This window comes from Motacilla alba, chromosome 12 (genome assembly GCF_015832195.1).
Source record: "Motacilla alba alba isolate MOTALB_02 chromosome 12, Motacilla_alba_V1.0_pri, whole genome shotgun sequence".
NCBI classification, from domain to species: Eukaryota; Metazoa; Chordata; class Aves; order Passeriformes; family Motacillidae; genus Motacilla; species Motacilla alba.
This window is the reverse complement of record NC_052027.1, coordinates 15,013,926-15,086,014: the sequence shown is the minus strand read 5'-3', so window position 1 is coordinate 15,086,014 and position 72,089 is coordinate 15,013,926.

Here is a 72,089-nt window from a genome sequence, read left to right as displayed (position 1 = left end):
ACTGCCACCCACCCAGCCCCAGAATGCTCCCCAGAATGCCCCCAGAGCGCAGGCTGAGGCTCAGCACTGCTCTCCCAACACTGGGCACTATCTTCAGAAGCAGAGAATACTTGTGTTGGGCACTGCTCACCAGTGTTTAACAAAGCTTTCCAACCTCTGCTTTCTGCACTGTGCACCTTTCATCAGTTTTCTGCACTGAAGCCTCTTTATTTGTGACAAGGGCTGATGGGAAGAGACTTTGGTCCAGGCAGCTGTACAGCCTGCCAGGCCCAAATGGTTTTCCTCCTTCCATCCCTATTCTCATTCTTTTCTCCTGTTTTCTATTCACCCTTTCCCTCTCTAAGTCTGAATGTCCTGTGTGCCCCCAGGCAGATCGGGATCAGCAGCGTGGTGGCAAGGAGATGGCCTCCCTTGTTTGGTGGTTTTTCCCAGGCCCTGTGTTCCTGGGACCTCCTGAGTCACAGGGATTTTCTGTCAGGACTTGCCTGGGGGATGACTCAGCCCAAGCCCAGGAGTATGGGACAGATGTAAGAGCTGTGCCCTTGGCAGGTCCCTCTTGATGCCTTCCCCAGGCAGGATGTGGGGCAGGGCACTGCAGGTCGAGGAGCAATGCTGCGTGGTCACTTTGAGTGGAAGAAACCACTTGTTTGGGTCCCCTCATGCTCTTCAGCCACAGCCAGTACCAGCCCTGGGCCCAAAGTGACAACTGAGCCTTCCCTGCAATGAGAGATGCTTGGAGCTTGTGCACAGCAGCACAGCCTGCCCACTCAAAGCCAAAGGAAGGAAGAGGAAATTCATCAGCTCCTAACCAGTTCATCCCCACCACAGACTGAGCTGTCTGTAAGAATTGATTACTTGCCTCTTTCCCTTGAAGCCCTAGCTTGACTGTTCCCTCATGCTTCAACATCTCCTCCCAAGTATATCCTCAGCTTGTTCCAGACAAGATGTCAACAAATGCAAACCCCAAGTGGGGACAATGCCCCAGGTTAACAGCTCAGCAGGTACACCAGACAGCTGCGGTGGTAAGCAGAGGAAGAAGGAGAGGCCCGCAGGTGGGGGTGATGCCCTGAAGATTGTATGCTAATCACAATAAATTATTTGGCAGTCAGGAGAAATCCCATTTTCTTCTCTTTAAACACCCATAAGTGATACTAGGAGTTACTTCTTAAAGTAACTGAGAGGACTGAAAAATCTACTGTGTTCCACAACTTGCTGGACTCTGAGGAGAAGCAAGTCAGTAAGAGACTTTACATTTTCAGCATGTTCTTTCTAATTTTCCTTTTTGTTCTACCATGAAAAAAGAATGGAAATATGATGGCAATTGTTGAACATCATGATCCTTCTGTAGAAAACATGACACTGGGCCTGCAGTGACACAAAACCTGAGAATCAGATTATATAATTTTTCATAAAGTTGGGAGAGCTGGTCTCCAAGGGCAAATACCAAGTCACTTAGCAGCTCTCCTGCCATAATAGCTTTCAGCTTTCCAATAGAATTTTTCCTGGGTTTCCTCCAAAAGCTAATAAGACTAAAGCTTCCTGGAACGAGCTCACTCTGTAGAATTTCCCCCACTCACCACTGGACAGCAGATGTGTGACTGCAGGGCTAAATGCTCGGGAGGATTTATTCCTTAGCTTAGGTGGTCTGGCCAGAAGTTGCTCCTGGCGCTGCCCTTCCTGGCCCTGCCTGCAGTTGGGTTTTTCCTCAGGCAGCAGTGGTACCCCCTGTCCTGCCTGACCATTCCACTGATCATCAGTGCACCCTGGCCACCCCTCCGTGTCACACAGCTCACAGCCCCCCCTCTGTAAGGCTGCAGCAGAAGATCAGCTGGCAGTGCCAGAGGTAACAGCTTGGATTCCAGAAATCCTCAGTAAATATGGCACTGCCTGCTACCAGAGTTGGTGGGATCTGGGCACCTCCTTCCCCTAACTCTGGGCAAGAATTGCAACCCAGGCACTCCCATTCTAACGCAGCCAATCCTGTAGGTAGCTGCTCAACACATCACTGTGATCTGGGGATTAAAAACCAACCATCCACACACAGAATTTGTGCCTGTTGCCTAGAAGACAAGCAGTACATCAGGGGGTCACATCCCAAAAGGAAATGCCTTTAGCTTTTCATGTTTCAGTCTCAGTGGCTGCTCAAAGACTTATTGTATCATTAATATCTGCATGGAGCTTATTCTGAGCGGTTTACTGGAAAATTATGACTTGTCAGCAATTAGCATAAAATGAGTAGGAGCTGAAAGCAGAACAGCCCGTTATAAAGGACTTTTTAGACAGAGCTCTGATGCTGGTGCTCAAAAGAATATTTAAAGAGTGATTCCTAAACAGCTACAGGTCAAGCAGATATTTTATATAACAGATGCAGGAAAGTCTGATTTACAGTTGGAGTCCAAAGAGATCCTTGCTTTTGAAAACACAGCTTTTCTCCTCATCTTATAATTTCTATTTGGATAAAGAAATCCCCCTGCAATGCACACCTGGCTTTTCATTTGACCTCTCCAGAAGGTTCTGGGGAGAGACCATTGAACACAGCTCAGTGTCTGAATACTTCAGGCCCCTCCTGTGTACCTCCTCCTTTAGAAGCCAACTGAAATAAGAGGGAGAATTTTACTTTACGCTTCAGGCGTCTGCATAAGCCTTCAGAAAAGGTGTGAAGGTAAATATAATCCTTCAGTCACATTCTCCTTGCTCTGCTTTGGACAGCTGGTGGGTTTGTTTGTTTGTCACATTGGAAAAATCAAGAGAAGATGTCAGCACTCTCTGGCAGTTCCCTTTGGGCCATCAGGTGATTCTCCTCCATGGCTGGCAGTGAAGCTGGGATCCAATCCTCTCCCATGGTAGGGCTTTATATGCCCTGTGATCAGGGAAGGAGGTGGTTCAGCAGCATGAGAACTTGCTCTCTTCCATGTGAAAACTCAGGATAATTAATCTTGCTACCATTATATGGGTAAGGGTATGAAAACAGATGCAACAGCCCAGGGACAGCCAAGAGACCACAGGTGTCCTTCACCCCATTTGCCATTGCTGAAATCTACTGGCTAAACCTGCTCCTGTTCCACTCCAAAATCCTGCCAAATCCCCAGTGCCAAGAAATCACTGCCTACTTCTTCTGGGATTATGATGCATTCCTTCCTCAGACTTACAAGCCCATTTCCTTCTCAGTGGCAGAGGATTAAATTTCTTTCAGAATCAGCGGAAACACTCTGTGCTCTTACATATAACGTATTAGTATTAGAGCAAATTCATCTCTGATCTCATTCATCATTTGCTTCAGTCCTCTTGGCAGGCAATATATCAAGTCTTTTAAACTGCACAGGCTTCTTAGTGTCTCAGAGAAAAAGCTTTGGCATGTGGTTCAGCCACTGAACTCCAGCATGACCCGAGTCCTGGATGGACAACAGCAGAAGTCCTGCAAAATGACTCAGTTCCATATGGCTTCCTGCTAGTGACCTTCATCAGAAACCTGAGGCCTCCTCACTGAAGGTTCATCTGTACCAACCTGCTTACACCAGGGCTCCACATGCTCTTCTGAATGACTTTCCTTCCCACATTTCTCATTGTCTGTGAAGTAGTGCAGAAGTGGATTAAATAAGCTATCATCTCAGTTAGTGATAATGAGAAAATTGAAACAAGCTGTTCCATAAATGCGATCATTATCTCGTAAATTAAATGAGATATTCAAAGTGTCCACCCAGCAGTGGCCAAGGAACTTCTCTTACTCTGCATTTCTTTTATCTGGGAGAAAGAGGAAATTATCACAACCTCCTGCAAACCAGAGACTTCAATGGACACCCTGTCATTAAAATCATCTGGCTTTCCACACTTGCTGCACTGGACACTGCACAGTAACTGCTGGCTGCTCAAAGACCAAGACATCAACAGGGGATGTTGCTGGTGCTAATGGCCTGCTAACAGGGACCCCATTCCTGTGTTCTCTCTCCTGGAGAGTGGGGCTGGGGACACCATAGGACACCAGGGAGAGACCTGCTGTCATGCACATACTGCCTAGAAATTCACTGCAGATAGTCTGGGCTGCAGGGATAGCTGGGGTTTGGGAATCTACTGAAGATGCCGGGGAAGAGAAACACAACAAATTCAAAGGGCAAATTGGAAAAAGTTTTTGACAGATGGATGGAGGAAAGAAGCCTCAGTGCTTCATACCTGGTTGTTTACTGGGATGTCACTGAAGATGGTGGGCAGGAGGCAGGAATCAGCCTATCTACTCCTGTCTGTCTTCTGCCTAAATGCCTGAAAGTCTGAATCTCAGGAAATGCAATTGGAAAAAAAAAAAGAGTGCAGAAATTTGGAGTATGCATTTTATCTCTTGTTTTCCTATGCAAAACCTTGATGAAAAGCAAAATAGTTTCCTGTTTTCATCCCATTTTGCTCTGTGGCTCTGTTGATTCCATCCATGCCAGGCCAGCCTGCTCTCTCACCCCTGCTGCAGGCACACCCTGCAATGGGGTTGCTCAAATGTAAGAGACATGTGAGGGATCCAGCCCCAGAGTGGAGGAATGACCGAAACGGGAGATGGGATCCATGAACCACAGAATCATAAAGGTTGGAAAAGACCTCCAACGTCTTCAATCCCAACCCTTGACCCAACACTGCCAAGCCCTCTAAACCAAAGGGCCATCACAAAGTGCCATATCTGCTCCTTTTTTGGACACCTCCAGGGATGGCGACTCCACCCCTGGAGGTGGGGATGGCCCAGATGCCATGGGTGGCCCGTTCCAATGATTAACCACCCTTTCAGTGAAAGCATTCTATCTGATGTCCAACCTGAACCTCCCCTGGCACAACTTGAGGCCATTTTCTCTTGTCTTGTGAATGCAGAAGTGTCCAGAAAGCTCATACCCAGCAGTGCTCCAGCCTGCAATTGCTGCCAGGTGCTCCCACTGAGGAGCAGCAGCTCTGGGTGTTTTGGAGCTTACACAAGAGCCTCAACAAACCACAAACAAGTGACCAGACCACAAAATGCAGAGCAGGCCCATGGCATCCCCCAGAAGTCAGAAGTGCCTGCAAGGAAGCAGGTGCTGCTGGAGAAGGCAGTGCTGGGCACTTTCCATGAGAGCACTTTGCTCTAGCAAACCCTCTGCTCTCCCTTTCAAGAAGATTATCCTGGGGTTGGAGTAAAGACACAGACAAGGAGTATAATGCTAATCCAGAGTCTGAATCCATCTGAGCCAAAGGAAACCTCTGTGGCAGCACTGGGAGCAGAAGCTGCAGGCTCCAACTGGCCATGGGAGGGCAAACTGCTCCAAGCATTGCTGCACAGTTCAACACCAGCACTGCTAACTTTGCTTGCAGTCAGCCTCCCTTCCTGAAAGGCAATCCAGGCCTGCCTTCCAAGGAGTTTTAATTTAATTGCTTGGAAATTTTGGAAGGGCTCTTATTTCAACCAGACAGAAGCTTTGGAAAAGGCAATGAGCAAAGCAGGACACTCTGGGAATGTCCTGCCGCTCCTGGGCCAGCACAGGAATTCCTCTTTTCCCCAATGGCACTAACATTAAGGCAGGCCTTCAGCATAACCCAGTCAAAGCCGGCTGCTAGGAAACTGCTGGAGACAGTTAAAAATAGGGATTGTTCTGATCCAGTGTTAACTCTTAATGAAGAAGGCAGCGATTCCTCGCTGGGGGTGCATCACTGCCACTGCTTTTATTCAGCAGTCTCTCCCCTGTGCTGCCTCTGATTGTCCCAGCTCTCTCTTGTCTTTTCCTTTATAGACTGTTTTTCTCCTAACACAGAGACTGTTTTTCTCCTAACACAGCAGAAATCAACTCAGAAGAGCCGTTTTTGTGGCTGGCCTGTTTTTAGTGCATTCTCTGCCCTGCAGCCCTGATGGCAATAAGCATCAATCAACAAGGAGTGGGTACTGCAGCCCATCACCATGGAGAGGAGCAGGGTGTCAGGACAGGACCTGGAGATCACTCTGCCCAGCAGCATCCTCATGCGTCTGCACACACATCTCCACTCCTTATTTCACAGCCTTTTAGAATGGAAAAGCAACAAGGTGGTGTCCTTGCAAATATCTTTGCCTCCTTTTATTTATTGTTGAATTTCTAGATGAAGATCAGTTGAGTTTTGTGTAAGTGGGCCAATGCCCAAATGCTTTATTTCCTTTTAGTGCTCTGTACGGCCCACAACACACAGCACTATCCTAGCTGGAAAGTGGTGAGGATCATTAACATCAAGAAAAGCCAAACTTAATAGCAGAGAGCCAGGTCAGCCATCGAGCTGCTCACTACCCATCTGCAGACAGTGCCTCTGGCAAGCACTTCTCATGGCTGCATAATGCCTGGGATGGAGAAGGGGCCTCTCTCTCATCCTGAAAAATGAAGAATGTTCCAAATACACACCCATCTGCTAGAGAGGAGGCAGGTCATGATCAATGAACAGTGAAATAGTTGGAGTTTAGTTAAAAAATTAGGAAGCAAGTAGACTTGTATCTACTCTCTCAAGCCAGCTGTCACTGTGGCACCTGAAAACCCTTGGAGGAAACAAAGGGACTTGCTCCTTTTCTCTGTTTCTTGAAGTATCACGGAGTAACTGATGGGCAAAGCTCATTCAAACGCCATTGCTCAAATGGATCAGTGTGGAAATGCAGAGGGTTGAAGGCAAAAGGCACAGATTGCAGCCAGGTTTGGACAAGAAGCTTTCCAAGAGCAGAGATAAGCAGAGCCAACCTGTGTCTGCCTGACCTGCTGCCTGAACAAAACCTGAGCCACAAAAACTTTGAAAACTGCCAAAATGAGCTCCTCATCTACCACCCCCTTATCTACAACCCACCCTGTCCAGACACTAGGAAGGACCAAATAGTCTGGGCTGCAATTTCTCAGTGACCATGCGGATGTGGAGGTGCAGACCTGGTGCCATTTCTCACAGACCTGGCAGCCTTCCCAGTGCCATAAAGAGTTTTGCTTGAGTAAGCACCCGGGAGGGTCCAGCAAGCTCCAGTAAGTGCCAGCTCTGCTTGGTGAGTGGAGACCTTGCCAGAGCTGGGAAGAGAGGCACTCGTGCAGAGAGGCAGCCTGGTGAGAAGTGAACACACTGGCATTCAGGGCAAGTGAGCCAGGAGAAGCCAAGCACTGACCACAAGGGCAGCTGCCTTGTGCTTGAGCTGCTCAGCTCAAATCCATCCTTAAATCCTGACAGCAAGGAGCTCAGGGCCCTGCTAATCCTGTGCTCTCACATCTGCACTGCTCCATTAGGCAGGAGGCAGCTGCTGGCACTGCTGTGTGTTCAGTGCTGACACCTTCAAGTGGCTTTTGGTCCTTTTTTGGTCTGCCCAGTGCTTGGCCGTGCCTGAGGGCTAAAGCCACCCAGCAGCAATACTCCTATTTGGTGATGGAGCCTTGGAGAGGCCACATAAAGCATCATCCCCAGCACAGGTGATGAGGGAAAGCTTTCTGGGACTGAGCTCCCAGCTTACACACCAAACATGGGCTGCTGTGAGCAGGGCCTGCCCATTGCACACAAGCAGATCTCTGCTGGGCTGTGGTTTCCAGGCCCTGGCACTTGGTGGCTGCCAGAGCTGGGCAGGTAAGGAAGAGCATCATCCTCACAGTGACCAGCACAGGTGGAGGATGGCAGCAGGGCCCAGGGGAGCTGTTCCCCTTCACAGGAAGCTTTGCCATGGCTCCTGCAAGGTGAGGGGCCAAGCCAGGCAGGATCTTCCCATTCTACTGCTGCTCAAGCAGGAACAGGAGGCTGGGCTGACAGCACCTGATCCCACACCACAGATGAAGAGAATGCTTCCAGATCATTGCACAAATAATAATAGTATTAATGGAATTACAGGAAATCCTTGCTTTTCTAACTCCAATTCCAGGTTGAAAAGCAGTGTTACTAGCAGGCACACATGAGCTCAGCTGCTTTGATTAAAGAGCAACTCTCTAATCTCTGCCTGGACTCTGCCCTGGGTTTTAATGCCTGATTAACTCCCCCCTGCCAGGATTATTTTGCATCTTTGCATATTTTGGAGCTCTTCATTTTAGTTTATTGGCACAGATAAGGAGCTGTTTGAAACAACTTTCATTTGCACTGGCAATATAAAGCACTGTGTGTGAGATTGTGGCTGAGTGGTGGCTGGAGCACAATTCAAGGGACTTTTAGGGCAATCTGCTTCTTCTCAGGGAGCAAACCCAGGACAGCTCACTCTCAGCATGAAGGAGGGTATCACTGCGTGTCTTAGCCCCCTGGGAGACACCAAATGTCACTTCCAGGAAATCAGCAATTTACCACCAGTTTCAGAAGTGGAAGGCAGTGGAAGATTGATTCCCTATCCTGAGAATATTGAGGCCTTGCATTAAAAAAATAATGAAATAGATTTTAGGCTTTTCATTTTCCTGCACAACCCAAAAGTGCTGCAGAAAATACAAAACTTATCACAGCAATTATTTAGGCATCAAACTCTAAAATCCTTTTAAGAAAAAAATCAGAACTGGCAAGAAAGGGTTTGAGCCAAGAGGGTTTGCTGTGAGGAGTACCTAATGCTTTAGGTGTCCATTGCTTCCACAGCCTTCTCCAGTTCTCCTGCCTTCTATGTATTGCCAAACACCACTCTTGAGGATGTAATTTGTTGTGCAGCTAAGACATTTCAACACAGAATAACAGGATTTACAGTTGGGCAGGGTGGGATGGGGAAGGAGGAAGGAGAGTGGTGTTCAGTCACTGCCTCAAGACCAAAGAAGCAAAAAGAATATTTTCACAACAGTGCCCTTAAAGGAGGAAAAAAATGTCCCTGTCAAATCAGGTAACTGGGTCACACCAGAGCTGATGGAATGCCAAGTCCTGAAGGATAACCATGCTTTGGGGTGGCAGGGTTGAAAACTTCCTGTAACAGCTCAATGAGTAACAGCACAATGAAACAAAGAGCATATCAGGTGATTCATGCACAGCTCTGCAGGTGCCCACCACGCTGCAGCCACCAGAAAAGGCTCACTCATGTGTTAAGGCAATTCTGCCCACAGGCTGTCCCAAGCCTTCAGTATTTTTTCCTTCCTTCCTTTGTTTTTTCACGCATCCAATTATTGAGGATGTTCATAGAGAAATGGGATTTCTGGTCTCTGGAAGCCCATCTGCTCCCCTGTTTATTTCCTGAAGTTGTCACAGTCATCTCATAATGAATTCCAGTGTCACGACCACACTGATGGCTCTTCCCATGGGGAACACACAGGAAAACCACCCTGATGGAGAAAACAGGCCCACAGTATCCAAAGGACCCTGAAGACATGGAAGAGAGCAGAAGGTAGCCCCATATTTCATCAGGCTCCCACCAATGAAGAAAAATCTGGGAGACATGATTTGCTGCAGCAACACATCCCAGCAGGCTGGAAGCCTGAGGACCTGCTCTGCAAAGTGCTGCTGGGACACGGCACACTCCCAGTCCACTAGAGCTGCCCTCCCACTGGGTCACTGGTTGGGCCAAGAAGTTGCTCTGGCGTGGTGCTGATGTGACCAGTCCTGACTGGCCAAAGAAGGCCACAGAAACTGGCTGAAGAGATAAATCTGGCCATGGGTTTTCAGAAGCTCAAGACCTTTGAGGTGGCTCTACCCAAGCCCTCCTTTGCTGTGAGCACATCACCATGACTGCCTCCTACTCCCGAGCAATGAACTCCTGAACAAAGAACTACCCCCCAAAAAAGGATTAAAACAAACTCCCCTCCCACTCATGACTGGAAGACAAGTCCTTCCTTTCAGACTTGGTTTTACTGAGCCTTCTGCACTGCTGTGAGCTCAATACAGTCTTCTCCAGGTGTCTTTCTTCCCATCAGCTCTGTGGCCTGGCTCTGCACCCACGTTCTGCTCCTCTGAGGAGCCTCCAGCTGGTTTCTCAGGCAGTTGAGTTCCTTGTCAGGCTGTCCCTGCCTCCCTTCCCCATTAGGCTCAGTGCCCAATGGCCAACTCAGATGTTTGTCCCAAAGAGCAGGCTCTGGAAGGCCAGATCTTTCTGCCTTTCAGGGCCAGACTTAGTGCAGGAGCACATCCCACCAGGACAGAATCCCAGCTGGACACAGAGCAGACTACACACACCGTCCAATGGTTGGAGGAGCCAAATTTCCCAGGGGAATTAACTGTACCACTGGTCCACGTGGTGTGGAGTGGCTCAAGGGCCAGACTCAAAAGAGCAGACAAAGCAATACTGCCCAGGTCTGTGCACAAACCTTCAAATGAGCCAGCTCACATGTGGCTTCCACCCTTTCTGCACTCCCTTCTCCGGCCTGCTGCATGCCTTGAATGTCTGTGCAGATTTTGCAAGGTTACCAGCAAGTAAGACAGGGCTTTGCTCTCAAGCTCAGCACTTGGCTACATCAGCCCCAGGGAGGAGCAGGGGTTTGTCCTGAGCTCAACTGGATCTGCCTACTCTGTCCCACCTGCACTTGCAGCAGTAACACCTTTGTGGCAGATGAGCTCTCCCATTCTGAATGCTCCCAGAGGGATTGTGGCCAGTCCAGGAGCACAGGCAGACTGGGGGCATTCAAACACCACAGAAAGCACACAGGCTATGCCATCTTGTCCTGAGGATTCACACAGCAGGGATGGCATCTTACATTTCAGTTTTGCTTTCTACAAGCATGGTGAGTCAATAGGACTTACTGAAATAACCCAGGAATAGATACAGTCAAGGTTTCCTAACAGGATGCACGCATTGCTCAACTGAGCTGTCTTTGGAGGGGCCCCCATGATGGAAGAAGCACAGTAGGCTGTCCTAAGTGAAGTGCAGCTTTGGAGGTGATTTGCTGTCCAAAATACCAGCTGAAGACATGATGCTACGCAGGAGAAAGAACATAATCAGGGCTCCTCGTGATCCCGACTGGCAGGATGAGCATGTGCAGCGTGGGAGAGCAAACAGACAGTGGGAGAGCCAAGTGGAGAAAATAAGGCAAATGTATGAGAGGCAGATGAGTATCATCAGTTTAACTAGCAAAACACCATCAGCTCTGATGGGCTTTGGGTCATTTAAGAGATGGTAAAACAAAACAACAAATGAGTTTGTTTTCTTTCTTTGCTCTCTTTCTAGGCAGCATCGGTAAATTCAACCCAGCTCGTGCTGGAATACACGTGGCTTCCTTTTCACTTGTGAGTTTCCTTAGTTCGAGATTATACATCTCATTTCTCCACTTTTCCAGAACAAAGACAGCACTGTTTTGTTACTGTACAGCTACTTAGTCACTGCTGAACCAAGCCAGAAAACCTGGTATGTCAGGAAAAGCATGAATAAAGGATTTGATTGGGGCAAAGGGAAGAGGGAAAGGGGAATGGACATGAGATTTGTCTTGTTGCTGCACTCAGTTATTAGAAGCAGTGGGGACACTGGTATTGCATTTGAAAAGTTTACAATAAAGCCTTTAATAAACAAATTCTTGGCTGAAATACTTTATAGAAATTTGGGGACTTTGGTGGTAGGAAGGAGTTTTACACTTGCTAAGTGCAGCTCCTAAGAGGGACTGTTTCCTAATTTCTAATAAAAGACCATTCACAAATCTCATATCCACCACAAAAATGGTCCTGTTCAGCTTCTGAGGACTCACTGCCTGTGAATCTCAGCAGGGCTCCGAGGCAGAAAACACAGGATTTTTGGCCTTTTATTCCTACAGGCTGCATCGCTACTCACTTCAAGTAGAGAGCTTTCCAAATAGGAGCTGACCCATTTCTGCCTCTGGCATTGAGGGCACCTCTTCCACTAATCTCGTGTGTCAGCATGGTGCATTTGGTAATATTTGTCTCTGGGACAGCAGGTTAGGGATTTACTGAGTCCCACACATCATGTCCTTTAATTCAGTGTCAACCAAGGATAAGCCAAGGACCTAGGGCAAGGCGTGATCCATTACAATTTCATGCTGGGTGGGTGCTGTATTGTTAGAAACACAGCACCAGCTTCCAGATGAGAAGCCAAGCCTGAACTGCCACCTGGCTGTACGTGCTCCAGGTTTGGGGAGAACAGCATAGTCACATTTTCTCCCTTCTGTCGCTCAACACAACAATGTGGCCGAAACTAATGGCAATTTTAAAATTAAGGAAATAAATATGTGGCTTTAAAATCAGAAACAGCACAGTTGCAAAAGGGAAAGCAGACAGAAAGAAATGTGTTTCCCTCGATAAAGCTGAGGTTTCCATCACGGGGCCGTGGAGGGCTGGGCAGAGGAGGATGGGCAGTGACATTTACACTGCGGAGACCGCTCCGTGCTCTGCCCCCGGCGCTGCCTCCCTCCCTGCTCAGGGACACCTCCACCACGGACATCTTTCTGGTTGGCTCCCGCTGCAAATGGCAGCGTGGGGGCTGACCTTTCATGGGGTGGCAGCTGCTGAGCACACGTGTGGCCCTGCCCGTCCCCTCCCTGACACCAGCGCCCAGCACGCATTGGGCGAAAGCAGCCCTTGGCCACAGCTTTGGACCCGGAGCCCTTCACATCCTGCAGGCTCTGGGTGCAGAAAGGAAAGTGGGAGCAGATCTGCCAACACTCTAAAAAACTCCAGTGCCATTTCTACTCCAGCAACATCCTCCAGCTTCTGTGAAAGTGGTCTGGAATGGTATCTGGTGTTAATAAACCCACATCTTTTCACAGTAAAACACAGCAAGCCTCTGGGCTCACGTTAGGACTACAAAGCTTGTTTGTATACTGGAAGGCCACAAAGAATTATCCCATCTGACTTCCCGTACATCCCAGCCTATTCATTTTCATGCAGTTGCCCTGTATTAAGCTTAATTACCCCAACATTAAGATTAATGGCTTCTGTTGATTAGCCTATCTCAAAAGGGGGACTATTAGAGTGTTTGAGACAAAGCAGCCTGTGCTGTGGGTGATTTTTTCCCCAAGGCTTGCTGTCCCTGCTGCCAAAAACACAATCCCTCTTGAACTTTCTTTGCTTCTTTTCACCAGCCAGGGATGCACGCCCTGATTTACCTCCCAAGATTAAGGAGCCTTTCCATATCTGGTGCTTTCTCTCTGTGCAGGTACTTGTGCACAGAAGTCAAATTGCTTCTCACTTCTCTCTGCCTCACTAAACAGGTCTCTCACCCTTGATGTCTATTTTCTCTAGCTCTCCTCTCTTTTAGTGGCTCAGTGCTGTGCCTTCCCCATTTTTTCAGACAAGCTGGTAAAAACCCAGGGGCAGGGCTGCATCTGTGGCTCTCTGAACCTTGGAATGCTGCAGCATTTAGCATCAGCACCAACAGCAGCACATTTGCCAAATGAGTCCACCTCCCACCAAGGTGGGTCACAATAAAATTGAGGCTGATAAAAAGAAAAACAAAGAACAAACCAAAAGCAACTGGATTCTCCTTTGCTCTTATTATTCAGGAACTTGGGAAGCCTTTCTATAAAACAACATAAGCATTTTGCTTTAGCTGTAGCCACTTTGGGCTTGTATTAGCTAGGAAAGGTCTTGACACAGTTCAGAAACTGCTTCCAGCATCACTCCTGAACCAGAATCACTACTTTGCAGCCTAGCAGATAAGTGCAGATGCTAAATTCCTATGGGGTTTTTTTAAAAATTATTTCTGAAATTATTTTAATCCACTTACATTTTTTTAGTGATCATTAAATGGTACAATTTGGTACAACTTTCAGTGCACAGCAAGGCAGCCCTGGGATGGACCATGAACAGTCACGTTGTCATGTACTCAGCTGCTGCTGTGGAAATCACTCCCTCCCCTCCTTGCTCCTGGAAACAGAAGAGGAACTAAGTCTCCATGGGGTTTTTTTGGCCTTCAGTTCAAAAACAACTAAATCTTCAGTGGCTGAAAAAGGCTTCACCTAGGAGATGTGATCTTCCTCACTAGAGACTGCCAGCACAGACACTTTGTCCTGGGGAGCTATCAGAGAGGAGCTACCCGAGCATAGGCCAGAGAGAAAAATGCATTTTGAGCCTTGCTTTGTCCCTTCTCTTCCCTGCTGCCTTGTGCCGAGGCTAACAAGTCAGTTTTAGATGGGATGAAAAGAAAAACATCACTGGTCTCTTTTTTCTGCCACAATCCTTCCTTTCCCCTGAGCTCACCCTCGTGCCAAGTGGTTGCACCAGTCACGGTACATCTGGAGAGATTCCCTAAACATCAGGTGTGTTGGAACTGAAGACATTTAGGAAATGCAAATGACCACAAGAGAACAGACATGCCCCAAAAGCAGCCCTGGGTTTTGGGCATTTGTGTGTGCTCCTAAGCAGACAGATCCTCCTATGTGTCTTTCCACTTGTACCAAATCCCCTAACGTTTCTTTGCTCAGATCTCATCCCTTTTCTGTCTCTAATATTGCTGTTGAGCAGGACTTTATTCCCTGAAAGACTCAGACAGACTCAGAAAGACTCTTCTTACTCTAGTTTTCAGTTGCTGCCATCTGCTTCCTTCTTCAGACCAAGCTGAGCACCAAGTCAGTCAAGGCCACTGCAATGACAAAATAAATACATTTCAATGTGGTGAGCTTGCAAACACCTTGAAAGCTTGTAGAAAGGAAGACAGGGAGTCTTCCTCCAGGCTTTCCTACAGTTGTGGTACTTCAGCCTGCCCAGCAAAGCCTCCTCAAGTTCACTCCAGCCATGAGCTAATTGGGACCAGGTTTAAAACAATCCCTAATAGAAGGACTGTGAAAGCAAACTAGCCTCAAGCCTCAATAAATTCCTTGTTTAACTATTAATTTGTTTAACTCTGCCTGAAGGATGAGATTGCCTGCACCAGACAATCTCCTTCCCTTATCACTTAATATTATTGCATTTTAATGTCAAAATAATACGACAGTGGTGCTATGCTCCCTTCAAGACATGGCTCACAGCACACAAACGGGCCAGTGCTTACTGGTGGCTATCACCACCACTCTTCTGGGCTATTTATACTGAAAAGCGCTGGAAAAAATTTCAACAAGAGGAAGCAGCCTCCCTAATCTTGTTCCTATCCAACCAAAATGGTGCTGTGCATATAAAACTCAGGGAGCAAAAGCAGCCTCCCTGGAAGTTTGTACAAGTGCAGAGTGGCCAGAGCTGTGGCCCAAAAGGTTCACTGGGGGCAGAGGCTGTGAGCTGGTTCTTGCTCTCCTGCGATGTCCTGACTCTTTTCCACTCAGTCTGTCAAGAGCATCTGTAAGGCTCCAGAAATTAACATTTGTGAAACCTTTTGAGGTCTTGAGATAGGAATGGCTATAAAATTCCCCAGAACTATTGATGTGTTTTATTATTTATTAACTCGGCTGTCATCCACTTAGTCCAGAGGTCTTGGAGTATTTTGAACAACAAAAAGAACCACCATGCCTGGGCAGGGGCTTGAGTTCTGCAGCAAAGTGACTCTGGGGGCTTCAGAAGGCCATTTTCATGAGCAGTTTTGAGTGGGACAAAGCCAGCAGGGGAAAGCAAAGCAGAGAGAAAATGCCTCCTGAGATGCCAGGCCTCCTGCAGCAATGTGGGGGCTTTTGGAAGTGTCTGGTGGATGAGGCAGGGTGTCACTCAGAGGTGATAGGCTCTGCTCCATGGCTGTGTCACAAGGTGCAGCCTTCATACGGCCGTGCAGCCCTGCATCCAGGCTCAGATCAGCAGGGAGAGGCTTGTCCCAGCTGGGAGAGGTCGGTGGGTCAGGAGGGCAGAGCAGCACCCACGACCCCTCTGGCCACAGGCTGGACCTTCCCCAGCAGGGGACCCTGCATCCAACCGGGGCTGGTTTTCTCTGCATTGTGTCTGTAATCGAAGCACAAAAGCCGTTCGTTTAAGTGGGTTTAAATGGTTAAAGGCACTTGTTCCTCTGAAAAGAGAATGAAATTGCTATTGACACTTCTATAAAAGAGAGGCTTTTCAGGCTCACTAGGAAAGCAGCAGACGAGGAGTCTTCCTCACTTTGTTGCCTGCAATTAGCTCTGCAGCCTCCTCCTTTGCTCTTGTATTAGGAATAGGTACCGGTATCTTCAAAGGATGGGAAACTTAATGGCCTCATTGGTGGTTTGATGAATAATTCATGATTCTGCATTAATCGAGAAGTTAACTAAGGTCTGTAGAGGCACAGTCTTTAATGCAGAAAAGCATCCTTGGGCAGTCACGCTGGGTGCTGGGTGAGGGAGACGCAGGATGATCTACACACAATGATGTACATGCCTCAGAGCACAGATGGACGGGCACTGCAATGCTGCCTTCGCTCAGTGCCATACACTGGGGGCTTTTCAAATGAAGGTAGAGACCTCCAGGTATATCAGGCTTCCTTCACTCACCCTGCTGCACGCTCAGGATGGGAGCCCATGTGTATGTGACCACCCTGGGGCACCCCAGCAGGGCTCAGAGCAGTGGCTGGGCTTTGGCTCCACTGCAGGTGGTCACTGAGCAGCACCACCTTGCCCTTTGGCTCAGAGAAGCTCTGCCCCCTCTTTGGCATGGCCAACAAGGCCATGGTGCCCCACAGGGAGCCACATCAGCTCCATGCAGTAGCATATGCCATGGGAGGGCAGCCACCTCCATCCCTGCTGTAAGGATGGAGGCTGGCAATTTTAGCCAGCACTTTGGGTGTTTTGCTGGGTTCCCCTTTAAAAGCAAAGCTGTTCTCTTACTGGGCTTTCTGCAGTGCCTCCCACAAGAGCCCGTCACTGCTGTGCTGGAATACAAATAAATAATACTGCACATGACTCACTGGTTGTACTTGTGAAACATGAGGAAAGAAGGTAACAGCCAGACCTGTTTAAACACATTGGCCCGAGTGACGTTTTTAAGAAAACAATGGCAGTGCTGTGCCCACTGGAGCCTTCTCAGAGCAATGCTAAACGTGCCATTGAAAATATCATCTGTTCAGATTCAGTTCAGATTTAATCATCCTCCATTCACCCTTCCCAAAAATAAAGTGAAAAAAGAAAAAAAAAAAGAAGAAGGAAAAAAGAAATCTTTCTGGCTGAAATATTTGGTTCTTGCTCAAGAATCTGGTCTGAATTTTATAAAGGTTTCCTGGAAGCAAAGATCAAGGGGCTGGTTTGGGGCTCAGAAAAAGGCCTCTGGCAGGATGAAGAAGAGAAAACTGCCAGAGACTGAGACTGATACTTTGTCATTAACTTATTGGGAACACTGCACAGGACTGTTCTTGCTAATTAAAACCAGTGGTGACCAAAGCTCATTTGCAGAGATTGGGCTTGGGCCAAGCGTTTGTGTGTGGATGAGGAAATGAGATCATAAAAGTCACGACTGGGCTCCAAGCTTGGGGTGTGTAATTGCCTCTCACACCTTGCTTCCTGGCCCCTCCAAATACCCCCTTTTCTAATAAAAGTGGTAGCGGAGCTGCTCACGTCTATTTTGAGCTATTGGACCGCAGAAAAGGACCAAGAAAATCCCTGCACTGGGGCTGTCCCGTGTATGAGTGGATTAAAACTGAGCTGAGGTTGGCTCCCCTCCAGCTGAATGTGGCTTCTCTACTTATGACTTCTACACGCAGGATTTCTCCTCAGGTAAAAATCTGTGCCACCATGAGTTTAGCCAGAAGCATACTGAGATCCATAGCATCTGCCAGAGCTAGGCTTGGTTGACAATTCAGAGAAGAGCAGCCCTTCCCTGCTGAGCCACGGATCCATGAGGATGGCTGAAATCCTCGTGTCTGACACCCATCTTGGAGATGGGCTCCCCATGACCACCCCCAACCCCCCAGGTGGACAACGGGCAGAGGCCCTGATGGTGTTTCCCCCAAAATCTGAACTTGTGACACTCTTTTATCCATGAGGTAGGTAGGGCTGGTGGGCTGATGTGAGCAACACCGCAGAACTGCTGCCTACTTAAATATATATATACACAGGGGAGGAAAATACGCACTGCCTTCAGCAGATACTGTGATCTAAGTCACAATACGCCCACTGGCACGTCCACCTCCATAAGTGTTCCGTCACAAGTGTCCCCTCACAACCATACCACCGGGTTAGAGCAGCAAAATCATGTAGCATCTCTCCTACCCCACAGTAAGCAATGCATCCACACACTGAGGCTGCCCCAAAGACTGGGGTTTTGTTACACCAGTGTAGTTTTGCTGGGAAGCTTCTGAGCCATGAACTAACATGCCACGACTTTTCCTCCTGGAGTAATGCAGTGCCTGTTTGGCACTCTCAGCCAGACTCAAATCTCTGCTGATAAAAGGTGTCCAACAGAAAGAACAGGAATGTCAAACCAGTGATTAAGACAACTCATCTCCTCTAATGGCATGTCTTCTCATTTGTTTTCTTCTGAGATGATAGAATCAAAGCCTGAATTAACTAATTCCCTCCAGTTGTACACCAACTAATTGCACTGGCTCACTGCTCACTGCATCCATCTGACATCCATCCATCCAGCCATTACTCCTAATGTGCCTCAAAAGATGTTTTGTACATGGGTAGTCCTGTCTCTTTTCCCAAGGAAACTAGCATTCTTTGGAAAGAACCATTCTTTGCCATCACAGCCTGATCTCATGGCTCTTTCTCCCAGAAAACACAATGTTAAAGTAGAAAATCAAGCAGCAAATACCCTATCTGAATGCTTGGGATTGCACAAGGTCACATTCTTTTCAAAGATCCAGCATGTCCCCAAAATGGCATCAGCAACAAGCATCACACAGCAGAGCAGTGGGGAGATGGGAAAAATGAATGAACCCCACTGTGAAAGAGGTGTGTAGAGGAATGGGGCTGAAAATGATGGTGCTGAGATCTCCCACAGTGGGAAAGGAAGGGCAAGATTGAAGGGAGGGATGGGAGAGGACAGGCAAAGGTTCCAACATCAACTCACCAAAGAACGTCTCCTGGACCTGCTCTGTCTTGAGGTGTCCAACTGTTGTTGTTGGGACTATCTGCCCAAAGGAAGAGGGAGAAAGGTGTTCAGGACAGGCACTTCTAGGCTGGCACCTGCCTTGTCCCTACTTGCACCAGAGCCAGGGAGCAGTCCCTGCTCCTCCCCCTCCAAAACACAGCAATGAAGAGGAAGCACCCATGGCAAGAGACACTGGGAGACACAATAAGGAAAAAGCGTGAAGGCACAGACAAAACAGTCCTTGTGCTTTATCTCCCAACTTCAGACTGCCCTGCCAGAAGAAGCACAGTTATCTCCTCCTCCTGTTCCGCTACCTCTCACAGTTCTTGCGATACAGGGGGAAAGTCTCCAGCACTTCTGAAGCCCTCAGCGCTTCTCCCGAGAAGCCTTGTATAACCTCCTCTGGCTCTCCACATAGCTCTGTCACCATCCTGGGTCCCACACATCCCCTCCATGTGCTCCATGCTGGCTGCTGTCTAGCCCATGCTCTACTGGTTTATTTTTATTTGCTCACTTGTTGGGCTGACTGGGCATAGTTTTATTTTGTTGTTGTTTTTCCTGGATTTGATTAAATACAGTCAAGTGTTTCTTGCAAACTCAGACAGGACTGAGACTCTCAGACCCCTGGTTCCTGCTAATGAGAAGTGCAAAGAGCAGGAGTGAGCAGTGCTCCTCCAGATTCACCCTTCTCCCTCTCCAAGGGCTCCCTCCTTGCCTTCATCAGGCACATCACAGAGGTGAGGAAGACTTCTTGCTTAGCACCCAGGGACTCCAGTGTACTCAAGTCTACAGCTGAAACACAGCCGTTTCTTCCATCCTTACATTAAATGGCTCTCCCTCACCTCGTCACAGCCTGAGCTGGAGGAGACCCTTGGGATGAAATGGGGCTGCAGGAAGCACTGCAGCTGTGCAGGGAGGTGTGAAAACTACTCAGCTTCCAACACCTCTGAAAAGCTGAGAGTGTTTTACAGCGCTTTTGCTTTAACTAGAGATTAGATGGACTTCAGTTGTTTTGCCTGAGTGCCTCTGTGCACCAGTACCTGGGAGTGAGCAGAGGCAGAACAATGGGAACAAACCACTTGTATAGACTGTTCCTATGTTTAGTGCCCACAAAGGAGACAAGAGCATGAAATTCTGCTTCTGCTGACTTGCTAAATCACCACAGGCCATATTGTGAAAGCAGACATTTCATGAAATGAAGACAACTTTTCCATGTGTTTTACAAGATGACTGACCCTGGGGGCCTTCAACATCCTCTGTTTCATCTGCACCTCCTTAATACACTTAAAAGTTTCAGGTACTTCTTCAAATGATGGCCTTTTACTGCCATGGTCACTGTGTGCATCCTGGTCTGGCAGGCACTTCACCAGGTGACAGTGCCAGAAAATGAAGTTGTCTGTGGGGAAGGCCCTGGACATCCATTTGCTCACAACATTCAGCAGCTGATGAGGAAAGCCTGTGCCTGAGGCTCTCAAACAAGCATGGTGGAGCACCTGAGGCTTCCATAAAGCCCTGTGCAAGTTTCACTACATTTTTTTAAAGATTTGGGCTTTCTTAATACCACTCCAAGCCCACTGGCAGGCAGTGGAGGTGGGACAGCCCTGATGACACAGGGTCCCTGGCAAGCAGCTGCTCTTTGCATAGCAGTGTCCATCCCCTGTGCTAATCTCAGGATACCAGGCACCAGTGTAAGTCCAAGGTATGGAATCTGAGAGTTCTCCCCAAGAATAGTGAGGTGGATAACCCAGCTCACTGCAGAGTCAAGCCAAGGCTTAAGAAATTCTCATTACTGCAATTTCCAGTCACATTTTGCAGTGTGACTCATTCAGGGTCACACGGTAAATACAGGAGAGACCTAAAATAGGTCGAGGTGCCCTGACCCTCAGGGCCAGGTGCAAACTACTCAACCATGCCTGTCAGATTGGGCAAGGAAAGTGCAGAGCTCTGGAATCATGACAAGGTTTCACAACCTTCCATCTCAGATCTTGGAGAAAGAAAGTGACATTAAAAATTATTTAAAAGAAGAAAAGAAAAGAACCTCTCCCAGCTCTAGCGACAAGATCACCTGCTGACAAAAAGAAAGGTACTGAGAAATAGTACACACAGGTGGCTCTAAAAATTATGAGACAGGAAAAGGAAAGAGGAAATGTAATTGAAAGAATAGCCTCTCTCACACTAATGCCATTCTTGATAGATGAACGAGTGATTTTAAAGATGACTAAAATAATATTTACATTCTTACAAAATCACTGGATTTTGAAGACAACTCTTTTAGGTCACCTCCAGGGAACAGGAGAATGATGGGCTAATTAGCTGCGTTTGCCAAAAAATGCTTTTCTTCTTTTTGTTATTATTTGCTACACATTTCTTGCCTGGATTGGGACCTCTCTGTGCCAGATACTGCACACACGGACCGAGCAACAGCTCTGGCCTCCAGATGTTTACTCCTGGCGAGTGTTTGCACTGTGGTGGTTCTCTGAGGCCACATCCAAGCACAATAAAATCCCACAGCGAAGGTGAGCTCACCCTCAGCAGCTGCCAGCTCTGCTCTGCTCCAGAGCTCTCTGTTCACTGGTGTTACCCAGCAAACACAGGTTGTGCTTTACCCAAAACCCGTTTGCTCAGTTGATTAGAGAAAAAACAGAGCTGACCCAAAACTGCTAATCAGGTCTTGGTTCCAAACTCAGACAGGTCATGCGATTATCCCCTCTTTTGACACATTGGCTGGTTTCCTGCTTCTGCTCAGAAACGAAAATTAACACACATGAAGGGCAGTTTAGTGGGATGGGGTTTGTGGTGAACACAGGTCTGAACACAGCTGGGGAAACACATCAGGGGGCTGGCGAGGGCAACACCTGCTCACTGCAAACTCCCTGCACCCAGCACTGTCCATGACCCAAGAAACCAGCAATTCTGCCTCAAAACAAGCCCTTGGATGATGTCACTGATTTCATGACCACCACTGTCTCCATCTCAGCACCAGTTTTCTCCCTTTCACCCTTCTGGGTCTGTCCCCCCACCCCACAAGAGGGGGCCAAGCCAACAGCTTGTGTAGGGCTCGGCTGCTGAGGTTAAACCATGCCAGAAGGGAAAGGGGAAAGTGAGGGAAGCAAGCGAGGGAAGTGTTGCACCAGGAAAGGACAAATAAAGATCTCCTGTATGCTAGAGGAGTCTCACAGTTCTCCAGATAAATAAAGGGCATTCCCATCATTTCCAAGTGATCATTTAACCTTCATCATAAAACCTCATTTCAGGATCAAATCTTCCCAAAGCCAGATGCCTGTAACACTGCAACCCTCACCATATGATTTATTCTGGGTAATCTGCCTTTGCAATGTGCTATGTTCCTCCTTTGGCACTATGGAAACCCATAAATGACATGGATAAAGGAGCAGCGAGCTTTATGCTTGCTCAAAGACAGCATAGGAGAAATGACCAAGTACAACCTTATTTTTAATACAGCCTAATTCTCAAATCCACTGGGGAGTTGCTGCCAGATATTTTTCTGGTAGAGAAATATCACTAGCCTGAAGCCAAATGTTGATATAAGGCTGTATCTGTGTGGAGAGGTTATAAAGCTAGAGGCGTGATACTGAGGGAGAAAAGAAATGGGTGATTTAGAGCAAAAGACTGTGTTCAAAGCACTAATTACAAATGAACCAATTCTTGCACTTATGCCAGTAGAAAAACTTAAAAGATACACAAAGAGCATCACTACAGTGCTGGGGTAGTTTCTGTCTCTTCACAGCTTGAGATGATGATTAATAAACATTCAGGTACTTGTGAAAATGTTTCACAAGATGTCCTTAATTTTGACCAACACTTAATTCTCTAAAGATCTTTCCTAGAAGCCTGTTACTTATTAATTTCTTTTTCTTGGACCTTCAACTCTGAGCTTTAAGGCTTTGATTCATGGAGCAGAAACAACGGCATGTGATCTCATCAGCCAGCCACCCTCCCAACTGCAGAGACCAAACCTTTGGTGCAAATCCTCTCAACTGCTGAGGAAATGTTAACCAGGAACACACTTGCAAAAACCAGAACCAGTTTGTGAACAAATGAACATGTCTCTCTGTAAGAGCTTTGGGGGGAAAAAAGAGATCTTATAGCATGGAATAGAAAGCAACATTTTTTTTAATGGCTCTGAGACCTTTTATGAGATATGAGCTGCAGATTAGTGGGGTACACCCAGCTTACGGAAATCAGTGTAGCTGCCTCAAGTTCCATGGATCTAGATGGATTCAGACCAGTTGGACATTGAGCACAGGTGTCTCAAATAAATCTTGCTGGACCTCACTATTCCTAAACATGCTGAATTTTAGTGATGCTTTTCATAGCAGGAACATTCTAGTGAGTGTTAAACTGAACTAATGCTCTCACATAACATGTGCACACTAGAGAGTCCACAGAAGTACATTATATGCATTAGCTTAGCTGCAATCATTGATAAATGTAAAATTGGACTCCAAACACAAATGAGAAACTTGAAGTTGGGATGATCCAACATAATCTTAAAGTATGTTACCACCATCAAAGCATTAATTTCTTCTCCATCACTAGGTGGATGCACTTTCTGCTGGAAGAGGACAAGATAGGGAGGAGTTGAGTGCCAAGAGGCTGATCTGAATACTCAGGATAATAAGGGACAAAAGACTAGCCCCTAAACCAGGAAATTCTCAGTTGGATTTTCCTAAAATCTCATGATCATAAAAACACTCAGTTTCCTATGGGTGGTCTGGCACCTCTATCTCCAGTTCTGTTGGGTCCCTTAAAAACCCTGGTATTTATCAGATGATGCAGTTTTTAACCTTAATCCACAAAGTCTCCCCGAGTCCAGCCACACTCAGGAATGGTTCGTTCAGGCCAAGAGGAAGGGTCTGTCTCTCATACGCATCCCAGACACTTCCCACCTTTCCGCCGTCCCCACCACACTGCAGAAAGATTTCCCAGGGAATTGTGTGCCCAGGGAAAGGAAAACCCAAGCAAACAAAAGACCCTTTGATCATTTTATTAGGGTACAACCTACAGTACTTCCTTCTGCCAAAACTGGGGCAGGAAATACAGACGTGACTTCTGGGAGTCCTCTCTCTTCGTTATCACTGGAAAGGACAGGAACTTTGTGGCGTACTTAGCCAGAGATGCACACGGCTTGGGACGCTCTCTTCTGCAAGATGTAAACAAACTGGCAGCCAAGAAGATTCTCTCTCTGGGTTGTTTATATGCTTTTCCTCTGACCTGGTCACTTCTTTCCTGCCCAACTGCTTGCTGTGGGAATGTATTCCCAAGTGCTCATATCCCAGCCTTTTTCACTCTCCTGCCTGAAAAAACGCTCTCTGCTCTGATGCTGCTTTGAGGGAACACACTGAGGCTGAGCCTCTCCGCAGGTTTGGGGACTCCCACCAAAGCCATTGGGAGTCAGTTTAGCTTTGGTGAGAGGAAGTCAAAGCCTGTGTAGTTTCAGGTTTGGGCTCTAATTGCCTATGTAGACAGGGACATGGTCCTATGGATAAACCTCCTGGGCAATGCAAGGACAGCACTGACAAACAGAAAGTGGCACTTGTGTCTGTGGTGCCAGACCAAATGCAGTATGGAGAGGGTTTGTGGCTCTGCTGCCCAGGGTGCTTCTCCTCCTGCCTATCTTTCTCCCATCCTCTGGACCCTCAGTGTCATGATGAAGAACAGGTCTCCATAGCAGATGTCCCTTTTGCACCTCAAGATCTGAGAAATGGAAGCCAGTGCTGCAGCCAGTCCTGTCCTCCAGCTCCAGCCTGGGCAACCATGTGGGCCCTTGCAAATCCAGACCCTAGGTTTCAAATCCCTTAATAGTCAGGCAAGCCAGTACCAAGGGGTTGGAAACTTCCCATTCTGAGAGGCTGTTTGATCCCACCATCACTGTGATAACAGGAGAAGGGCCCAACCTCCCCATTGGCCCAGGCTGCCCTGTGGACTCCCTCGAACACACACACACACACACACAAGGACAAAGCCTATGGACTTTTTTATTTCACAAGTAATTAACTGGGCAGCCTCCCTTGAGCCTCTTCTGTTGTTGCTTCCTGGGCACATCTCTGAAATTAACCTCAGAGCTAATGAAGCCAATTATCAACAGCAGACATGGTCTCCCTCTAATTATTTTCCCTGGAAAGGTCACCCAAAGTGGCACATTGTGAAACCCAGCTAATTGCATTGTCTGCTCACAGCACGGAGCCGGCTCCTGTAGGGCTCGCCGGGCTCGGGGGAGCCTCGTGTGCCATGGGCCAACAATTGGAGCCTCCAGCAGGGGAAAGAGGCGGCTGTGAGGGAGGAATCCACTGCCAAGGCCTCCTTGCCACCAACGTCGCTCATGGATCCAGGCCCTGCCTGCTGGCTGATCCTCCTTCTTTCAGATGTGGCCAGCCAGCCCAGCAGTCAAGGCAGAAGATTAGATGAACGTGCCAAGCTATCTGGGTATCCAAAGGAAGTGTCTGGATGCTTCTCTTTGGAAACTGTGTTGTTTCCATTTGTCTTAAAAAAAAAAAAAATATTTTATTCTTTAGAAAAGAAAGGGAGGAAGAATTTTGGTTGGAAAAATCCAAGCCCATGGCCTAGCTCTGGGACATGGAGAGGAATGTGGCTGGTAATATCAGCTGTAGAAGAGCTCAGTGAGGGTGCTGCCCCATTTCTAAATTAACAATGGGGAGAGGAGGAAATCCTGGTATTTTTGAAAATTATCTAGATAAAATATGGTCAGACTGAACCAAAGAAATGGCACAGAGCAGGACAAGAACAGAACATCTTGTACTATTTTCTTCAGGCAAAACATTTCTGATAGAACAACCAGCACACCAGAGGAAGAGAAGAGACCATGAAGCTGCAGATTCTCCACTCTATGAGTTTTATACTGGCCCTGCCCTGTTTTATCTCTGTGATTACCAAAGTTCTCCTGAGAAGCCACCAAGCCTTGCTCTCACCAGCCCACAGAGCAGCTCATGGGAGGGGAAAGGACATCTTTCCACATGTTTATCTCATATTTTCATACAATAAAAGTAGAATGCAATACACTGTGCCCTGCCTTCATCTCCTGCATCCAGCAGCAAATACAGTGCATGATGCCAATGTGTTTGATCCTGTGGATCAGAGCTTGCCACACCCCACCTTTCCCTATGAGGTTTTAGGAAGAAAGCTAAAATTTTGAAGCATTTCTTAAATCCTGTCTTTGACATTTGGGATTAAAGAGGACAAAGTATTCATGCCTACAAATGGATGCTATTTGGGAATTTGAGTGGGAAGTAATGCTGTGACTGCCTGTTACGTAACCAAGCTGAACCTGGAGGTTTTCTACCCCAATTCCCAAAGTACAGCAGGATCTCTGCTATTTCTGATGGGCTTCCCTGAGCTCGCCAGCACCACCATAACCAGGTTGCTGTGAGGCTCCAGTTTGTTTTCAAACACACAAATAAAATTTATCTGGGGAGTAATGCAACATCCATCCCTCTGGCAGGACAATCCAGGATGGACTATCCAGCTGCTAGCCTGGACCCTGCAGCTCGCTTTTATCAGAGGTTGCTGTGGAAAGAGAACATGCTAAATCAAAAGTAGTTAACAAAAGATCCATCAAAAGCAAGCTACAGATGCTGCATTTCTGGCACTAGCAGCAACAGGATCCAAGCAGCTGGATGTCAGACCAGCTGTGTGGACTCTTTCCCTCTTCTCCTCCTCTCTCCCCTCCGTGGCTCGGGCACAGTGTGCCTGTGCCCCAGTGTGACACAGCCCTAATCACATTCACATGTCAGGTCACACCAGGCGGGAGATGATGTGTGTGACCACATTAAAGAAGGGAATTTTTCCCTTTGAGATTTCTTTGTTGACTTTAATAAAGGCTCCCTCTGGGCTTTCATGCTTCAAAGGAAAAGGGGAGAGGGACCATCTTCACACATCCTAATTAACAACATTTAATAATTGTTCTTGCATGCTGCTTTGGTTCTGCATCTTTGGCACTGCATCTTCCTTTCTCAAAGGAAGGAAGGCATTTCTGAAAGGGCTTAGAGAACATCAGTGTCCTCCAGCCTCAATAAACCTCGGAAAGCCATGGTGGAGAGATGAATATGCCAAAAGATTTGCTTGTAATTCTGTACAGCATGGCACTGGCAGAGGCACTCATGGGGACATGGGTGACCATATACATCTTCTGCAGAGTTTCTTTCTTAGGTGGGAGGATGAAAGTGCTTTGATGGCCTCTCCTCTGCCCTATGAGAGGACAGAGTGGAGCTGCTGCTCTGACATTTCTGTTTGGGAGGTCTGGAAGGGAGCACAAAGTCAGCATGCCAGCAACACATCCCCATCACCTCTGAGGTACCTGGCACTGTGAAAACAGAGTCTCAGCACCTCCCTGAATCAGACTGTGGATCCCACAGGGAAGTCCAGGAAGGATGAGGGTATACCAGAATCTTTTGGGAAGCCAATAGAAAGTAGGTCAGTTGTACTTTTGATATTTTCAAGTGACACTGAGCTTTCAGTAAGAAACAGAATTTCTCCCAAATGCGCAGCCACTGTAAAAAGAGGTCCCATGTATATCTGTAAAGAAAGTGTGGCTTTCTGGCACTAAGCCCTGTTTTTGGGGCTCCTGATAAACACCTGCCATCAGTGCAGCCCTCCTGCACACACCAGCTGCACACCAGAGCTCCTGCCAGCTCACACCACTTCTCACTGCAGGGCAAGATACAGCCTTGGTGCCCTGAGGGAGCACAGCAGTGATTACAGCATCAGTATCTCTGACCCAGACAGCTCTGGAGCCTTGCACCTGAGACAGGCACCACAGGCTTCCCCTAAATTACTCATTCAAACTCTAGATAATTCTTACAGCTCTGTTCAGAGAAGGGACTTTTGGAAACCCACCAGGGATTTTTGAAGTTATTTTCCAGACTTTAGGACTCTCCACTTCCTTGCCAGACTATGGTGTTCACATCCTCACACCAATTCCTTCTTTCTCACAGCAACCTTACTCCTTGTAGTAAGGTCTTCTCAAGAGTCTGAGTGGTCAGGAACTCTCACATCCATTTTGCGCAAGGGAAAAACTAAATACATGTGATTCCCATACCACAGGAGTGGGATTACCTGGGCAGTGTGTCACCATGTCTGTAAGTCATGTCCCAATACATAAACCACAAGCTATGCCTCCTATGGAGAGCTCCTGGGCTAAATACAGACATCTCACCCCTTCTAACATGCTCAGCTGGAAGATCCAGGGCTTTGTAGTGCATCGAGAGTCACAAGCGGTTTTCCTGCCCTTCCCTGCAATGATCCACTTGAGGAATTCCCATCACCACTCAGTGGTGGGAAGGTTCCCACCTGGCATTTCATTGAACAAGGCAGCCTGGGTAGGGCAGCTCGGAGCCCATCCTGAATGGAGCTCTATGAAACCTTGCTATAAGCCCCAAGTTTTTGTTTGCCTGGAAATGCTACAAATGAGTATTTGAGCTACAGCCATGAACACAAGAGGTCCCAATACCATTCACAAAATACTTAGGCAGAGAAAGATTGCAGTCCATTTAAATTTTAAGGGCAGCTTAGGCACTATTTCTGTCTGGCCCATGAAGAAGGTAAATGAGAGAGTCCTCAAGCTGATAACATGAGTACAAACAGGAGGACTGGCAGGGCTCCAGGCCTGAGGACTGATGGTTTGGGGAAGATACAAAGAACCTGCCAGGAATACACTGAGTTTAGGCTCAGGCCCGTTACGGCCTTGGGTAAACGAATGCTACGTTTGTTAACCAACATGAAACGCAGGAGTCTACAGAAACCACATGTTTTCCATCCATTCCATGTGCTCCATCAGCTTGATGGAGTTAGATGATGCAGACAGACAGTCTGAGATCTGGGTTAAATAAGTTGAACTGCTTTATTTTTCTCTTGGCATTGCAGTGGGCGCAAAAAATTCTCACAGGGTGGAACATCTGGAACACATTATTCACTAAGAGTGAAAGATGCTGTTGTGTTTGTGGAGGAACCAAGCACGCTTCTTGCAAGCATCTGACACAAACCAGAGTGACAATTAATGGCATGGCAGCTTTCTTTAAAGGGTATTAGCTCTGCCTCATGTTAAATAAAACCTTTGTCAGCTTAGCTGACAGTGCAGGTTTCCAAGAAGGCATTTCCTTAGCCCAGGAAGAGACATGAAAGTGGCAGCCTGGCAATTGCACAGGCAGCAGGGGTAATTCCTACATACAGTAGCAAGATGGAACTCCTGTCAGATTTAGAGCACAGTAGGAAGCGATGCTATGACTTCTATCGACACATAGATGATATTTTTCACCCAACAGCTTCCTCATAAAACTAATACAGAAATACAGTGTAAGTCAGCCAGAAATCTGTGGATTTCAGTCAAAATCAAATGAGCCAAAGCAGCAAACAAAAGGATTTTCTATTCTTTAGTGGCTGGTGGCTCAGGCTCTTGCACAGAATGTGGGAGCCTTGGATTGGGTCCCGTCTTTCCTTAAAGGACCTTTAGTTCAGACCTTAGTCCAGTTTTTCAGGTACTTTTCTTCCTAAGACATCACATCCTCCAGAAAACAGTGGTCCGTATCCTGTGTGTGAGGTGTTTCTTTCCTGCAAAAACTTGCCAAGAAAAGCTAGGTGAAAAGGTGAACATAAACAGGAGAGATAATCAAGATCCTCCTTCCTTGGAGGGCAGATGGCAACAACCTGAGTCAGGAGAGGCTGAACCTCATGGGTGCTGCAAGGGGATAGAGGGTGATCCCAGGGAAGTATAAATGAGATGAGACCGAGGATGTCATCACACAACTGAGCAAACTGGGTCAATTGGAAGAAGAGAAGAAAGACAGGGCACCTGAACTACAAGGTCATTGGAAAAAAAGGACTTAGGAAGACAGGGAGAAGATCCTTCTTGTGCTTTTGGCTGATGATACCAGCATGTCTTCTACCTCCCAGATGGAAATCCTGAACAACAACCTTTATGAACTACAGGTTTTTGTTAAAGCAAATATGTATATGTGTACCTCAGGATACACTTGCCACATGATGCCAATGCCAAAACCACTATGTCAGCAATACATTTTAACTCCTCAGGAAACTACCTTTGTTTTCCTTTTCTGAGTATGAACAATTCAAGTAATTTGCTCTTACCCTCTCTTCCAGAAATTAGAAAATAACTTCTAATAAGACCTAGAACAATCTTACGTAAAAATGCCTACTCATTTTACCATGCTAACAGAAGAGCTACTTCACATTCAGACAGAATGAACAAATAAATATGTTTTCAGACCATAATGGCAGAAAAATGCTTCCACTCTATGTGTACATCAATTATTTCCTTCTATTTAAACCCATGACTAATTACCCTTGGAAGCAAATAGCTAACATCCAGTGGAGTACAGGCATCCCTTTTAATTTAATCAAGAACTCATCTAGCTTGAAAATCATGGCAATTATCAATGAAGTGGAGGATTGTATGGACCTAAGCCCCGTAGCAGAAAGTGCAGTGCATCACAGGAGGCTGATTTCCAGAAAGGATGAAGAGAAATGTCCAGATTATGGACAAAAAAAATGCACAGTTTGTGAGATAACTTCAGAGAGGCACTCATGATTACTTGGAAAGATGCAGCGATTAGTGTTTTCCCCAGCCTCAAAAGTTCATGGCCCTATTTTCAGTAAAAATTAAATATTTGCTGTGAAAATGGGGGTTTTATGGAAATCCCCAGATTTTCCCTCCAGAAGGCAAACTAGGTATAAAACTCCAAGCCACTATCATTAAAAATCCTTTGGGATTACTTTTGCCTTTCCTCCAGACATATTCTGAACCAATTCCTCCCGCAGCTCAACACAGACTCACAAGACCTTTAAGCTGACCCTGGAGTTCAAACTGATTTTTTGTACACCCATACACATGAAAAGGCACATTGAGGAGACCACACACATACACTGTACCAGCTTTCTCAAGGGTTTCCCCCATCTACAGCCATTACAGATGTCACATCACCTCACAACACATCTTTGCCTGCTCTTCAATTCAGCTGACACACTGCGTGCCGAGCAAAGCAGCCAGGGTAATGCTGTGGGCAATATTTTGAGATTTTTGTCCATGGATTCTAATATGCAAACACATTTACAGTTTTTGCCTTGTTACCATCACACAGTCTTATTCCAATTCTGGCCTCCTTCGTTTCTCTGGTTAGAAACAGGCTGGCTTTCAGAGAGAGGAGTTTGAGCAAAAGACAAGGGTCAGACCCACACCTTCTGCCCCTCCAGAGACCAGCCACTGAAAAAAAACCACCACAAGATTCATAACCACAGAATTGCAGAATGGTTTGAGTTGGAGGGCACCTTCAAGATCATCTTGTTCCACCCTGCGGTATGGGCAGGGAACCTTCCACTAGACCAGGTTTCTGAAAGTCATTCCCCTTGTCATGTCACTGCATGCCCTTGTGAAAAGTCAGGTTCATAAGGCAGCATTGGGGGTAATTGCTTGCTTTTTAACATCCATATGTTGGGAATACACCACATGTGTTTAACAGGAAACACACAGCTAAGGCAAAGATGATATGTGAAAAAGAAGGTCCTTTACCTCATCAAGTCACTGCAAGAGCTGAAGAACATTAATGGTTTCTTCCACTGACATTTTGCATTAGTCCTTTCGGAGGAGGCTCAATGTAATGTGAATTAGATATGTTGCTAAAAAAACCCTCCAAAACCAACAAGAGATGTCCATGGGTGTTTTTAATGCCTCTGTACACCACGCATCTCAACGCAAGACTTCTGAGCCAGAAAAAGACAACATTAAGCAGCATATGTATTTTACATATATATATATATATATATATATATATATATATATACACACACACGCATAAAAATATATACTCTCATCTCCAAAGATCAAGTCAGATCACTGGGAAATTCTTATACTTAACAAGAAACTTCACAAAGCCAAAAAAACCAAGAGGCATTTGATTAAAACAACCAATTGAGGTTTGGCATGGGTACTATGAAAACCTTAGAAGCTGTTGGCTATCAAAACTTTTCTCCTGAAAGAGAAATCTTCATTGCCTGCCAGAGACAGCAGCAGCTCTGCAGGCTCACATGCTGCTCTGCTCCATGTTTTCTGATCCTTGAGCAGCCACTGGCCAAAACTGGTACAGTATTTGCCTTTTAACACGAGGTTCCAGATTCCAAAAATTTCCCATTTCTTAGATAAATATTTCAGTTTACAATCAGAACTGATTTTTCATAAGTTTACAGAAGCCATGACTCATCCATACTTGAAGGAGAATTGTAGGGTTGCTTTCTGACCAAATACCTCACTAGATTGTGTATTGCCTTGTTTTGCAACTCTTCCTGCACACTGCACATGCACAGAGCAAAAGCTTTGATACCTGAAAAATCCAAGTTTAATCCCAAGTTCAGTACTGTAACTACAGAGCTAGATCACAGCTCAGCTTCTAATTTTCCAAAGTCAAAAGTTATTTAGCAGGACACAAAAGAGCTTCTGCTCTTTATAAATAAAATAACTAAGAGACATGATTTTATCAAGTTAGGGTTCTGAGTTTGCACTCAAACTCTTATAAAAGTGAGGGATAATTCTGAGACATAGGAAACCTTTGGTCTTCTCCGTAAGATGGAATATGTTTTCCTTGCCAGTTTGTACATGTTTCAACAGCCTTCTGCCACAGTTTTGCCCTTCTGGAACTTCAGGTTTAAACAAATCCAGGATGCCACAGGGAAAATTAAGTTGATGTAGAAGCAGCAAAGCCTGTTCATCTCCAAAAATCACTCCTGAGATGATCTGTGAGCAGATGCAAAGATATCTTTGGAAACACTAAGCAGGGAGGTGAGGATTCAGGAAAATGGCAGAAAAAATGGTTTTATGTTCATTCCTTCATGCTCACACATGGGATTCTTCTGAGCAAGTCCTAACCAGGCAGACACAGACCTGAGGCAGAAATGAATGCTCCCAATCCCTCCTGGGTTTGCTGGGCTGGACACTGCAGGTGGATCACAGTCCAACAAAGTAGCTCTCTGAAAAAAAGGGCAGCTCAGCAGATCATCAGCTCCAACTCTACGTACCCCAAGAAGGCAGGAGTGGATGCCAAAATTCCCCCTGAAGCGACAGCAGCCCCTGGGCTGAGAAGCTTTGCTCCCTGCTGTCACTGTGCCCAGCATCCATCCCCACGCCCCAAATGGGTGGTGATGCAACCAGGCCAGCTCTGTGGGAAATCCCAGGATATCCAGCACTGCTTGGGAAATTAAAACTCAAAGGAAATATGAACTTGAATTCTGTTTTCTGAACAGGTCTTTGAGTTTTTACCCCGTGCTCTGATCACAGAAGTTTGTTTCTGTCTCATGGCTCGCTTCCCTCCTGCAGACGCTGGGAATGCCCCTGGGAGGTTCCAGGGGAGCCAAGGGAAGGCTGCTCTTGCCACAAGCCTGGGCGAACACAGGTGGTGAACAAATGTACAGGCGAGAAAGAAGAAGTACAGAGTAAAGGAGAGACCAAAGGGGAGTGAAAAAAAGGAGCAGAAATCAGCAGCAAGGCAGACTATGGAGCGGGGGGAAAGCCCAGGGACTGAGGAAGAAAGAAAAGGAGCAAGATAAATACAGGGCTGTGGCAGCTGTGTGATGACAGGCACTGGGATGAGCAGACAGATACAAGACCCAGCAACAGTTGTGAACTAAAAGTTTACAAAGGCTGATTTCTTTCCCGGACTCCCACTTTACGGGACTTGAACTCAGGAAGAGAGAAAACCACAGACTCTGTGTCTGCTCAGCCTGCCCGGGACATCCTTTAAGAATCAGCCAAAACCCAAAAGCGCTGTGATGTGTGACTGGAGGCCACGAAGAGCTCATGCAAGAGAGCAAATCTCAGGGGAGCCACCCATTTCCCAGCGGTGGCTGGCTCAGAAAGAGGCTGCCTGGCCTCTGGGATGTTGGCTGTGGGCACTGAAGGGCTCGTGCAGAATTAGCCCCTGAACAGGGCATTAAATCCATCAACAGGACAAGCTCTCTTTTATGGCTGGAGACCCAAGTGGCATTTATTATACTCCATTCAGGTTTGCAGGAGAGCCTTCCTGGAGCAAATGAAATACTTTCTTCTCTTCCTCTTCTTCTTTTCTTCACTTTTCTTTAAAAAAAAAGAAGAAAAAGCCAAAGCACACTCTGCTGTTACATGCAAAAGCCAAAGCAAGGACACGAGCATTGCCTCAGGATCCAGAAGTGAACTTTAAGCCATTTCACTGCAGCAGATAAACTGATAAAAGTGGCTCACAGCCAGCAGGATTTATACCTGCACAAGCAACACCCAGTGGATTTCCAGTCCCTCACCATAATTGCTGCAAGCAGTATATGCCTATTCATAGGAACTAGGGAACACAGACCTGAAATGCTGGATTTGCTTTTCTTCTTCTTCATTAGTGCTTATTTTAACTTTCTCCTGTGAGTAAATGGGCAAGTTCCACTACTGGCAGCTGAAGACACTTTTTATTGCCAAGACAAAAAACTAATGTTCCCTTGCTATAGGCTTTATATTCAAAGCAGAAGGAAGAACATGGTTCAAGACTGCTAATGCAGCTGGCTGCTATTAAAGAAAAAAAAGTCTCCTCTAAGCTGGCTTTGATGCCAAACAAAAGAAACAGCTAAAGGTTTTCCTCCAAATAAAGTATCTTTTCATGAAACAGACTCCTCAATGGGAAAATATGTAGGTAAAAATTTTGATGCAGGCAACTTTCTGAGGAGCTGTCTTTAGATTTTCCTTCAGTATGAACTACAAATCTATCTCCACGATGCTCTCCTATGGGGGGAGCACAGAAGCCATAAAGGTGTAGCTCCCACAGGTGGAACTCCCTGCCTAAGTTGTGCATTGTGGCACAGAGATGGGAAATGCAAAGCAAACACATTTAGATCATAGAATATCCTGAGCTGGAAAGGACCCACAATGATCCTTGATTCCAACTCCTGGCCCAGCAGGACAAGCCAAGAATCCCACCATGTCCCTGAGAGCATTCTCCAAACATTCCTTGAGCTCTGTCAGGCTTGGTGCTGTGGCCATTCTGTGGGGAGCCTGTTCCAGTGCCCAAACACCATCTGGGGGAAGAACCTTCTCCTGATATCCAACCTAAACCCCCTCTGACTCAGCTTCAGGCCATTCCCTCAGGTCCTATCAGTGGTCACCAGAGAGTTTGCACCAAGCCCTTCTTTGTGCCCAGGTTTGCTTGCATGAAGGGAGGTGGTTGCCTTTTTCCAAAGAGCTCTGCTCCCCTCCCGTGCTACCATGCATCCCTTCCTCTCAGCAATAGGGAATACTGACTTCAAAATTGGTTTCCCTGCTCCTAAGCCAACACACAATATTGTACTTTTACATTTAATGGGTTTAAAACATTCAGGTTCCCTTCTGGTCCCAAATGCATATGCATTTCTTCATGTATTCAAGCCTAAACTAAGCCAGCTCCAATTCCTGAAAATATTTAAGGATGCACTTAATTTAAAACATGTGAGCAGTCTGAGTGAGGTCAGTGGGATTATGCTTGAATATATGTGCTTTTTAACAGACCCCAGCCATGCCTCTTCCTGTTACACCCCAAGATGAGGGCCAGAAAAACTCAGTAATAGCCATTTTTGCCAGTAGAAAAAAAAACAAAAGTAAACAGGAAATGGAGAAGTGAATCCATTTGCCCCAACATCAGAAAGCAAGCCACTAATACAGCCAAGCACCAATGATCCAGGGAACAACAGCTCCAGTGTTCACAAGGAACCACACATGGGGCTTTCACATCACAGCATGTACAAGGGCTTCAACCACAGCAGTGTTTTAACTGCCCATCTTCCCAAAACAGTCTTAAGGAGAATTAAAGGCAAGTCAGGCCTGATGAGATTACTGTACCAGTCTCCTCCAAATAAATACAAGCTAAAAATAACAGCAGAGGACAGATATTGCATCTCACCAAGAGGCAGATAAGCCGCCCTCGCTGTAGGCACACGAAAGCAGGCCAGACAGATGTTTACACTGGGCGATTTAGTGCATCTGACTTTGTCAAGTTGTTTGATAACTTCATACTCAAGAATGTTTCTTTCCTCATTACAGAAACATCCTGGTTTCCAGCAAAAAGTGCTGCTGGCACCAGAATTCCCCACATGCTGTTTTCTGCACAGCAGAAATCAGAGGAGTTTATCGCTCAGAAAGAAAAGCTGTAGATGGGTGGCAGTTTTCTGTGAGCTTCTGGTGGGTTTTCCCTTCCCTCCTTGCAGCCTTTAAAAGGTGGACAAGCTGGATCCTTTCTTTCCTCAAACTCCTGGCTGCAAAGTAAACATGCAATGCCAGCCCAGTGCTATTCTTCCTTTGCTGGTGCTCTGCAGGGAGACAGGATCTGATTTACCCCAGAAGCTCTGCCACTGTGTTTCAGCTCTACAGGGACACTCCTTAATCTGCACGAGGAATCCAAAGGACCCGACACAATAAGAGAGAAGGAAATCATTGTTTTAGGACACGTACTGAAATATCATTGTGTGGATGTACTTAACAGATGGGGAATGCAATGGCCAAGGTCAGGCTCCCCTGGGTGCGTTTCTCAGAACCAGGCTGTCCCATCCTTTCTCCGGGTAGAAAAACAGGAGGGGATGATGTGTGAAAGCTTCCTTGACCACGTGGAGAAGTGATGGTAGTGATGGTAGCTGGGATCTAGGGCATTGAAGACCCTGTGCCAGGGTGATGCAGTCAGGCATTTTGCAGGGCTTGGACACCTCGCTGTCTCCTGACAGCCCAGGGGTCAGTATCTCCCCCCTGACACACACAGGGGATTAATTGTGCAGCCAGCAGAACCCACAGTCAGCTGCAGCTATTTGGATTCCCCTCTCAGAGATGCTGTACAGCCAGGACTGGCAGAAAGATTTCAGGTAAGAGCTCCCATTAGTCCCACTGGGAGCTGGAGACCTAAGATTCTGCTGCAGGAAGCTCTGAAAACATCAGCCCAAGTTTGTTCCAGGAGCAGGGCTGGGATTGCCTCCTCCTCCCTCTCTCCTTCCCTTCAGCAGCACAATGTCGCCCTTTCTCCGTTTCCGAAAGGGGTCTTGTAGGGCTCTGCATCAGAGATCAGGGGCCGTTTTGAAAGGAGGAACCCGCAGTTTGACCCCTGCTCTATTGAGAGACCTTTTGTGCCTCTGCAAAGCTCTGCACTCTGCATTGGCCTCACGGCCAGCGGAGGGAAACGCTGCAGGAAGCAGGGATTTATTCTGCTGCTGACAATCAGGAGCAGCAGTGTCCTCTGGTGCCTTCATTGTCCAAAGGTGTTTGTGTGTAAAGCTCACACATAATAGCGACTTTCCAGTGATGCTTGTTGAAAAAGCCCTTTGGAGCTTGCCAGCTCTGCCGGGAATGCAAGACCTCAGGTGTCCGGGCTTATCTTCCAACCAAACTCATTTATTTAACAGCCAACTCCGATTACTCCTTGTAGTTAAAAGAAGCCCCAAAACAAAGGCTCAGCAGCCATGTGCTCCTCAGCCATTCAGTGCTGCCGGTGCGGGAAGCAGGTGTTCCGAGCTCTGCATTCCCACTCCAGTCTGGGGAGGCTGGAATAAGACACCAGCTTTTGAAATGTCCGCTCAGAAAGAAAGAAAGAGGCAGCACAGCCTCACTCTGCAGGCTGGGAGCAGGCAAAGGGCTCAGCTAATTCATAGCATGAGCTGGCCAAATGTTGCAAAAAGCATTCCCACAGAAAATTCTGCAAATATGGAAATGAATCCAGCTAAGTGGTTTTTACACCTCTTCTTTTTTTCTGTAATGGTGATTTCTAAGTGCTGGGGGAGCGCGCATTTTTCACTTCTCTATATACCTCCTTTGCTGATAAACAGGCATTTGCAATGGAAACAGGCTGGATATCAGGAGGAATTACTTAACAGAAAGGGTTGTTAACACTGGAATGAACTGCCCGGGAAGTGTGGAGTCACCATCCCTGGAGGTGTTCGAAGTGGCACTCAGTGGCATGGTCTAGTTGAAAAGGTGGTGTTTGGTCAAAGGTTGGATTCCAGGAATCTCAAAGGTTTTTTCCAACCTCCTTGATTCTGTGATTCTGATTCTTTGAAAAAACCATCTCCATCACCATGAAATGACAATCCAAGCTTGGCTAGCGAAACTCTCATCACCCGACTTTGAACATCTTCATCTGAATTTAAAAAAGAATTCTTCAAAGTGCAAATTTAGTTGGGGTGGGGATGGGGGAAACCATGCAAAAGGAAGTTTTTAGTAGGAGCAAAAGAAAACATTTGTCATGTAAGTCACAAACTGCAGCATGAAATATCCAACCACAGGTCAGGGTGCCAGTGTCATCTCTCTTTTGCCCTCATAAATAATATTAATTAGTATTTGTTATGCAGAGGTATTAAAAGAAAGGATGATGAGGAGGTGCTTTTGCTGACACACGCCCAAAGGTTCTGCTTTCCCAGGGCCTGGTGTGCTCTGGGATGCTACACCAGGAAGAGCAGGGGCAGCTGCTCTGAAATTCTGCTTGAAGATGGAAAAATACCCTGGCCAAGTGGCAAACATGAGTGGGATTTCCTGGACCTTTGTGTTTGTCTTTTAAAAATCTATTCCACAGAAAAAATTTGCTGTTTCCTCTCCCTTTTTTCACTGGTCAGCCAAACAGCAAAAGTGGGGCTAAGGCACTGGTCCAGCTCAACTGGTTTCTGTGCTGTAGCCTCCAGCACATGGACAAAAGCTCCTTGTCCTGCTCTTACTGCACACAGTATGGCCAGGTGGTGCCCATGTCAGCACTGGATGAGCCCAGCCGCACCACCCAGATCAGAGAACAGCAGCTCAAAACGGCCCAGACAAATCTCAGCGTCTCTGGCATTTGGCTGTACCTCCAGCTCTCAAGTCCACAAGCCTCACGGTGCACTGGGGCCCTTCTGAAATGCACACTCTCTCCTAACCCAGCTATGTTGAGATAATAGCATCCCCCACACCTCCCTTTTTAATAAAGCTGCCAGATTTAAAGATGCATCACAGTAATTTCTTAAAAGCTACAGGCCATCAGTGCTGCCTAAGTGCTCTTTACTGGGAGTACGGCACTGGGGGACTGCAGAGAACTCACTTGCAAGCTAAAAATATTCCCACCTCATTATATGCTCCAGTGGATTACTCAATAATTGCACTTATTAGATCCAAAGGTAATTACCATTTTGCTAATCAGGTGTCCCTTTTGTTAATACACAAAGTGAGCCACACCACCATTATTCTTGGTCATGCCTCATGCCTGCAGAAGCAGGGCCACTGCACTCACAGCACCCTGCAAGGAGGGTGATCATCCCCCAGGCATCAACTCTAAACATCGCCTTCTCCTGCAGGGGTAAGGCTTCTGCATCCAAGTCATGGTGAAGCTCAGACAGAACCAATGTGACTGTCAGGAGACAGAGGCTCTGCCCAAGCCTTCTGGCTCCAGAGCAGGGACATTTGCCAGACTTTCACTCTGCCTGCACTGAGCATTTCATGCCACGGGTGAGGCCTTCAGTGTGACACAGATACAGCAGAGTGGGAGCTCTGTGCGGGTGTGGCAACCACTGTCGATGCTGCAGTGGAGAGGAGGCTCTGCAAACCCATCCTCATCACGAGGTTCCATTGGAAAGGGTCCCATTGCTAAGGACCTGATGTTCACATCACCAAAACTTCTCCAGAAGCCTGAACACCTTCAGGAGCTACATGCAGCAGCAAGCTGGTGACCTGCAGCTGGATTTAGGCTGTGCATTAGGGCTTCTTTTACAAACACTGGCCAAGCAAAGCCAATCTAACTTCCTTATGTATTTAGTACCATTGCCATGCCAGAGCTGCCCCAGCAGAACTGGCCAAAGCAGCCCATGCAGGGGAGGAAACAGCCAGTTTGGGATCATGACAACCCCTCTTCCATGAGCTGTAGATATTACTCCCAGTGAGTGGCAGCAATGTTTTCAGCTGGCCCAGCCAGATCAGGAGCCTTAAGGCCACCCTCCCATGCAAAGCCATCAGTTCAGTGTGTGCTTTTACTTTGGTTCTCCTGTTGCTATTTCATGGGATGGGTTTCTGAGAGCACAGAGAGGGAAAAAGCTGCCATGCTGCCAGTAGAAAATATGCAGGAATGAGAGGTCAGCAGTACAGTCCCCTCGAAATCCCAAAGACATGTTAAAGGCTTTATTGTTTGGCATCTAATACTGGGTCCTGCTTTGTCTCTTCTCTCTGTGTTTAAAGCTACACTCACTTTTGGGTTTTTGTCCAAGTCTGACCAGTTACCAAAAGGCATTTTTATTCTCCCCACAGTCATTTCTGGGAAGAGTAATTAATTTATGCTAATTTGAAGAGAAAAGGAATAGCAATGAACTTTTCCAGTCCAGAAATAAATGGTAATATATCAAAATCCTACTGGTGATAAAAAGATAAGACATAAGTTATGATCTTTCCACCATAAAGTACTGCTTATTGAAAGAAGCAAATTATTTTTACTAGTTTCAACCCTTTCAAATAGTCTAACTCAAAACAATAGTCCATTTTTTTATCTGAGCTAAAATGTATTAGGCTTGTTCCTCCCAAACCAGACCATCTTCTGTTCACAGTTAGATGGTGATCCAAAAGCAGGAAATTCCCTTAACCACTCCAGACTGGCTGTGCTAGGTATGGGAGATATTGAAGGGCTGGGCTAGATACAGATGAGAAGAAAGGAAAGAAATTCAGTAGGATTTTACTTTCCACTGAGTATTTTACACTCCTGTTTTCCATGTGAGATGCTTTTTGTGTTTTTCTTATAAAACAAAAATCTGTTTTCAGCAAATGAACCAAAACACATGAAACAGAATAGAAAGCTGGTGAAACACAGGTAAAAACCTCAAACATCTAGGGGCTCATAATTCTCCCACTCTGAGCCTGGACCAGGAGCTGACTACAGTCTCACCCTTAGTTCAAAACCACCCTTAGAAGATGTAGTGTTACAGTCCCAAATTTTAAAAAGGCACAAAGGACAAGTGCTCAAACACCAAAGCAAAATGACTTTGTGCAGTGGCAGTGGATATAGAGAATGGTGCAGAGAGAGCATGGTCAGAGCTACAGCTCATTTCCTGCAGGGAGAGCAAGACAAGAAAAGCATTGGGAATAAAATATTGCACAGCAGGAAAAACTCAGTTTTACAACCGCCCTACCTTTCCTTCCCTGGTAACACCAAGACGTCCACCAGCTACATGAAATCTCACTTTCTAGAGTAAAAGCTAAATTACTGAGAGCATGCAGGGAAATGGAGACAGAACAAGCTGAAGAGCTACTGAATCAGCTGCACTGGGAAGGAATGGCACTGGTTGCCCCCCAAAAACATCCCACTCCAGGGACGGAGCAAGGCCCTCACTAATCACCAGGTGCTGAGGCCACGTCTGTGGCACTTAGAGCTAATTTGCAGCATTTAAGGATGACTATAGCCTTGAGCCACACAGTTAACTCAATCCATCAGAAAACACATCCCAGATCCAGGCTTCATTTTCCCTAAACCAGGTGCCTTTGGGATTGCACAGACACACACTTCAGAACCTGAAGCTGAAAGGCTGTTTACAGAATGAGGAAAGCTCTGAAGGAATTGCTGGCAAATTATCATGAGCAACATTATCCAGCAACAAAGCAAACCCTCCTCAAGAGGGGAAGATGTGCTGCTTGCACTGGTGTCTCCTTGGGGATATGGCTTAAACCTCACTGCTGGCTGCATGGAGAGCAAAGGCTCAGGCTTGGAATTTCAAGGCTCCCTTCACACTGTGTTATTTGTCAGGAGAGTACAGTTAATAGCCTTTTATCAGTCCTTTCTGTGCTCCCTCTCCAAAATCAAATTACTTCATGCAAATGGAAAATTACCTGAGAAATCAGGCAGGTGTTTAAGAAGGGATTGGGATCCTCAGAGGAGGAGTTAGGTGTACAGAGCCAACATCTCCCCAGTGGAAATCTCAGCAAAGCATAGCCTGGTTGAGATCAGGTTCATAAATGCTCTCTGATGACTGTGTAATCCTTCTAGACTTGTCAGCCTCAGCAGTCCTGGAAGCTGGTCCCCAGGAAATCAGCAGCTTTGCTGTCAGCAGGAATTATTCACATCCTTCCCATCCTGTACCTAAAGACCAAGTACAGCTCTTACTGTCTCTTCTCCCAGCTGGATTTCTTCTGCTTCCCCAGCTACCTTTCCATAAGCTTTGGAGATGCTTGACACCTTCCCCAGCTCTTCACCCTGGCAAACACCGTGGACATTCCTCAAGACACGCAAAAGCTCAAAGCAATCATCCCATCAAGCAAGTTTGGCTCCTCCAACCAAAACAAAACACCACAAGAAGCCAGCTAGGACTAGGCAGCCAACATTGACCCTCTGAGTCAGCTCATCCTCTCTATCCATTTATCACTTAGTTTCTACTAAATTTTAGCAGAGGTTTTTCAAAGTGTCCTGAAGGATCCTGGTAACTGTCAACATCTTTGTCAGTGTTAGTTCACTGCCCATTCCCACTTCATTTTCCACAGGGTTACAGGGATCTGACACATTTCAGGGCTGTTTGCAAGGGAGGCAAACAGCTTATTTATCATTTATCTTCAGTTATTTCTATTTATTCAAGATAATATATAGTATTTATTAAATATATTAATACATGAAATCTTTATTGATTTAAGTTTATTCTGGGGCAAAAGAGGGACAAACCCACAGCTTCAAGATGTCAGCCATTTTCCCAGAAGCAAGGCAGTGAGACAGCAGCGCCACAAAGCTTAGAAAACAGGCTCCCAGGGTTTCATGTTCAATCCACCAAACCACTTCTGCACACACTGCTGCTGCTGGTAAAGGACAAGGGAAAGGGAATTACTCCCTCAAATGACTCTGGGCTGCTGCAGCCTAGGTGTCTTGGTGGAGGAGCTGCAAAGTCATTTAGGTGAAGGACTCATCAATGATTTAGGGTTTCTTCTGCTGGGGAAAAGGAAAAGCTGCCAACAAACAGCAGGTTCTCCATGTAGGGAGGCAAGTGGCAAGGCCAGCACTCAGATCACCTTGCAGCAGCAGGCAGGTGCCAGGGAGTTCTGATCAGAACCAGAACACACAGTGTGGCATGCTGGCCACAGCCAAGCTTCAGACCCCTGTGAGTGCCAGCCCCAACCTATTCCCTAATGCTTTAAGCTTTACAAGCAAAGAAAGCATCACTGCTGACAGGCACAGGACAGAACTCCCTGCACCACAACAGCCAAATTGCTCAGCTGAAGAACATGCTACACAAATGTTTCTGAATGGTACAACAATGGCTGCAGAGCCCAAGCAGGCACATGTAAGGTTCCCTACAAGGCCAACCAAAGCTTCTGTTTGCTTCTGGGAGCCTTCTGAGGTTCAAAGATCTTAAATAAACAAGGCAGCAATTGAAAGCTTATCACTGGCTTCCCTGGCAGCCGGTCTGCAGGAAGCAGAAAGAAGGCTTGTAAAGAAGGTACTGAGCTCCAGCTGGCAGACACCAGCCAAACTCCACAACATTTGTAGAGAAAGTTTAGGGCAACATGGCTAACCTCTGTGCTCGGGAAAAAAAGAGTAGCTTTTCCTTCCCCTTGGATACACCAGCAGTGGGATTTAAGGTCTCCAATCCATGGCCTAGAAATGAATGGGGTTATCCTGCCCCCAGAGACCCAGGACCAGTGTGAAGGCAGGATGCCCATGGGGAGGGATATTTATCTGGGTTCCCTTAGGACTACTGCAGTGGCAATAATGATGACCCAGCAAATTAAATGAGGACACAGAAAGGCTTTTCTTAGAATAAAAGTTTTTAGAGCATGTAGGACATCCACTGCAAAGAGCAAAATTTCTCCACAACCATAAAACCTCACAAAACCCCCAAAACCACAGGCAGGAAATTAAAGAGAATTCAGAGGAAAAACAACACTGAACGATTACATCTCTGTAGGGATTATACTGGGAAAAGCTAAAAAAGAACAAAGACCTTGATCTTTCAAACCCAGGGCCTGTGCTCGGTTTTGCCGGCAGGAGCTGCGAAGGCACAGATGGGGCACCAGGGACCACGGCCGACCATGGGAGGGGAGACAACTGGGCCCAGGAGACCCCCTTGATTTCTGGCTTGCTCTTTATTAATGCCAAAACTGGAATAGAGTCCAGACGAGCTCAGGCCACAGGCTTATTACACTTGCTTGCATTTTTCCCCTTAACTTTCTTTTTCTCCACTGCAGCTCTGTAGTACAGTTTTTATTTTAGCTAATGAATCCCTGCCCACACATGCGAGAGACTCCAAAACACCCACAGACCAGAGGCAGGGGAAGGAAATGCCGGAATTGTTTGCTGAAATCTGGCAGAGGCTATTTTTTGCGAGAGGCCAGAGGAACACAGTGTTCTCCAGAGATCCTGAGAAGGGTGAGGTCAGAGACTGGCTTCTGCCACAAGGCCTCAGCATTGGGAGGCTTTTTTGTCTTTTGCAATTACATAATGTCTTTTCCATGCCTTAAGTTGGTTGCTTCCAGATTGCTGGAGAGAGCTCTGAAATGACACACTCCACAGCTTAAAAAAAAAAAAAATACCAAAAAACCACACAACACACTTCTGCTCATATAAAACTGCAAAACCTCGTTTCCTGCCACAGTCCTGTATTGTAACAGATGGAGGAAAGGCGGGGGAAAGGGCTTTTTTTTTCCTCTTTCATTTTCCATATTATCCATGTGTTGGCAACACACTGCTGTCACAGAGTGGTGGAAAGTTCATTTACGGGAAACCTTCCGAAACTGGAGCAGCTCATAAAACTTTTAATGCAGACCTGGTTAAAAAATAATGACATGAGACGTGAACGTTTTTTCAGTGCAGTTGGGGAATGTATTTTTGGTCTATTTCTACACCTTGAGCAAATCATGATATTAAAAACTATTTTAACCATAGAAAAAGAAAAACTCACCTAAAAGGGCAGAACAGGGATGAAGTGAGAGTTCAAGGAGTGAGTTCCTTGGGTCTTGTGATCCAGGCAGGTGATGAGGCACCTAAACTGCACTGCCTAAACCTTTGCCCACCCTTACCTTTGGGAACTTCTTAGCAAGGCCTGTAGCCAGCACTGACCAAAAATAAAGCAGCTACAAGGGAGCCTGCAAGCTTTTGGGAATGAAAACGTCACTTTCTAATTTTTGACTACAGGCAGAAAATGAAGATGGTTTGGATGCTGGGGTAGAACCACAGGCATCTGTGAAACGAGGAGCCCTGCACTAAATTGTAAGCTATGCCTCTAGTTGGTCACAGCCTGGGGAAAACCACTCATATCCGGATCCACAAAATTACTTTGGCACCAGAGCGCTACTGCGTTGAAGGCTTCAAGCAACTTTTTCACCTCTCAGAAAAATGACTCTGTTCCCTAAATTAAAGTGGTGGCCACATTCCATAGGAGAGGTGTGAGGACCTGTGGATCTGAAGGGTCATGAGGAAGCATTTGCCCAAGACACTCTTCTCTCTGAATAGCTCTGATCCACCAGGGCTTTCCTTTGCCCATCCTGTAGCCTTTCTGTCCTGCTTTTTGTCCAGATACCACAGAGAAAAGAGCATGGGGTCAGTAATGAGAGTTTATTTGCCTAATTTGAGTATCTGGATATATGGAGCAACTTGGAGGCTCTTGGACAAAGCCACAGGGGTTCTGTAAAAGCAACAATGTGGGTTACATGCTTCAGCTGCTCTAAATCCATATGGTCCATGATTTAGTCGACTGAGGTGAGGAAAAAAGTCAAAAAACACCCCAGAAGGGGCAGAGGGAAAAAGAATAGGAAAAACCCAGAGAAAGCTGGTCACAAACAGCCCATTCTGTGCTCTGGTGACGGAGCAAAGGCATTTTCTACATAACTTGGCCTGCTGGAAATGTGTATGGTGTATTCCCACACCACGCACACGAGGGGTCTGTGTGCCGCTGGAGTGCCTGCAATGAATCATTCATTGTCCTTCCTCAGCCTTTCCAGTAGGAAGAAGCTACACATTTGACCTTCTAAAAAGCAGTAATTTTGCCTGGTAAGATGAGGCCAGCAGTAATCCAGGCCTTGCTGGCAGCCTCAAACACACGGGAGGAGATACGGGTTGCTGCTGCTACGCCGCCAAGTGCTGCTTCAGCATTTCCATATGAAGCCACTATTTTCAAGGCTGCTACAAGTGAGCCAAGAAAAGAAACAAAAGGAATCTGCCCCCAAAATACCTTTCCTTGAAAAATATATAAGTTGTCCTGCAGGTTTTCATCTCCAATAGAAAAATTTTGAAGTGGACATCCTTGTTTTACAACATCTTACTTCCCCATGAAGAGGGCTGCTGTTCTTGTGATTTTTAAGGGACGCTTGCTCACATACTTTCTCAAAAGAGGGAATCAAACTGGTAATTTTTTGTAAGAAAATTGCTAATATGATCAGTCCAAGGCTCACAGAGGTCAGTAGGGCCAAATGGGAAAGACTGAATGAAGATGTCTGTCAGGATGTCTTATAACTTGTCTCTTCTAAAATCCTTGCTCCACCAGTCACTGCTGTTGTGTCCGAGTTCTTAACAGAAGCAATAATTAGAATTGTTAGGAGGAATTAGTCATCCAGTGGAAGTTGATTTTCATTGTCTTCCAGGGGAAGGAGTAAGAAAGATAGGTCAGTGTTTGAGAGCACCTGTCTGACATCTCTGCTCCTTCCCAGATGTCCTGTGCAGCCCTGAGGGCCCTTGGAGGATGTTTTTGGCAAGGTAGCACAGAAGCTGGTAACACAGCCAGCTCCTGTACTCTGTACCACTCGATACTGCCAGAGCCTGTGCTGCGATTGGCCTCATGTTCCTCCTGGTGAACTGGGGACAGGAAAATCTCCCATCCAGCACAGCACAGAGACGTCACTTGGGAATCCTAAAAAATACACCAAATCCTACAAAACACACCAAAAACTTGCCCCCTCCCCAAGGATCCTATGTTGGACCTAAGGCAGGAAGAAGGATGCGCCTGCAGACCTCACCCATCCTTGCTGAAAGCAGCTGGGAATTTCACACTCCAAACCTGAACATCTTGTGTTTCATGTAATCTCAATGAAAATATTTTGATTTATGATCTCAATTACCCATTAACTGAAATCCCACATCTCAGATACCATGAAATTAACCAATAATGAATAAGAAGCTGTGCTGTTGAGGCACTTTACAGAGTGATTCACATTAAATAAGAGTCTTTGTAGCCAATATAATAGTTTGCCAGATTAACACGTACCTCGCTGAATAGTAAATACTTTTATTTTTGGCTGCTTTGGAAACACCATTGCATTCAGTAATTAGCAAGGAGTAAAACTAATAAAATATATGAAAAAGAATCAGAAGAAAAACTTTGGGTATAAGTGGAGCTTGTGCCTTATCCAAGCCTGAAGGAGAAATTAAAGATTTAATTACAGCTAATGAGCACATATTTCAAAAGCAAAAGCTGCAAAGCTCTTTTTGCAGCTCAGTAATGCACAGAAGGAAAGAGTGAAGAGTGGTGCTTCCACAGGGGGGGCAAAGTGTGTTTCTCTGAGAACACATTTAAAACCCAAAGGGAGGGCAGAGTAACCCAAAGGCCAAAGAAGAAAAGCAAATCCTGCCATGAGATAGTCAGTTCTCTTCCAGCATTTGCGCACTAAAATTCCTCCCAAGCTCTTTTGAGAATTACTACATTAGGCAAAGCTTAGGTTAAGCAAAGAACCTGAAAAATTGTCCACCAAGGAGCCATCAGGACTTGCAGAACCATCTCTGCCAATTTTGTTTGCTTATGAAATATTAACATGGTGCTGATGACAGCTGTTGTCTTTGGCAAACATGGGATACACAAACATTTCCTTCTGAGGGTGCACGTGAAGAAACCTTGAGGTCGTGGATAAAGTTGGGAGAGAAAGCACCAGGCGAGGATACCTTGACCTTGAGACACTACTGATGATGCCAGGCAGATCAGATGCCTTCCACGATCACAAACTTTTCACTGTAAATCTGAACCCAACCACTCACGTGCACCTCCTAGGTGGAAAGGAAAACCATCCATAATCAGTATTTGTAAGGTTCCTAGAGATCCTTGTTAAAAAGGCACAGAGACCAATTTATCTCAAAGTGGTCTAAAATTATGCTCTATATACACTAGTGGGGGACTAAAATTGAAATATTCCTGTACAAAGGAGTGAGACATCACAATAACTAAAACATGAAAGATTTGTGTTCCTCCCTCTGAGCACTCAAATGTATCTCAGCAAATCTTTAAATGAATTTGTTCCTCAAAATGCTGCTGCCTTGTACAAGCCCATTTCAAGGAATTCCTTGCAAATAGTGAATTTCAGATAGCTCATGGTCAAATTTAGAAATTTGTTCCATATTGAAAAATTTAAACACCCCAATACTGCTTGTGTTCCCCGTTTTGGTGGCTCTGTACTTGCAGCTTGCAAGGCAACATAGGGAACACGAGACACAGAGCTGATGTTCAGAGAAAATTTGCACAAACACATTTTATTTGCTGTGAGAAAATCATGTAGCAGAAACATTGCCGCTGGAATGATCGCAGAAAGATTAAAAAAAGCCTACAGATAAGGTAAAAGAAAAAAAAAAGAACACAAAAATCTCAAGAACTCAACCCAAAAACATTCAAACAGAACATTCATACAAAAAGCAAAAGTAGTCCCAGGCTGGTTTGCCACTTGGTTTCCAGCCCCAGTTTACTGAGTGATGGGTGTTGAACAAACTGAGGAAATTAGTTACATTTTTGAGGGTTTCACACAGCTTAAAAAATAATTTTCATGACATCAACAAATAGTTTGATTTGGAATCTGAGCACATAATTCAACTCACTAGCAAATCCTTGCTGGGGGGAAAAAGTATCCTGAAGGGACACAGAACTTAAAAACCAAACCCTTCCTACTCTTAAAATATGAAGAGTAAAAGTTATTGAATAAAAGGAGAAGATTTAAATAAATCCAACTCTTGAGGCACGCCATGGATTCTGGTATGCACAGTTGGTCATTGCACTTGCCCAGGTGTCCTGCAGATGCCAGGTGTATGACTAAAAGAGGGGAGGAAAGGATAAAATAATGCTTGAAGCTCCATCCATCAAACCAACCTTCTAGGAAGCCTGCTTGTCCAGCCTCAACATGCATAGGAATTGCAGATTACAGATTCCTGCTGCTGACAGATATCCACTTAAGCTGTGAGAATTTTGCCCTGGAAGTGGAGCCTACGCCACTGGTTCCCAGGTTGGTGCTGGAGTGCCAGCTCAGAGCAGAAGAGCACCCACCCATCCATGTGGACACACAGGCACCAGATGGTCCCTGGCGCTGCAGAGAGGAATTCAGCCCCTGCTGAAGGTGTCACCTCTGTCCTGCTGCTGTTTTTCCAGCAGTGCTGTGAGAACACCCTGGGGCTGTGACCACATCAAGTGCCAGCTGTGGAGCACAAGCAGTGCAAGCCCCAGGTTTAGGACCAGGAAATCCATGCTGCCAACCAACTGTGTGCAGCTCTTTACTTGAGCCCTGAAAGCAGAAGAGGTTTCAAAGTGATGAAGAGTTGCAGCCTGCTGTGGTGCCGGATTTCTTTGGCCTGACTGGCTCCCGACACCGTGGGCGAGAGTCGGCCACCCCCAGGGAGCTGCAGAATCTGGGGTGAAGCTGCAGGGCACAGCTACTCCACGGCATGAACTCACTGCATTGGGGATAGGACTGTGCCCAGGGCAGGGACAAGGAACAGGGAGAGGCCTTCTGTGTGTTTTCCAAAGGTGTTTATTCCCCAGAGGTTCAGGGACAGAAAGACACCAAACAAAGGCATTAATCAACTTCTATACAGGGAAGGTCCAGGGGAGGATGCAATCTTGAACCAATGGGGAGAAACTGGGGGTGGAACACAAGGTGGGGAATACAATGTTTAAAGCAAAAGGGGATTAGAGGAGAACAACTTAAACAAACCAATGGGGCCTCGAAGGATACAAAACTGATAGGGAAGTTTCTAGAGAAAGGGGCAGGCATGGGAAGGGATTGACACTCAATGGGAGGAGGAACAGGGGTCAAAAGGGCTTTGGGGAGATGGACAAGTAGGGCAAAACCAACAACACAGGGGGAAAGGAATAATCTATTGGTAATAAAATATGTCATAATGATACAAAATAGGGCAGGGTTATAAAACCAACAACTAGGACCAAATTACAAACAAAAACACACACCAGAACAGCAGCAGCCACAATGCAGAAACTATCACCATTCAATTTCAGAAAGCTTTAAGCATTCTCCCAAACACAGTAACACCATACCTCATCAGAAAGCTTCATCTACCCATACAGACTACCATCCTGACACTTCAAAAGGCTGCAAGCATTTAGCCTTATTGCTCTTCAGCCCAGCCTTTTATACCCCTCATGCTCCTGCATTGCACCTGTGTGCCCTCTGCTCCCTTTGGGGGTTGCTCAGTGCCCCTGGGCACTCCATGGCTCATTGCTGTCAGTGCTGCTCACCTGCTGCTCACAGCTGTGCCCACTGGGGATGAGGCTGGGCCCAGCCCCACTCCCAAATACCACAGACTGTGTGCCTACAATGATGGCCCTGCCACTGTGCCTGAGAAGCTGCACAGCAAAGTCATGCCCCAGCACACCCTGGGGTAGGGGGCAGTTTGTTCTTGGCTATATTTGGATCTATTGAGTGATTCTTTTGGAAAATCCCATCTCTGTGGAGCCTCATGAGACACCTCTGGTTATGTGGGAACCCTCAGAGTGTGAAAACACTGCAATAATCCCTAGCAATACAATAATCTCTACTGGAGACAGTGATTCAGAGCAGCCAGGATCCCATACCCAGATCTTGGGCCACACAAAAAACTGGAGTCAAGTCAATGTAAAAACCCCAGGCTCACCAAAACCTAAGACCTTTGCTCAAGAAACTCACACCTTCATTCTCTTAAAACCACATGACTGGCTGGATTTTTGTTCACTTACTTGGTTCTTCTTAGGACAAATATATTTAAAAACAGTTTTCTCTTGCCCTCTATTAAGATCCATGGGTAAAGCCTGGCAATTTATTGGTAGTCTATCACTATTTGAAAAAACATAATAAAAAAGCCAAAATTCGATTACAAACATAATAAATTGCCTCCCAAAGGCACCCTGTGCATCCTGCAGCCAGCACAATCCCAGTGGCACTGGCAGTCCCTGGGCAATGCTGTTCAGCCAAACCCAGCAATGGCCCATGTGCACTGAGGGCTCACAGTGGCCATCTACAGAGCACAGCTGGCCATCCATGAGCCATCCTCTCTGCTGGGATGTTTGGCACACCCAGTGGCACCTTTCCTCAAAAAGGTCAGTGGGATGCACTGCATATAGAGCCTCCACACCCCGGCTCAGCAAAGCTGTGTGCTGGAGAGTTGGGTGTTTAAATACTGAGCAGCTTAGCAACAAATGCTCAGTACACAGAGCAGGTAAATAATTTAACAACTTCTCTGTGTTTATTAGCCAAATCAAATATTCACAGTAAGAGGTGCTAACAGCAAAAATTGTATTTTTCTGTTTGGGCCAGGTGAGGTTTCCTCTGCTTAGCTGCAGCCTTAACTTTATTTTCTTTACCAATTGTGGAGAAAACAAAAATTATACTGCACAAAACTGGTGGCCAAAATCCATCTGTCCCTGAAGGCAGAATCTATCCAAAGTGAAGAACACACTTTGATTTGCTAATGTTTTCCTGTTTCCCTCTGGTTTTCACTTCAAGTAGGTGTCAGTCTCTGGGAAGCTCAGAAATACTCTCTAACTCTTGGAGCTCAGCTTCTCTCAGTAACACACTGGAACACTTCCTGCTCCAGGAGCTTCTTAGGTTGAGCAGGCCTTGTCCCTGTCAGTCTGCTGCTCAAGTGTGAGAATAATTATTCCTTTGGCACTTTATGCAGTTCTGTTCTGCTCCTTATCATAAGGATTGGAGCTCATTAGTACAAAAGATGGTGCCTGAGAACTATTAACACAAACTAAAATATCCATGTAAAACATGGAGAGAGAGAGAGAGCTGGAAATCTATATGCAAAGTTCCATTTCCCAAGGTTTCAGTGGGCACTAAAACCACATAGATCTAGAAACTCTGGGGAAAATCCTTCTGGTTTTGGTGTCCATAAAAATCCACCCAAGGAATACAAGGGACTCCACCAACCTTTCACTTCCATGAGAGTGGCAAAGCTGGGTCAGGTCACAAGGTAAAATACAGGACCATGCCTCATAACCACAACCTGAAAATGTTTTCTATCAGCTGCAGAGCATTTTATTCTCTCCATCAGCCTATGGAAAGTGCAGCAGGTGAGCTCAGCACTCATTCTGCCCCACCAAGCCTCCAGTGCGTGGTGCAAGGTGCCAACACAAACCCTGCAGTCCCCTTGGTATGCAGAGCTGCCCCGTTCTTGCTGGGCTGTCCTGCTGCTAATCAGTCACCCAGTAACGAGGAGAGGAGCTGGCCTACGTGCTTGGAGCCTGGTGCACATGTAATGAGCTCAGCAAGCTCGTGAAGGTTAAACACAAGAGCGGATGTGAACTTTGGACCATCATCAAAGATACACTTGGTGACAGAGGGAATGTTTAGAGAGGAGATAAACAGGACTGTGAGGAAGGTCAGAGAGGGGTGTCCTAAACTGACTGCTCACAGAGAGCCCCTACCTGAAGGAGGGGAGCAACACCACAAGAGCTTCAGTGCTGCCCTTCACTGGCTTTGCCTCTGGAGCCACACACTCTGTATTCCAGAGCTGCCTTTCCCACTGCAGCTACCCCAGAGCAGCCAGCATTTACACTGCAAGATTTGCGTGACTGTCATATTCCTTCACATTCTTTACTGCTGCTGAATGCGCCTTTCTTTAGTCCCCTTGTTACAGCTTTCCTCTTGCTGCTCCTGCTGGGGCATGTGGTGAGTTTGGTCACAAATTAACGAGAGCTGAGTGGTGTGCAATGTTACAATTGCTGTTAATGATGAGCAAGGGCACTGCCGTCAGCCTCTGTAGGCAGGGCAACACCCTGGAGAGCCAGTCCATGTTTAGAGGTGGGCAAGAGTCAAAACGTCAAAAAATAGAATGAAAAAATAGGGGGGCATGTGTGAAATCTGTGCTTTCCTTCTGAGCTCAAATTTATTTTCCTTTTTTTTTTTTAAGTAAAACTAATGAAATGGAATTAACAACAACAACAAAAAAAAAAAGAGGTTGAACTTAGACCAAAAAAAAGGACAATTAGGAAAATCAGCCTCTTTACTTATAGTTGCATTGAAACAAATATTGCCTTACACTAAGAAACTCTCAGGCACAGTAGTGGGACTGCAGAAGGTTTTTAACTTTCAATCCTCTCTCGCTAGGCACAAACAGGAAAATGGTGTGAGCAACACGTGCATGAACTCTTCCCAGTAATTCCAGTAATGGGACTCAAACAAAGTAAGGCTGTCCTGAATTGCTGTGGAATAGGAAAGAAGACAAGTGTTTCAATCTGATATATTTCAATGACTTTGCCAGCCTTCCTCTAACAGAGGTCTGGCACAATGTCTTTATCTGCTGCTTTATCTGTCCAGAGGAAAGAGTGCCAGGCCCATTGCTTCCTATGAGGATACGTCACCCTGGTTAATCTACAACATCCCTCCTTGTGTCTGCACACACAACGAGGGGTTTACGTGATGCTCTACGTGTCCTTCTCCTCTAACATCAACTCTGAAGGCTCCCACCAGCGCCAGCCACACCCTGGACCGATGCCACCGCCAGGGCTCTGCGAGAAATGGGAGCCTTGGCTTGCGGCAGCTCCCACTTCAGTCACAATCCAAATAGTGGCTAAAATAAACAGGTTATGGCTTCTATTGTCACTGCATCGTCCTGTCCTGACTCAGTTCTCAGCCTGGGAAACTCGCACTGAGTCACAGAGGGCTTGCCTGGAGCCAGGGATTCATGCTAGGGGGAAAGGTTTCACCACCAGCACCACTTGGGGGTATGTGAGAGGGGAAACTCCAAGGAAGAGATGAAAGGATTGTTTTGGTTTGTGTGCATTTTTGAATGAGCTTGGCACTACAGGGAAGGTACAAAATCTAGGGACCTTACAGAGAACCAATAAAAGCAGTCACAACAGAGCAAGCTGGCCAGCCTTATCCAGAACTGAAACGGATCAGTAGGGAAATAATGTCAGCTTGTGTGGTCCGTGGTCTCCTGGTTACCTCTCCTGGGTGAGGATGTGTTGAAAGATGAGAGCCCCCAGCCAGAAAATCCTCTGGCAGCTCCCTGCCTAAGCATGCAGTTTTATCTTCCTCTCCAGAGGCCCCATTTCAGCTTTGCAGAACAAAATCTGCTCTGGCCTGTTCAGATAAAAGCTCTCCCAGCCAGCTAACCATGCCATCTCCTAAAGCAAGGACCTTTGCTTGCTCTGGAGGAACTGAATGCACACTGGGTTTTCCCTTCTGTCCTTATGGATTGAACCATGCAACCTTGGATTTCCAATGCAAGAGTTACCTGTAAAATACCTAGACATGAGAGCACAGGAAAAAAAGGCTGCCCCCATTTCCCTGCTAGCTAAACTGCCTGGACAGAAAAGCAGATTTCTGCTTGTGCTGGGAAAACAGAGCTCTGATGAGGTAAACCATCCCAAGCAGTGCTTTCAAACCCAAATGCAGGCACTGGAGGCATTGATTTCTTTATTATTGACTGTTCTTGTTCAGTCTGTACAGAATTTCCATTGCAGGAGGCTTTCCTAAGGCCCAAGGGACTGCTGAGCTGCAGTGGCCTGCAGTGAACAGCAACTCACACTTGTGAGTCTCAGAGGGGTTCAACAGGATTTTAACTGAAGGATGCTACAAGCTCACATCTCAATTGCACCAAGTGGAAAAGCAGATCTGAATTTCAGCTCTGATGACACTCTCTGTAGACATCTTCCTACCTCTGCTATCTTAAAAGTGCTACAGCCGGCTACCATCCTGACATCCTTTAGGAAAAGGATTTGGAATTAGAGAAAAAAATAACTACAATAATATTTACCTTTCCAGGCCATGCCTGAAGTCCTTTATGGCAGGCAGACCAGCAGTTTTCACGAGGTGATGTTAGCTATTTTATTTGCAGAGGATTTCACGATGGAGATACAATAATGGATCTGAACCAAAGGGATACAGAGTCACCATGATGAGCAGAGCAGTTTAACTTTGTCACCTCATACCCTGCTCCGTAAGGTATTCCCTTACTTTAGCTGCTTGTCAATCACTTTTTGTCCTTGACTAAATATTCCTGATTAATATTTTCAGCCTTCTGCCATCCTATTGAACTCAGGTGTCAAATGCCTTTGTCAATGAGAGTGGTTTGGAAGCCATCTCTGTTGGCTGAGGAATCTTGTTCACTCACACCAGAAAGTTGTGCAGGAAAATTGCATCCTTGCCCTCAGCTTCCCAAATTCTCTCCTCTCCACTTGGTCTTACAGTTTGGGATCCTACACACTGGTAGATCATCAGCAGCTCTCAAGTTATGGAATGGCTGGCTGGCCTTTACAACCAAAGAAAAACTGGCTTTCCAAGGCTGTGCCTGGGTGAGATGCTGAGTTTTGTACAGCGCAGCTGTTCCATTGTGCAGTTCAGACAAAAAGTTCCCATGAATCTAAAAAATATGAAAACATTTTGCTGGGCCACCTACAGCAACTTCCTCTGTGTTCCAGTAATGGGAATGGCAGCAAGATGTTAATCAAACAATCCTGATGAGTTTAATACATGGGGTGAGCTCTGCCTTGCAATTCTTTTATTCCTGTAACTGCTGGGTGACCCAGTTATAGGTTGATGATGATGATTTGTTTCACTGCAGTAATTAATTCTGTGAATTTTGAAAGTCGACTGCATTGTTTTTGAGATGATGAAATGTCCCACTTCTCTACTTGGTCCTTTAAATATCAGGCCAGAGAAGTTAAAACCAAACAATGGTATTCCCCTTGAATGTACAGTTGGCACCTTGAAGACATCCCTTTTATAATGTGGAAAAGGCAGGCTGTGATTTTCAGATTTTAAAAATGCTCAAATGCTCAAATTATCAGTAGAGTTGCACCAGAACTGTTCTCTTTAAAAAAAAAAAATCATTTTAGTGCTAATACTTTGCTCAAGCCACTCTAAACAGTGCAAAATAAAGATCAAGTACGTTATTAACTGTAATACTGCCTCAAATTAAAGGTTCTCAGTGCTTTCTTTTGCAAGACCTGATACACAGAGGAGAGAAAAAGGGATGACAGGTGAAAGTGACCTTTTCAGGGAGAAGGTGCAGGCAAACCCATCATCCCCAGCTCCTGTTACCTGCTGCAGCCTGGACTGATTTCCCCTGGATTAGTGTCAGATGCTGATCTCCTTAATTACAGTGAGGGCTGTTCTCCTGTGTAGCTGCTTTGTCTGATTCTAGCAGGACTAACTATGACAAAATACAGGATTCAGGAGGAACTGGCATTATCCAGAACCTCAACATACAGCAGCATGTAATCATGGAATGGTTTGGGCTGGAAGGGACCTTAAAGACCATCTTGTTTTAGCTCCCTGCCTTTGGCAGGGATGCCACCCAGCAGACCAGGCTGTTCAGAGCCCCATCCAGCCTGGCCTTGAACACTTCCAGGGATGGGACATCCACAGCCTCCCTGGGTAACACAGAGGATAGGTTTTGCCTTTGATATTTTCACCTAGGACTCTGAACAAGGCCAACTACTTTATTGTCCCAGCCCTGCTTGCTGCTTTACCCAGGAGAAGGTGCTTTTGACTCTTGGAATCTTTACCTTCAACTTTTGTCCTTTCTCCAAAAGCACCATCCTTTGCCTGGCTTCACTGCTAGAGACTCTCAGCTCTGCCAAGCCAGACAGATCTCCCATCATGGCAGCAGCACTGCTGAGCTCCAGTCATGGCCATTTCTAAAATGGATGTCACCATAATGTCATTAATCACCACAGTCAAAGATGAACAAGCATTTCTGAATTTCTCTGCTGGTAAATCTTGGTGCCTCCCTCAGGGATGTTCAAACAGCCACTGATATAGCACAGAGACCAACTTTGAGACCATGGGGGATTTTGGTGAAGCAAGGGTAGACCAAAGCTGCAACTGACCTCTTTCTCCTCCTGTCCCACAACAGACAACACAGAAATTTATTCATTCTCTAGGATTTATACTCAGAAGCCTCTTCATTGTAGCATGGTGCTCTATTATGTAGAGATAATGGTGAATGCAAGTGCAGGCAGTGAGCAAACAGCCATTTGGAGATAAGTCAGGCAGCTAAATAGGCCCTTGTGAGGCCAGTGCCACTGAACCCAGGACTCAGACGCCCAATTAGCTCCATCACAGGCCAGGGAGCTGGCCCAGAGCCTGTGAAGGAGGGACACAGATATTTCCTTAGTGCACAGAGGCAGCTCTGATCTTCGCGATGCATCTGACGCCCTCATACAGATCCATTCAGGCTGACAAAGTGGTGATTTCAGCAGCAACACTAACAAGACTTGATTTACCACTCTCATTTGCAGACCACGTTTCTACACTGTCAACGCCACTGCTTGAGTTCCTCCCTTCTTGCCATCTTTCACTTCCCTCTCCAACAAGAGCACACAGCTTTTCCCCATGTCCTGTCACCCAGCCCTGGGTAACCTCAGCTTTCTACACATCCCCAACCCTTTTCCTGAGCAGGTGGTGTGGCACGTGCCAGGGCTGGTGTAGAACCACTGCCCTGCTGCCAGGGGAGCTGCTGTGGCCACAGAATATGATGCTAACTCATGTTTCTTCCAATGGGTACATGCTGAAAGCAAGGAAGAGAGGAGAAAAGAAGGGACAGATAGCACAGGAAATACAAGGTAGGAACAGGATAGCATTACCTTCAATCTCCTTTTCACTGCTTAGCAATGAGGTAAAGTTTTCTGCTGGCCTCAGAAATAACCCCATGGCCAAGGGCCACCTGGGTCTGGATGCAGCAGCAGTGGCACAGGCATGTGCAGTGTCTCCATCCCCGCCTCAGATCCCACCCAGCTGTCCAGGGCAGTGATGTCTCCTATCACACAAACAGCCCTTTCCACAGAGAAGTCACAGCTTGATTCATAGGCTTTTGTGAAGGCAGATTCAGCTGGGGCTCATTCATGCATTTTCTCAGGCACAGGAACTAACACTGCCCTCCTTCCACTGTCCCATGGCCATGGGGGGCACGGCTGCTCCTTGGGAGCACAAAACAGAGCCCTGGCTCAGTCCCATGCCTTGGGCCCGGCAGGGTTGCCCCAAGAGAGAGCAGAGACTTGAGTAACCTTGTTGAAACCACCAGGGCCTGGGGAAAGTCTCACCTGTGGGAGTGGGCACAGGCAGGATGTGGCTACCAGACCCTTCCAGTAGCCCCACAGCAGCACGAAAACCCAAACAACCATGGACCCCAAACTTGTCACACTGCTCGCTTTTTCTCTCCTCTCCTCCTGATGTCAATTCCTGGTGCAATCCCAGAAATAACATGGACAAATTCTTGGCTTGCTATTTTTGGCAGCTCCTCCCACCAAGGAAAGAGGGAAATTACACTGTGGGCTATTCAGGCAAGCTGGCATGCCGGCCACAAACACGCTTTCTAGCCCGTACGGCTCTAATGATAAATCCTGGCCACGCTGAACGCTTGGTTTGGCTTCAGAGCGCGTTTGGAAGGGCCAGCGCTGTGCTAGACGAGCCACCTACACGTTTAGAAGGTGCTATTTATTTATTAAGTCTATTTAACGAGTAGAAATAGAGCTGTGTGGTGGGCACGGTGACCCAGGGTGACTGGTGTGGGATGAAAGGCTCCTGGCTTGCTGGCATGTCAAACACACCCTGCCTGGCACCACTCCCTGGGCTGCAAAGATAAGTAGCTGGGTGATCACCTTTTAATCTGCACCTAATTAGCAAGAAGCAGATGTCAACCGGCAGCCAGGCCAAAGCAAACGAGGCCATTTACGGACACCAAGCCACAAAGACACCTCCTGTGTGTAACCCAGCGTGTCCTGAAGACACGAGGTGGGGAATAACAAGGTGCAGCGTTCCAGCAGCCTGCCACAGAAACTGCACACTGTGTAGGGTACACGACTGCCTTCACACCTGAAAGTGCAGGTTTGTGTTGTGGTAGGTGGTGGATGAAAGAACATTTTGTTACTCTGGGTTTACATGGCATTTACTACGCCATGGCACCGCTTCTAGGAATTCAACTTCAGTGATAACAATAATATCCTTGGATTCTTATTTTTTTTCTCTAAACACAGTGCCCACACACAACTCAGAGCAGTACAAAACTGAGGAACACACCAAACAAGGCTGGTTTAAAGAAAATCAGCAGATTGTTTTTAAATTTACAAATGCTTCAATGGCCAAAAGCCTGAAACAGTCTCGAGTGGAAGAAGATTTTTATGGAAAGTACACAGGATCTTTCATGCTCATGCATAATAGATGGGTTGCACCCAAACAAATCCTGCCAGACCTAAAGATGAAATGTTGAATCATCCCTTTCAGGGCCTTGAACCTACAATTTGGTCCCAGGTCTACCTCTTTTTCAGCTGAAGCTTTGTTTAAACACAAAGGTAAGTTGCCACCAGGCCATTTTAGATTTTACTCTAGTTCTACATTTTTACAAATTCCTGCACTGTTCAAACCTAGGAATTTAATTTGCCTGATCACAAAATTTCAAGCCAGACATAATATTTGGAACTAGTAACAGGCAAGGATGTCCCTGAAGAGAAGGCTGGCCAACTTGTGGCTTTGATTCAGAGCCACATCTCATTGTAGCAGGCATTAGAGCCAGGATGAACTGCTCAGCTCCTCAAATCCTTGTGCATGAAAATGAATCCATAACTCTGGATTCACAAGCCCTAAGAGCACTAAAGAATATAATCTGAGAAGCTCGACATCTCCAGAGTCAATCCAACAAGGGACATGCAGGAGCATCATACCTGTGAGATGCTGGGTTCTGCCGTGGGGCCAAGTTGTCACCCTGGCCCTGGCATTACAGGTTACAGTCAAAACCCCTTCCTGTCACATAAAGAGCAAGCAGATGTTGTATGTCCTAGTCCAAAACTTGCTTCCATTTCCTGTCTTACAAATGTCATACTTTCATCCACGTAGCGAATGGTGTGGTGGCTGAAAGACCAACTTCTTGCTGGAGACCAGCAAAATCCACAAAAGATGTGCACAGTTGGAAACCCAGGCATGTCATTATTCATAAAACAGCTGCTGGGGGGCTTCAGAGGACAGGGCAGGAGGGGAGGAGAATCTGCAGCAGATGGTAGTGTCTAGCTCATGGGATATTGGAAAGGAAAAGCTTCACTTTCTGATCAAAATGAAAGTCTAGCTTGATGGCTTGACAGCAGCCACACCAGGTCTCCAAAACCTAAGGCCATGCCATGACTAAAACAAAGACATAAGAAAAACTGTCCTATGTCTCAATGTATTTTAAGAGTAGTCCTCTTGAAACAGATTTAAATTGAGCCTATCTGTCTCTAGACAACCTAGATCCAGTCTAAATGACCCCAGTTTTCTCCAGGGGGACAGTCAGTAAATAAACCCCATGGTGTCAGGGAGCAGTGGAAGGTTCTGCCAGGCCAGATGGAGTTGTCCAAAAGGCTTCTGACTTGATGATGTTACTACAAAGAAAGCCCAGATGTTTGTAACTGTTCATGGGCCAGAAACTCACAGCACAGCCCTCCCAGACAGATCTTCAAACATATAAATGCTCAGCCATCACAGTACTTTTGAAGATGCTGGATCACAACAACTGGCCAGACTGCCAGCAAGTAATTCCCATCACTTTATAAAGCACATTAGGCTGCCCAAACAGGAGTACTGCTCTGTGCTTCAGCAGCTTTAATCCTATTGAATATCACACATGACTCCTGTTAAGACAGGCTGCAAGGACTTCCATTTTCCTCCTCCCCTGCAAGTGCCCATAATGTTCTTGAATTTTCTGAGCTGTAACTTTTCACACTGCTTTCTCTGCCAGCATTGGCTTTCATTATTTCTTTTAAATATAAACTTGGAGCGAAACCTCTTCAGATGTTTCAAGTTACAAATGGGTGGAAAAAATATAATTTTCTACATTAAAAAGAAAGTTTTGTGTGCAATGCGAGGGAGACACACAGAAGGAAAGAAGCAGGGAATAGCTCAAAAATGGCAATACTTTGAAACCTGAAACTTGGCACAGGGACAGTTCCTGACAAAGTGTATGCTCTGCTAAGTTTAGAAAAAATTGTGGTTGTAAAATAAAGTGATGAGCACTTGAGTACACCCTGGTGCACAGACAGCAGAGGACACTGTTTGGATTTAGCCATTAAATCCTGAGGACCATTCTTTGCATCACAAGCAGCAATCACAAAAAAAGGACCCTCCAGGTCTAAAACAACATCTCTGAGCTTTAAAAATATATATAAAAGAAAATAATATAAAATAACATGCTGATGGCCTATCCTTCCAGTGCATAGTGAAATATCTGAGCAATTTGGAGCAAACTAAACCAGACAGCAAAGCCTTGAATTTGGGCCACTGGGCCACTAATTGATAATTAACGGCTCCTGAACAGAGAAGCTAGTGCCTTTTTCTCTTAAAAGGTGAAAACTGAATCCAGCCCACCACTGGGACCCAGCATGCCACAGCCAAATTCCTCCTGCATTTAGATGTTCCCTATTTCATTCAGTCACGAGGAGATGCGAGGGGAGAGAAGTGCCAAGGCGGGCAGGGCACAGGTGGCTGTCTGGGGAGCTCTCCCATGGCAGGGGTGACTTCCCCTGGATTAAACTGGGTGAGCGTCACCGGACAGGAGTCCCAGCACACCCAGGACAGGTTAAGCCTAGACACCTTCCCTTGCATCAGGCCAGAGCTGGGGGAATTTCAAACTTGAGGAATAGGCACTGGAGAGAACCCCTGAGAACAGAACGAGTCATTTGCACTTGGAAAGATCGGAGAGTTCAGGCATCGTCTCCAGTGCCCACTGCCCGCCTGCATGAGGGAAAAATGGTTCAGCTGCTCAGCCAAGGCCAGGCTGGACCCAGGCTCAGGGCTGGGAGAGGGTCAGTAATCCTGGAAAGGATTCAGTGACAAGGACAGATGCCCCTCCTCTGGCTGGCCAAGGGATGGCTGACAAAATTTTTAAACTGGAAGAATAATCTGTCACTTTAGGCTGGGACATGGACAATCTGGACAGGTAGGGATATTCCTCTCTACACAGGCATCCACCTGCAATTTGTGGGTGTCTGCACAATACAGCAATGTGCAGATGTATTAATCCAGAGCCAGGAGAGGTTCTGGTGGCAGCTGGTGGGAGCAGCCAGCCTGTGCAACCAGAGCAGAGCCTGTCCTCACACACTGACAGTGAAAGCTGTGCTCACACTTGGGACTGACCTCTCAGACTGCACAGAGGGAGAGCAAGAGGCTCTCAGTTCCTGTGACTGTCCAGCAGCTCACAGCTCCCCAGCACATCAGCCTGGTATTTACACAAAGTGCTGATTCCCAGCACTGCTCTTCATTCCCAGATCTCACAGCACTGTCCCAGGGAAAGCAGGTAGGAAAAAAAAAAAGGAGATTTATCCCTGGTTTTAGGTAAGATAAAGTGCATAGCATCTCTAAGGTTCCAGCTGAGCACTGCTCATTGCTACTGGTACTTGTGATCCAGCCTCAAACTGTCCCAAACTGCAGAAGAATCTTGCATGCAAGAACATTCCCATGAAAATTAGAATAACAGCAGCCCCATTTCATTTTTATATTAAAAATTTGCACACGGTGCAAATTTTGGCTGAAAACTTGGCTGGAGCAGCCCCTCACAGGGTTCTGACTGGCCCCCTCCAAACTAACAGAGGAGACTCCATTGGAGGAGTGAGCCTGTCTGGAAAGAGTCTCCCAGCCCCTGCCCTGCTTACTGACATTTCCAACAAAAGGTTCAATTTGTGTAATTTGGGAGAAGAGCTCTCTATTTGCCCACCTTTAAAAGCTGGACTAGAGCAATCAAAGCCATTTCACTTGGGAAGTTCTGTCTGGACACACAGACACACAGAGGCAAACAGAGGAGCTGAAGCCCAGCGTGCCCCTGTAAACACCACATTTCCTTCCTCACACACACATGCAAAAAGGTGGCATGGTTTTAAACACCCTCTGTTCAGAGAGACCTTTCATTTTAGCTATCCTGGGTCAAAGCAAACAACATCACATGGTACCTCAAAGTGGTTTCTTTTGGCTTTTTATATTTGGAAAACACTGAGCACATTTTTACTGATCCAAGTATTGTCCAAACAGGCACTGGCATCACTTCATATTAGTTCCATCATCCTCTGTGCTGTAACCATGGAAAATAAAAAACCTCAGGCACTGGGGAATGACCTGAACTTTGATCTGAAGCAAATCTCTGCAGAAGGTTGGAAAGAAAATCACATATGCAAATTATTTTAGCATTTGTCATTTTTCAGCATATTTGTCCTCTTTTCTTTTTTTTTCTTTTTTTTTTTTTTGTGGTTTTTTTTTTTTTTGTTGTTGTTTTTTTTTTTTTTTTTTTTGTTCTGAGGAAAGGCAAGAATAGAAAATCAAAAAAAAACCCCAAGAGAATTACTATAAAGTGTTTTGAAGACAGCTTATTTGGAAGGGAAGTCAGGGACAGAACATAAAATCCTGGTCTAATGAGATCTCCAGTCTAATTTTGCCAAATATAGGACATTTGCATATTGGGAATTTTGCAGGCATCCAAACTGTGGTTAACTGAATACAAAACTTGTGCAATGAAGCATGAGATATGACTGGAATAAACTGATCTTACACAGCGTTTGACCAGACCTTAAGTGCAGGAATAGGAGGTTTTGGTGAATGTTTTGGTGTGTCAAAGAAGCCAAGTCAAATGACTTTGCACAGGGTGCATTGTCTAACCAAAAAACAGCTGCAGAAAAACTTCTCTGGCATCAGGATGCTGTCAGGATCAAAGAAAAGGTTTATATGTTGGTGTGGATAATGAGGAGACACACTTGGGAACAAATGGCTTTAGAATCCTGGTGCTCAGGGGCTGAACCTGGGAGATACCAGCAGGAAAATGTCTCCTTTGAAGACAGCATGGACAGCACCTCACAGCCCATGCACTCTAAAGAAAACGTCCCTTTCAGAGGTAGGAGGTGAGAGAGGACAAGAGGAACTTCAGTTGTGAAGAGAGTTGTAAAACAGAACTATTTTGCTGAGAGTTTCAATTCTACATCAACGATTCGCTGAGCGTTGCTCCCAACTCTGAGCTTCCCAGGCAGGAGTGGGCCTTATTCTGCACGTGGTGCAGGATTATCTCAGCAGGACCATAAATACATTAAAAGGATACATTTGAAATTATTGTATATCCAAAACAAGCTTGAGCCCAGGTGCCTTTCCAAGAGGAAACTGTCACTGGGTGATTTTGCAAGTGATTCCTTTGATTCTTCTAAATTCAAGAAAGCCAGGTGGCCACCAGCAAGCCTGAAGCAGCCAATGCAGCCTTGAAGCAAAGATGAATTTCAGGACTGACCCAGAGAGCTGAGACCACACAACATCTCTGTTCTCCCAAGGAGGACCAAACATGCATGGCTGTGCTCCAGCTTTAAGGAGAATCATGTAACTGAGACAACAGCAGAGACACAAGAGCAGCCTGGATTCACACCATTGCAGCCCATGTGGATTTTTGTCAGGGGACCATCATCTCAAACTCACACCCCATTTATTAGTCTCTGCTCTCCCACAGGAGCTATTCTGGGCGAAGCAGAGGAATTCACAGCAGGTCTCTCGCTCTCCATTTCCCATCAGCAGAGTCCTTTTAAAGAGAAACAGAAAGAGAAAATCAGGCAACAACTGGTGACATACATCAGAGCATTTCTGCCAGGAGAGCTCTGTGAGGCAGGGACGTGGAGAGGTGTGATCCTTCACTGATGGAGTTGTGCTGGAAACAATCCCATGTGTGGATACGGCCACACCCATATGATACCACCCCCCTTTCCTTTTTTTGTTTTAACAAAAGAATGGCTTGTGTTGTGCTTTGTGTCTGTGTTTGCACAAAGGTATATTTTTTCTTTATATTCTGGCAGTACAAAGCACATCTACATCCAGATGAGGCAGCATTTGCTGGGTGTAACAGCCTTTGGTGTCCTATTTTGGGCAGGTGTTCATAGTAGAGCCAAGACCTCACATTTTCTGGAACAGATGAACACAACTCAGGATTATCCCTTGACACATCTCAAAACAGCTTAGTGGGAAGACATGAGGAAGGGGTGTGAAAACACTGAAGACTTTCAGAGGTCTGCTCACATGCATGAAATGAAAAGCAACTGCATTTTCAGACCGTGTTAGTCCGAGGAAAAAGCAAGTAATAGGTCTTAGTGGGGGGTTGGTGGATGGATGGAGACAGTGCAGATGAAGAGAGAAATAAACACAGCTGAAATAAATTCTGATTTCTGATCAAGGGAATATATTCATGGAATATGGCATGTGGTATTAGCCCAGCTGAACACACAGCAGCAGCAGGCACTACGACCCACAACCGCAAAGTGAGCAAAAGCTGTTGGCAGCAGCAGTCCATAAAAAGGACAAAAATAATTAGAGTTCTTCTAAACAAGGTCAGGTTTTAGCTGCTGTTTCTTTTCCTCTACTGAACAGTCAAGGGAGGTGGCTCAAAATTATTCAGGGCAAGTTTTGTCCTGGTAAGTCTCAGAACAAGATAGAAGATTTGAAAATTTCAGAGCCAATAGTGTTGACCACAACCTTTGTTGTTCATTAAATGTGAACTGAGCCATGAACTCTGCAAGTTCTGGAAGATGAGTTTGCTGCATCCTCAAAACAGGTTTCCTGACAGGAACTTAGTTCATAATTAAGATGCTGCTGTGATTTTCACCTTCTGTCCCACAACAAGACAGTTCCCCTGGACCACCGAATCACAGCATTTCTCTAACTGTGCTTCCACTTCTCACAAAAAGAGAAAAATTTACAGAATTAGCTGCAGGTAGGGACTAAAAGGGGGTTTATTTCTTAATGATTCAATGCAACTTAAATATCCCTCCATTTGCTGCTGCCACATGAGTGGCTAATTTGAGATGTAGAGTGGGGTGGCTGGAGTATAATCATCAGTTCTTCAATGCAAAGGACACACTTGGACATTTGACTCTGCATCATCTCCCTACCACAAACACCCTTACCTTCTACAACTCAATGGAAATACAACACAGCAAAGAAGTCAGAAAACACCATGTAAAGAAAGCAGCCAAGATTATTCTTGTAGGATTTCTACTTTGCATTTTAATGCAAAAAATATGGAAGCATCTGACTGATCACAGACTATCCCAAAGGAAAAGATTCTTGCTCTCCTAGTTCTACTTCAGGTACAGAAACATCCAGGAAAAATAAATGCAGTGCTCAGTGGCTGGATCTTCATCATCCACCTTCAAGCCTCCATGCTCCTCTAGAAGACAGCACAGACAGGGTCACAGTTCCTGCTGGTGGCCATTTCATACTGAAATCCCCACAATTCCCCTCCAGCATGAAGACATCCATCAAAAGGAAAGTTACTTCAGCTCTGACAGGCAGTCACAGGCAGAGGAGGATTGTTACATAAAGCATCAGTGGGAGTAAACAGGAATATTACTTATGGCACAGTAACGCTTCCATCTTGGGGGACCCTCACTGAACCACACAGGCTCTGGGACTCCTCTTGGTGATTAAATACATAGATCAGCTTTCTGGCAGCTATTCAAGGCTTCACACTACACACCTGCCTTTTCTCCTTTATTTTCTCTTTGTGTGCACTTCTGCTGGTGCTGTCTCCTTCCACGGAATTTGCACTTAGCACAAGGTCTCTTCTGTCATCAGTAGCCAAAGGATGGAGCAGCAGACACACCTTGGCTTCTAAGGAGCCCTGACAATGTCTGGATGAAGATTTCTCCACTTGAGCACGTTGTCCTACTGCATTGTCACACAACTATTACTGCTATGCAGTGGTCTGGAAGCTCTTTGTACCCATTTGGCATTTTTCTAAAAAAAACTGTGCAAGAGTAAATGACCACTGGCACCCAATTCTGACAATTTCTGAGATGAGAGACACTCCCAGCAGTCAGCACTAACTCACAGACTGATGGTTGTGGCACAAGTAGACACAGAAGAAACTTTCTCACCTTTGGCCAAATAAATTTTCAAACTTTCTTATCTCTCAGAGTGTGACCTCTCCTAGCAGCCCCACATGAAGGAGCCCCATCCCCGCACTGCCTGGCTGTCCAATGTTCCCACATACTGTGCCCTTGCATCCATCATCCAGACAAACTCAAGCTAGAAAGGGACAGCTTGGTCCCAAACATGGTCCCAAACAGCCTCTTGTATTGAGTTCCCTCAGTCAGCCCTCCCAGATGAAAACTGGCCTCCATAGGAAAGAACCCACTGGCAGTTTCCTGAACACCACCAGCTTCCCTTCCCTTACAAACTGTTGTTCTCTGTGTGGGCACAGGAGCAGTGCAAAGAGAGCTGAAAGCTACTGCCATGGCCCAGACAGACTCCATCCTCTTGGGAAATAATTTACTCCTTCTCTGCCTCCTGTTTTGTGCCACATATCATGGGTGACTACCACCAAACCAAACCACTGCTGCAACTGCCAAAACTGGCTTTTTTCCCAGGACTGAAGCTAATGGTGGCTTCCTGCTGCTCTTTTGGGAAGCATTGTGTAGCCTCTTGATTCTTCTCCCAGCTTCTGATGACAACAAAAGACACGAGCTTGACAAAGTCCTCTCCTTCCAAACCCCAGTGCATGGGATACAGCTGGGATGGAGTTAATTTTTATCCCAGCAGCCAGAATGGTGCTGGGTTTCAGATCTGTGGCTTTATCAGTGTTGATAACACACCAAAGTTCTGGCTCCTGCAGAGCATAAAGACCTTCCCTGCTTCTCACTCCACCACGCAGGGAGTGGAGGGGAGGTGTGAAGGGATGCAGGTGGGACCAAAGGGAGGGTCAATCTTTCCAAGGTAGCTGCTGCTCAGAGAGTATCTGGGCATCAGTCATGGATGGTGGTGGATGATCATCTCTGCAGCACTTACTCCCCTCCTGCCTTTGTGCTCCTTTAGTTATTAAAGTGTCTTTATCTTCACCGATAAAACTCAGGAGGTTTTACGACTTTCATTCTTCCAAAGCTCCCCTAACTCTCCCCAGGGGAAGGACTGAGCAAATGGCCAGGTCAGCTGCTGTATGGGCTCAACCTGACATACCCTAAACCCCTCAAAATTATGTTTTCAGGCTAGTCTTTACTAGACTTTTTTACCTTTTTTTTCTTTTTTCTTCCATCACAGCTAAAACCATCCTGTATCAATCAAAATCTCCCTTTAGCTGTCTCAAAATGTCCTGCATTCTGATTTTTTTCAGATGTCACATTCACTTCAGATTTTAGGCCATGTTAATTCAAGCAAACACTAATTAAAGCCATGTAGGGGCTTGGGACACACTGTAGGCATCACAATACTTCTCAGAAGCTTTCTGGACCTCAACCCTTGAGCTTTAGAAGATAAACCCATGAATCTGGGGCAATGGCATTTGGGCAGGATTTAAATTCCCAAATCCTTCCCTTGTAGACGTCAAATCTGTCTGAGAGACTGAGGGAGCAGAGAGAGGAGAAGGCAATCTCAGTTTGTCAGTTTTGTGTGTAGCTCTCAGCCGTGCCCATCTCTGGATTTTGTTCTCAAGTGCTGAAACGTTTCAGGCTTCTCAGACAGGGAGAGCTGCCCTTTTGGAGTCTGTCCAAACATCCATTAGGCTTCTCTTAGTGAATAAATTGTTCTGCTTGATTCATGGGCACCGCTCTTGTCTCTGAAGGGAGTTAACCGAATGTAACCGGGACTAGAGCACAGTGCTGCGCAAACAACTGGGATCAATTTGATCAATACTGAAACAAACAGCAAGAATTTTATCCCATCTGACATAGGAGCTAATTGAGTCCTGAAAAGAAGCTTTGTAGAGGCAGGGAGAACATTTCCACGGGTATGTGACCATCCCCAAATTCCTCATTTCATACACAGTCTTCCCCATCCCTTTGCACCACTTCTTATCCTAATTTTCTCCATCAGCTTGTCAGAGCCACTGGGTGAATGTTGCACATGCTTTCCCCACCCTTCTCTGCACTCATCAGGGGCTGGCAAAATCTCAATGCTTGAACCAACTGCAAGAGTTTCTGCACTTCCTGCAGCATCTTTCCATTGCAACTCCGCTGCTTCTTTCCTCTGAGCCAGCTCTGGGACAGCAGCACTTCACAGAGCTACATCCCAGCTCTGTGGCTCTGAGCTAACAGGTGAAACCCACTTAGGTTCCCCCAGCAGCAGCTGCTGTCTGGCCAGCTTGTTGCAAAGAGATCATCACCAACAGCTGCAATGACTGGAATTTTAATTTTCATAGTCATTCTCCCTCACTGGAGGTACCGAATTGCACCAAGCTCCTGGGCAAGGTCCCCATTGGGCTCTCCTGCTCTTGCTCCTGTCCTGGCCTTGCACAAGACTCCTTCCTGCCTCATGGAACACCATTCAAGACTGTTGACACTTCAGCTTGTCTGAAGAGTCCACGACTCAGGATAACAGAGCTCCATTAGCAGTTTCTCAAAGGTTACAGTGATAACCAACATGACCACAGCAGCTGCAGAACAGGCATCAGCTCTGTCTTTGTGTCTCCCTGGGCCCCAACAGCCCAAGGTGCACCCATGAGCCCTCACAGGAGGAGCCACACATGACAGTGGAGCAGGAGAGATTTAGTCCCAGAATAAGAACCAGCCAGCCTTGCCAAAGTATTTATGAGCAGCTACTGAACCCTCAAATGGCAGCCTCAAAAGCCAACCTCACTTCACTCAGGCAGAGGCAAATGTTGAGGGCTTCTATTAAGGTTATTCAAGGTACACCTTTTGCCTCCAGAGTAACCAAATGCATCTCTGGCCTATCATCTGCAGTGCAAACACTACCCAAATGCTTCCAGTGCTGACAAATATATTCTTCCATCATTGCTCAATTGCTGTTTACCCAGTTTAGCTCCGGGTATATTATAATAGCATTTAAAGCCAGAGCCAGCCTTCAAAAGTAGATGAATCTGAAATTAACAACAGAGGCATTTTCATTCTGAGGTCTGCATGAGAGCATAAAATAACTGAACTTTATTCCTGTGGCTTATTACATCATGCAGCCCCTCTTTGACTGAAAATATTTCTATTCCTCATTCCAGCCCATCTGTTCTTCAGAAAACTCCTTCTCTCTATTTACTTGAAAAACAACTTACTGGAGGCAAAGGCGCTCCCCCACCCCCAGAAGAAAGTGTGTTTGTAATTAGGCAAAGAGCACTCCATGTTTATTCCTGCTGGTGCATGTGCATGCAGACACATGTGTGTGTACATGCCTATTTTTAGCCACACTGTCAAAATCAGCCTAATATTTCACAGCAAAGGAGGTCTTCTTGACCCGAAAAACACATCATTACTTCTAATTAGGAAAAAAAGAAACAGAATTGTCAAAAATATCTCTCTGCAGGGAAGACGTGCTGTGAGATGATGGGACTTTTCCCTGCTGTTGTGTTTTCTTTAGCTTTAATTTGCTATGGTGTAAAAACTGAGCCCAGTGAAATCCATCAGCCAGCAGGGAAAGGAAAGAGGGTTTAGGATACCTTTCTGTGTGGGTTGAGAAAGACATTTTGTGCCTTCCTTTCAGATGAAAAAGTGCACTTGTCCAATAGAGGCCCACCTCATTCAGCACAGCCTCCCCTGCCTGGGCTGTGTTCAGGCTGTCCCTGCTGCTGTACCTCTCCTGCCCTGGAAGGAGACCAAGCTGAAGTGGTACAAACACTGGTGCAACCCACACCATCAGTTTTAGAATAATTTCCTCTAAGACAGATGACCACATCTGTAACAAGAGAGGCATTCTCCTCCTTTTGCCATCTATAACGGGAGAATGACACATTAGCCTCTGTCTTATTCCTTCCTTATTATAATGACTTCTGGGAAAAACCCACTAATTTACCACTTGCTGGGACAGTGCCTGCAATGAGGTGGGTCTCCAGTGAGTTTGTGGCCTCAGGACACAACTTTATCCACACAGCAGCAGGAGCATGGGAAGACATTCATTGCACCATCCCTGGGAAAAGCACCTGCATGCCTGCCAGGTCACTGGGACACAAACACTCTGAGGAAATCCTACATGAGTCAGGGCTGAGCTCCTTTCAAACAGTGACTGCAAAACCACACAGAAAGGGGTAAAATCCCCTCTAACAACCTCACCAGTGAATTCTCAGAAATGGTTGGTGAGGGGAAATGCGTTTGTAGTGTTTGACAGATGGAAATCCCTCGGGCAAGGCAGCAATTCCCTCCTCTGGCAGGGCAGGGAGGTGAGCAGACCTCCAGGGTGTGGAGGTCCAGGGTTGGCATCCTCCCAACAGGATGCACAGGCTCAGGCTCAGCCATTCCTGAGGCCCTGATTTATTTCTCCCAGGACAGAGAAGAGGCTGTATAAATTTGAACAGTGATACTTGGTCAGGTTTGTCTGTTCAGCCAAGCTAGATACAAAACTCCACCATACAGGACATGACACACACACCCTGCACAACAGCCCAAACTAGCAGGATTTCTAGGTAGTGTTGGAGAACAGAGTTCATATTTCATGCTCACTGTGGCCTTGGTATCTCTGTTTAAGCCCTTAACTTCTAACTAATTTGGTTTCTGATCCACTTAGATCTGTACCTGGACCATAAATAGTTATATTACAAGGAACTCCACTGATGAAAGTCTACTTTGCTGTTCACGGTGTATCAAAAATTGTATTTTTCTAGATACAGGGTCTATTCATGTGCTTCTGCATTGTAATTCACACTTGGTTGCTTGAAACTGAGGGGCTTCAGTGCAACTACTAAAAAGATGATGGTACACAAGACTATAAATTATAAAAACCTGAGCAGCAAACTACTCAGGACAGTTTTCTTTTACCAGAATATTAAAAAAAAAAAAAGAAGAGAGAGAAAAACACCCAAACCCCCGCCCCCAACCCCAACCCTACACCACGCAACCTGCTTGAAGTCTGTTGAGAACTCCTTGAGAACAAAATGGGTTCACCATGTCCTGCTTTATCCACAGGGGTACAGAATGCAAGCGGTTTGCCTTTCCTCTCTTACCTCCTCCTGACATTGTCAGAAGATTCAGTCATGCCTGAGGAGTGCATCAGGCAGACAGCAACACTCAGTCCATTTAACTCCATAAAGCAAAGCAGCCGTGCTTGCAACAAATTGTATTTCAAGACAAAATGAAACAGATCTTGCAAAGTGTATTATTTCAGAGATCAGAGTTTAGAGAAAGTACTTGCCTGCTATCTGTAAGCATCACAGGTACAGACAACAGCTTTGTTTTTATTTCATGGCAATTTAGTAGTCTAAAAGACAGAAGAACGAGGCCTTTAATTTTTTTCATCTCCTGATATATCCAGTTTTGAGATTATGAAAACTATTAGCATATAG